At 32.6% G+C, this 66,407-nt stretch overlaps 1 protein-coding gene across 1 annotated transcript; it reads left to right on the forward strand.

The window, feature by feature from the left end:
- The first annotated feature begins 1,583 nt into the window (after window positions 1–1,583).
- Window positions 1,584–47,227, forward strand: LOC129920151 (carboxypeptidase D). Its single transcript, XM_056001374.1, has 15 exons — window positions 1,584–1,601; window positions 1,661–2,152; window positions 13,308–13,543; window positions 13,608–14,087; window positions 14,146–14,243; window positions 15,093–15,192; window positions 37,299–37,615; window positions 40,059–40,381; window positions 40,445–40,854; window positions 40,908–41,169; window positions 41,350–41,573; window positions 41,772–41,924; window positions 41,985–42,559; window positions 45,098–45,550; window positions 46,973–47,227. The coding sequence occupies exons 2-15, from the start codon at window positions 1,715–1,717 to the stop codon at window positions 47,101–47,103; spliced, it is 4,200 nt and encodes a 1,399-aa protein (XP_055857349.1). The 5' UTR covers window positions 1,584–1,601; window positions 1,661–1,714; the 3' UTR covers window positions 47,104–47,227.
- The last annotated feature ends 19,180 nt before the right edge of the window (window positions 47,228–66,407 follow it).

The following is a 66,407-nucleotide window of genomic DNA, read 5'->3' on the forward strand; positions in this document are numbered from 1 at the left end:
AAACAAAAATATACTTTTCTGAAGGTTTTGAAAAGAGAAAACAGGCTCTTTTTTCGAATTTTCTTTTGATAACACTGGTTTACAAGGGTTTTGTTGCCGAAACAAAAATATACTTTTCTAAGGTCCAGTTGTACAAATATTTGATCCGTGGTTCAGCAACTTTTATCTTCTGAATTCGGTCTTAAAATTGGTTTTTAGCACTGGTTCTAGGTCTATATAGGTTGAAATAGCTAAATCCATCCTTGAACCAAAGTTGATCCACTGCTAATCCGCCGAAATCGGCGAGTTAAATTCTTGATCCGAGGCTGAACCACGTTTGTACAACTGGCCCTATTGGTGTGCTGAACTTAATTCCGAAGTCAGAAACAACTAATCAGCTTCCGTTTTTGAGATATTACCGTTAGAAATGCAAAAAAAAATGTTTTTTTGAGTTCTTCGGACCTTATTCTTTTGTATCTCTACTAACGAATATCATCGAGTATTCTGTCAAAGTCAAAATAAAAAAATTCAAAATTAATTTAAAATCAAGAAAAATCAATAGAAAATAATTTTTAAAGCAAGAAATAAATGAATTAAAAGTGAAAAAAACCGTCAACACTGCTCTTGGAGTCTAGAAAAATGCACAGGTCAGTAAAAAGTAAGTGAGAAATGAGTGAAAACTCTCCAATTTTTCCTTAGAGCTGCGTACTGAAAAACGAAAAGCAAAACGAAATTTTCCGTTCAGGATTTCGTTAACGAAATTTTGTATGGAAATTTTTTTTTCGCTTCAGCAGCGTAATAGGCTGAAAGTGGGAAATTATCGATAAAAATAAAAAGAAATATGTGAAATTGAGAATTTAGCGGTTTTTTATTATCCCACTTGATCCATATAGATCATTAATTATTACACGTATTACAACAACATCAGATCTTGCTTTTCATCAAAATCACGAATCGTGATCTTGATTTTCATCAGGATCATGAATCGTGATCTTGCTTTTCATCAGGTTCACGAATCGTGATCCTGATGAAAACAAGATCTCATGTAGTTGTTGTAATACGTGTTAATGATCTATATGGATCAAGTGGGATGATAAAAAAAAACCGCTTTTCTCACATTTTCACACTAGAATATTTTACTTTATATATTTTCAGCTGGGTTTTGTTATAAAAAATAAATAATTGAATAATAATTATATACAAAAAAAAACATTTTGAGGTTATTTTGTTATATCTTGAAGGAATTTTAATCAAAGTACATAATGCCAAAAAAAAGTCCCTTTTAACACATTCTAACCCAATTCGCACAGCAAAAAAATAAATTTGATCCCTTTTTTAACCGTCAAAATTTAACCAACGCACACGGCCTAAATAGATTGGTGTGTGTGTTGTGTTGGCGTACCACTGAAACAGGCCCCGATGAAAAATTCAGAATTTGAGTTCAGATTGTGTCATTTGAACATAGTTCTTCTGTCAAAAATTCTGAATTCAGATTTCTAGACCTGAACGCACCTCATCTTTCATTCATGTTTCGTGCATTTTGTCGTTCGAGTTCAAGCAGCTTGAGATTCCTGTTCTTGATTTTCGTTTTCGCATTTTAGTAATTAGATGTGACCCAGACTGTATTAATTAAATTAAGAGTACATTGTTTTTTCTTCGCCTAAACAAAAACCCAAAAAAGCAATATTGTGCAAAAAAAAAACAAATTCAAGTTGAGTGATTTCTTTTTGTGATAATGATGTTATGGGTTCAATTATACGCAATCCTTCTCCTCGTCTTCACCACCCATTCATATGTTATTAAGAATGACGAACAATTTATCGAAAATCCATTTTATCACTCGCAAGAAAATCTGGAAGACCTTTTCTCACGCTTGCAGAAAACTTTCCCCGAATATGCCAAAGTTCATACCATTGGACATTCGCTAGAAGGAAGGAATTTAATGGTTCTGCAAATAGGAAAGAATGTACGTCATCGCAATCTTCTTACACCAATGGTTAAATATATCGGCAATATGCATGGTGACGAGGCAGTCAGTAGAGAAATGTTGATTTATCTGGCACAATATTTACTCTATAACTACGAGAAAAGTGATGAAATTTCAAAGCTTATCAATAGTACTGACATTTATATAATGCCTACAATGAACCCAGATGGATTTGCCAGATCTCAGGTAAATATATAACCCGTTATTGTTATTTTTCTAGTTTTCCTCAAAAGATTCAGGTGAAACAAAGGGGATGAAGACGTATACTTCTCCCCCACACTTTTGTCTACTGGTTCTCCTCAGATGGTAAAATCAATAAATTTTTCTATGTGCCTGTATACGCTTGACTTATACCTACCATACGCCCGAAAAAGTACTCTGATTCTGTATAGACATTCGTTTATCACTAGGTCAATGCAGAATAGAGTATCCATATTAATTAACAAGTTCTGAGATATTAGAGAGCTTCCTCTGAGAGAGAAATAGGGAATTGTGAATTGTGATTGCGACGAACTCTCTTGTATCGGAATTCGGAAATAATTATTATTGTTAGATATAATATACATATGTAAACAAAATAGACAAAGAGAGATTTTAAGTAACAGGTCAAAGACACTATTAAAAACAAAAAACCATTAAACTTTTTCGTTTAAAGTAGTTTGCCTCCTTTTACACATCATATTGCTTTGAAGCAACACTATATTTCTTTTTTACATCGCCACACAACGTCATCGATGTTGTGTAGAGTTGGTTTATGACGCATGTACCAGTAGGTACATATCAATAAATTAAAGTAAATCAATAAATAAAAGTGAAGTAGATAGGTATTTGCTCGTAAAGTGTTTTGTACACAGAATAGAAAATATTATAAAAAGCCATTCAACCTCCCACATTTCGGATTCGGACCAAATAGGTATTCTACTCAAGAGCTACGACAAATCACGAATAAGGGCGCAATAGAGCTGTGTTAATCGCGATTGATTCGTTCTTTTTGAATCGTTCACCAAAAAGATTGATTGATTTCAATCACCAGATTATTAGAAATACAATCATTTTTTAATATTGTTCAAGGGCAAGAAAAAGATCAGAGTAAACGAAAGGGAACGTAATGTTTCGGAAATCAGAACATCAACAAAAAATTTTGAAATAGAAATAAACAAATTATTTTATTTAAAACCAAAAAGAAAAACATCCAAAATGATTGAAAAAATGAACGATTGAAAAGAACGAATCATTGAACTGATTTTTAAGTTAATTTAAATTTTAACCTCTAAATCGATTTAAAGGCTTGCAAAACTTCATAAAACTCATGTCATACTTTGAAATAAATAAATAAACCAAAAAAAAACTTAATTTATTAATAAATCAAAAAAAAAAAAGAAACCAAAATGATTGAAAAAAATGAACGATTGAAAAGAATGAATCCTTGAACTGAACGACATATCGTCGGTGAAACCAGAAAAGTGTGTAACTCAATTTTAGCAGATTTTATAGGAGAGCATTAAAACCTCATCGTTTTGAAGGCATTTGTATGAGTTTTCATTTTCTAATTTGCTAATAAAATAAAAACTATGAACTTTAAGGGGATTCCCAGTTTAAGGAACGGTAAATATCAGGCACTCAAATCTAATTTTCAGAAATATTGGAGTTACACATTTTTCTGGTTTCACCGACGATATGAACGATTGAATCTCTTAAAATGAACGATTGACACAGCTCTAGGGCGCAACTATCATCAAAAAAAAAAAATAGACAGGTGGCCATGGCACTTAGGAATAGGTTGACTGCAGAGCTGGCATCGTAGGTTCGAGCCCAAGAGTCGGCTCCGAAGTTCTTCTAAATCGGCAGCTAAACTGAAGCCACCTGTCCGATAACATGATGTGCCACGTAGTTTTATTTTATTTATTTTTTTTTTTTTTATTTTTTAGATTTATCTTCGGATTAGATTAGATCTAAATATAAATGCAATCTTCAAAATAGCCGCTCAAAGAACAACAGAAATGATCAAGAGATTTGTTTGTCAAAGTTCATCATTACCAATCCTAAAAAAGCCAACTACTTGGCGATAGGATTGTGACGGACTTTTAAATGAACAATTTCCAATAGCTTCATCACAGTCGAATAAGTTAAGTGAGGTTGTTAAATACCCTAAAAGGGAAAAGCTGGAAAAATATTGGACACATCGGGCTTAGATGGCTTACAATTCTTGTCTCATAGCTAATACGAGATGATCACTTGCCTAATCAATGAAGGGAAAGTTTCCTTCCGGCGGTGTGGGTCCTCAAAAAATCTATTAAGTAGGTACACCTTCTATGCTTCCCTCCTCTCAAATTATACCAATTAAACGATCTTGGATTATAGTTGTCATATTCACGTTTTGACTGTCCTCAACGGGCTTAAAGTAAAGTACGGTAAAGAGAGGGTAGTATGAATATCAAATTTTTGTTGTCGGGAAAAAATCGTGTGCTTTTTGTAGGATATCGCATAAATCGAGTCACTTTTTTATCTTTCCAAAGATTGTACAACGACATCATAGCAATGTATAGCATAATAACCCTTTTGAAAAGTGTATTACGAACGAACTATTTTGGATACGCAGTGTTTTGTGGTCGCCATTTCCGGTCAAAAGACCATAAGGATAGGTTTTTCTACTATTTTCATTCATAAACCTTTGCTAAAGCGTAGTCTACCAACTGTTACTTTTAGATTATTAATTAAGCTTGTTTTATCTTTTAAAAATCAACACCTAACTACTTCTTAAAATACCAATTCGGTTCTGAAAGGGGACAAAAATTAAATAATATGGACAAATTACCAAATAAAAAAAGTCGGATTTCTCAAGAAAAAAATTTAATTCTCGGTTATTTATGGAATATTCTCAATAATGCTATACCATTTTGAAAAGAGAATGGAACACACCAACTTTTATGGTAAATTGCCGAAACATTGTAGTGTATTTTCTTTTACACAACGGTTCATTGAATTAGAGTCATGTACAATTTTTGAGTACTTAGTTGGACAAAAAAGTGATATTTGCTTTAAAACTGATGGAGTTGAGTTAAAAGTTTGTATGCATTTGGTAGCAGGGTTATTCAAAGTTCTGTCGCAAAAGAAAAAAATTGAGAAATCTTGAGATTTGTAGTCACGGCACATGAAAAACATATGACTGTCACCACCTACCCTATCTACCGTTTTCGTTTCGACGTTGACTTTTGGGACACCCTGTATAAAAGATGAAAAATTAATATAAAAGAATTACATACTTTTTTTTTAAAGCGATAATAAATTTTAAGGTGCGTGCGCCCTTGATATGCGAAGCTGTGATAATTACCGTTCGATTAAGCTGATGCAGTTGAGTTGATGTAACACACCATGAAGATCGTTGAGCGGGTCTTGGGTAGCCGGATTCGAAAAATAATTAGGCTGACCGATAACCAGTGCGGGTTTGTCGCGGGTAACTTAAGCACAGATGTAATCCAAAGTATCAGAATCATTATGGAAAATCATGGGGGAGAGTACGATAACTAAGGCGGCAAGAATTGATAACGATATTTTGTAGAGAAGTTCAATACAATCATTTTTACTATTGGAGGGGGGGTGGGGGGGTTCTATTTCCCCCCGTTTAAGCGGGAACTTCAATTTTCTAAAATATGACGAAAAATAAAAAAAAAATATTAAAAAACAACGGCAACACTTACAGTTATAAATGATACCTTTTTCAAAAGCCAGAATTGCACACTTAATTTTAATTTTTAAATCAAATTATTTCAATTCTCTCGAAAATTATTTCAATTCTCGAAATAATCAACTTCAAAATCAAAATTTGTGAAAAAAAGTTAAAAAAAAAACACATTTAATACTATTTTTACCAAGACTATGAAATTAATCGATGAAATAAACTGCCGCAATTAATTTCTTACCAAATTCTGAAAACCATATGCTTCTATGTCTTCTAGTTTTTGAGAAAATTGAAAATTAAAAAACTTCCTTTGTATCAAATTTGTATTTTTTTTGTTTTTCCTTGTTTGCATAAACATAATGCTTGCAAGCAGTATGTCCCCTTGCAACCCCCCTGCTTGGGCTCACTATTATAGGATTTGGGGTGGGTGCGAGTTCGGGTGTAGGCAAATTTTCTTCAGAATTTAAAAGGTTTTTTCGAATTCAAAAGAAACTTTGTACATACCCAACCTTGACCCCACCCCAAATCCTATAGTGTGCCCAAGCAGGGGGGTTGTAGGGGGGCAGCATGGCCCCCCTTAGGCATCTCACTTTGATACGCCTTGAATTGCATACTTCTACCATTTTTATTTATTTTTAAGTATTCTTTTTAAAAATATCGCGAGATTCTTAGGACCAATTTAATAGCCTAAGCGAAGCAACGAAGTTGTCTGAGCGGGACAGAGGATACAAAAGGGAGTTTAAATCTTATGAGCCCTCAAAGCGGGCCAGGCATGATACGTTAAATTTAAAAAGCTGTTAACATTGGCGAAAATAGCCAAGAAAATGAAAATCTGATGAAAAGGTAATTTTCTTATTTTTAATTTTCTCAAAAACTAGAAGGCATAGAAGCATATGGTTTTCAGTACTTGATAAGAAATTAATTAAGGCAGCTTATTTCATCTATTAATTTCATATTTAATATCACAGTCATGGTAAAAATTTTATTCAATGTGCTTTTTCAAACTTTTTTCACAAATTTTGACTTTGAAATCGATTATGTCGAAGACCATTTATTGAAATAACTTGATTTTAAAATTGATTGATTGATTTTAAGTGTGCAATTCTGGCTTTTGAAAAAGGTATCATTTATAACTATAAGTGTTGCCGTTGTTTTTGAATAATTTTTACTTGCGATATAGGTACTATATATCAAGTTATGCATTCGTACAAAAAAAAAAAAGTTGAGATAACATTTTTCCATTACATGACGATGGTAGAGAATGCCAAAAAAGTGGGTCCCGGAAGTCCGTCTGTCTGTCTGTATACGAAGCTACAGCCTAAACGGATGGACCGATTAATGTCAAACTTGGTATGTAGCGTTATTTAGCGACTCCCCAGAGGTTTTTTTGGAATTAATTTTTTTGGTCCAAAAATAACGGTACTTGTCATACACCGTTTTTAGTGAAGTTGATATTGCTCAAAAACGGCTCCAACGATTTTGCTTACAAAATTCATATGTAAGTTTTAAAACAATGTCTATCTTCTAATGAAAAAATATTTTTTTGAAAATCATTATTAACGGTACCTGCCATAGAACCGTTTTTTTAAATCCGATTTGCTCCGAAACCGCTAATTCGATTTTAACAAAACTTTTTGTGAAGAAGCATAATTTTAATATAAACCAAAAATCAAATTTTGAAAAAATTAATTTTTGGATTTAAAAAAAAAATTTGAAATTTTTTTTTCAAAAATCAAATTTTCGAAAACGGGACATTGGAAATTTTTTTGAAATTTTGTTTTTAGATGTTTTTCACAAAATGGCATACCAAATTTATTTTAAAACTTTTTTTCCAAAAAATTATTAAAAAAAAAATTAGTTTTTTAAAAAACGGCTCTAACGCTTTTGAAATTTTTTTTCTAAAAATGCACCTTAATATATCAAATAAAACTACATAGTTTTTTTGGAGGTCAATTTGATTTCAGATTTTGTTTTAATTTTTTTAACCCTTTCGAATCCAAGCTATGAAAATCAATATTAAAAAATGTTTTTTCGGTATTATCGGGTCAAAAATATCACAACTAAGAAATATGAATAGCAAAAAGTTATTTTCCAAAATAATAAATAGCAAAACTAATGTGTTATTCTCATGATACATGTAAGTAATATGCACTGCCTATGACCACCAAAAAAAGTCGGAGAACTGAGAAAATAACTTTTTATGAAACTATAATGTATGCTACTTCTTCTAAGCAAAAAAAAACAAAACACTTTCTGAATTAACATCTTTTATATCTTTTTTTAAAAATTATGACCATATAAAAAAAAAATTCGTTTGCAAAAAAAAAAAAAAAATGTGAATTTCAGTCCCTTTTTCGATAAAAAAAAATTAAGGTATGATATTTGACTAACTTTTTGTAATAATCCAGTAACTAGGCATTATTATCTTTAAATTAAGCCATGGAAACCTAAAAAATTGTTTAATTTAATATTTTTTACGAATTTTTAAGAAAATGTTACATGAGAGTAACGCTGGGTCCGAAAGGGTTAAAAAACGAATTTTATATTTTTTTAAAATTTTTTTTTTATATTTTTTTATACCTACATTTCCCAAATTTCTATATCAAAAGTCTTAAAAATATAAGCAATTTTTACTCTAAGACCAAGTTCGTGCGACCCAGTCGTGCATTTTATTTTTTTTATTTTTCGTCATATTTTAAAAAATTTCCCCTCCCGCCTAAAAGGGGGGAGATAGACCCCCTCCCATAGTGAAAAATGTTTGTATTTGACTGTTCTACAAAATTCCGTTATTATTTTTCACCGCCTTAGTTATCGTACTCTTGCCAAATCATGGAGATTCGGCACCTAAAAATACAGTTGAAACTCGATTATCCGGGATTCGATTAACCGGGACGCTCTATTATCCGTGATGAAAATATTTGAAATTCTTTCTCGACAATAAACAAAATTTATTTATTTTAACTCTATTATCCGTAATAAACTCTACTATCCGTAATATGAGAACAGGAAAGAAGAAAATTTAACTAAAACATACAAAATCGGCACTCAAAAATAAAGAAAATAATTTAAATTTTTTTTATTTATATTTTTTATTTTCTTATTTTTTTTTTTTTTTGATAAGTAGAATTATCCTGGAACAACATATCAGGATTTACTGCTAGTTGAGCGCATTCACATTAATTCAATCGAAGAAAAGCAACGGGTAAAATCCCCTGTCACACAATAGGTGTGTTTTTTATAACCACCGGGCTTAGCTGGACAAAAAAAAACGCCTCGGGGATTAACCGGAAATCTTGGCAGCACTGCTTATTGAATGTTCCGAAATCAGCAGACACAAAGTAAATTTAGAGTTTTCATATTTATCGCTTTCGGGTTTTCTTGTATTTTTCTTGTATGTTTTACATACAAAAATGTATGCTAGCAAAACTAGTTAAACAAATTTTGTCATTACAAACGTCAGTTTTCCCGTTTGTAAACCAATTCTAAACAATTTATGAAAAAATTAGTTTAGTACCACAGATTTAAAACTGTTCAAAAAGTTAACCCAGAATTATAATTGGAGGAAGCAGTCGGAAGCTTATGTCAAATCCTACGTTTTTTTTTGTTGTTTTCTTTGAATTTTTGATAAGTTTTCATCCGTCGAGTGCAGTTGGAAGCGTTGTTCCCCTCCGTTTCATCGGACGCTTCAGTCAATTATAGTTCTACCTTTAAGCCCAGGGATATCATCGGGCTTAACAACTAAGCCCAAGGGGCTAAGGTGTTGCTTCATTCAACATGTAAATTGCTTAGCCCTGACTGCGCTTTTTTTGTCCAGCTAAGCCCGGTATAAAAAACAAACCTAAACATGCAACAATTTTTTTATTTTCCTTAAAGTTCATAATACTCGTAATTAATCTCGTGATATTGTAATGTATGTTCAAACAAAAATATAATTTTTTAATTGTTTTCTTTTTTTTTTAATAAATTTTTTAATAAAAACTTAAAAACATATAAATTTTTTCTTGAAAAAAAAAGTTCTATTATCCGGGATTTTCGATTATCCGTAATGGGCTCGGTCCCGACAATCCCGGTTAATCGAGTTTCAACTGTAGTTGGAAAATGTAATTAAAATCAAATAAAATAACAATATACATATTTGTATCAGAGTTTAAGATAGACTAATAAATTTTCATTGAAACATAAACATACTACAAACAATATTGATGCTAGATATATAAAACAAGTAATTTACAGTAGATTCTTAATAATCATATAGAACTTCAACAAAAATAAATGATTTGCTGTAACAAATGGGAATTATCATAACCTCAATCAACGAACGGTTCACAAAATCAGTTTTTTGAAAAATTTAAATTAAAAATAAATTGATTTTTTTACCAATCGAAAATCTCATAATTTTTTTCTGAAACACTATTTGTTTACCCGTGTGCAGCCAAACTCGAGTTTATGACTCTTAATTGATTTTAATGGGACAATAAGTGGAATAGCTTTACACTCAATTCAAACAGCTGTTAATTTAAAGGAGATGAAAAGAATTTACTTCTTTCTTTATTTTTGTTTTATTTTATCATGGGAATAATACAGAAAATAACAGAGTCAATTAATTTTATTATCACAGCTAACAATACAAGTAATTATGTAGCGCCCACAATTTATACCGTCGCGAATCTTACTGTTATAATATGGAGCTATTGTAGGCATTTTTAAAATACATACGTGTTAATAAATACATATAAATGTCTGATTTATTCTTATGGGCTATTGATTATGTCGAAAAAAAACAGGGTAATAAGGAACTAAGACGTTCACGGGTTTTTATTGCAGAAATCGTTCTATGTATTATAAAAGAAGATAAAACCGCGGAGTGCTATTAAATGAGAGGTTGGAAACTGAAGATAGGGGTGCAAAAGCCGCCTTTTTGGTTTTTTCAATATATCTCGTAAACAAAGCAAAATTTTAAAATATTGCACTTAATATAATTATAATTTTAGCTTTCGAAAAAAGTATCGTTTATAACTATAAGTGTTGCCGTTGTTTTTTAATAAATTTTTTTGATTTTAAGTATTTTTTTTTTAGAAAATTGCCCCTCCCGCCTAAACGGGGGGAGGTAGCCACCCTCTCCCATATTGAAAAATGATTTTATTTAACCCTTCTACAGAATACCGCTATTTATTCTTGGTTGCTAAGTTACCGTAATTTCCCCTCAAATGTTTCTTTTTTACTTGAGAAAAACTGAATCTGCGAAAAAAAATAGGTTCAAATGGCCATACTTCGGTTAATTTTCAATGAAAAAATGTAATAAAACCAGCATTTTAAAGAAAATTTAATCTTCTATCTTTTATTACAGCAATATTAATGCCTATCTCAGCCCAAATAAGAGACACAACCAAAAAAGTAAAAAAACTCAAAAAATCGATTTTTTTTTATGTTTGTTTTGACTGTTTTGGTAAGGAAATTTTTTTATCAATTTTTTAAAAAAACATTATTGTTAATTCTCTACAAAATGTGTTAAGTGCAATATCTCAAAATTTTGCTTTGTTTACGAGATACATATATTGAAAAAAAAAACAAAAAGGGGGCTTTTGCACCCCTATCTTCAGTTTCCACCCTCTCATTTAATAGAAAGATTACCGCAATAAGAACTAGTGAAAGTCTTACTTCCTTTCTGAAAGACATAACACTTTTTAACAAAATTAAACTTTTTTTTGTTGCCGAAATAATGGTTTTCGGTGTGCTGAACTCGAATCCGAAGTCAAAAAAAATTCATCAACTTACCGTTAGAAAATGCAGTACTTCGGACCTAATTCATTTATATAAGTAAAATTGTTTGAGAATATTTAGTAACGGTCTTTATAAGAACTATTTTCCAACTTTTTAAATCTGTTTAAATCTTTCCGATATCTTTTTTACCGCCCGAGATATCCTCAGTTGTTTGGTATTTTTATAAATTTAAAAACGTCATTATCTCCTTTATGATATATGAAGCCAAACCCACTAACTTCATTATAAGATATCTCGGGCAATACAAAAGATATTGAAAAGATTTAAACAGGTATCGAAAGATGGAAAACAGTTCTTATAGAAACCGTAACTAAATATGCTCAAACAATTTTCCTTATACAAAAGAATAAGGTCCGAAGAACTCAAAAAAACGTTTTATTGCATTTTCTAACGGTAATATCTCAAAGAACGGGAGCTGATTAGTTGTTTCTGACTTCGGATTCGACTTCAGCCCACCGAAAACCTTCAGAAAAGTATATTTTTAATTCGGAAACAAAACCCTTGTAAACCAGTGTAACCTATAGCCTATTAAGACAATATTGTCTTATAGCTTAAAGCGTTTCCTATAAGTAATATATTATACATTACATCAATATTCATAAACGCATTATATACATAGCTCCGTGAAGCCAGAACTGCGACCTCAAAATTTTTGAACCAAACTTGTCTAGTTCGTTTGTCAACCTTTTGTCCATGTTTTTCCGCTCAAAATTTTCGTTTGTGTACCATTCAAAAACATTTTAGAGCAAATTCTTTTTTTTTTTATATATACAGGGTGTCCCAAAAGTAATAGATCAAATGAAATATGCGGATAAGCCAGCTTAAGGGCTCTCAGAATTTGGTAACTTGTTCATCCCGAATCCCTACGGTTTTCGATTAAATGCAGTTTTTATGTATTTTCCTTCCTACACCCATATTTAATTGTTGATTTTTTACAATTCTTTCGCTAAAACATTGTCTAACAATTGGAAACAATTAATTAATCAAAATAAGTTTTATTTCGTACACCATTTCGTTACAAATTAATTAACAGATCCAAGTTTTATAAAAACTCAATTTTTTACTTTTATTTGAGAGGTACACCCCCAAAAAAAATTTGTATGGTGTGGCACTAGTTTATTATTTTAAAAGCTTGTCGTGTTATTGCAGTTTTCAAAAAAATAAAAATTTCAATAGTTGAAGTTAGAACGAAAAATATTACAATTTAAATGCAAAAAAAAACGGGGATTTTCAGAGCAAAATAACAAAGAAAAATAAACACATGTTGTCGACTGTTGTTTGTTTATTTCTTTTTGAACAAAAGCCTCTATCTTTGTTTGTTATTTTGCTCTGAAAAACGCTGTTTTTCGCATTCAAATTGTAATATTTTTCGTTCTTACTTCAACTTTGGAAACTTTTTGGAAAATGGTATTTTTAACATGAAGGCTTCGTCGGATCTTCGTACTTTTAATTCTATAAAGTAGTGTTTCCCAACGTGTAATCAATTGTTTTTGTTGTCTTCCAAAATAAACGCAATATTCTTACTTATTTTCTTTAAGATTCATTTTTTTTTTTGATTTTTTAAAATTTCATGTATAGTCACAAAATGTCAGGGGCATGAGAAATTTGGGAAGGTTCTGGTGGGACATATCTCAAAAAAGGTTGGGAAACACAGCTATAAAGTTTCAGTACTGCCCCAAGAGGTCATTAGATTTACTACAAACATTTCTGTTTTAAATGGAAATCCATATAAGAAACTTGTACCATAGGAGCAAAAAGTGCCACCCAGTCGTGCATTTTATTTTTTTAACTTTTGAATTTTGAGAAATATTTTTACTTTCAGAAAGTAGTTTGATTATAAATATGAATCTTTAAACTCAAATACCAACTTTTTAATTCTAGGAAGGAAGTTGTGATTCACTTCGCAATTATGTTGGACGGCACAATGCTGCTGGCATGGATCTAAACAGAGATTTCCCGGATCGCCTAGAAGATGAACGTACAATTCAAATAAAAGCATCTCAAAGACAGCCAGAAACATCAGCTATGATTGAATGGTTGGTAAACAATCCATTTGTTTTGTCTGCGAATTTTCATGGAGGTGCTGTAGTGGCTAGTTATCCGTATGATAACTCTTTGTAAGTTTCCCTTTATGGCTGCGTTGATATATAAAATTATTTACTTTAATTTAACTTTGTATAGGAACCATCACGAATGCTGTGAAGAAAGTCTTACCCCAGATGATTTAGTTTTTAAAACACTTGCTCATGCGTATTCGGATAATCATCCAGTTATGAGGACAGGAAAAGAGTGCAATGAAACATTTACCAATGGTGTTACAAATGGCGCATTCTGGTATGAATTGAATGGTGGTATGCAAGATTTCAACTATGCATTTACCAACTGCTTCGAGCTAACAGTTGAGCTTTCATGTTGCAAGTACCCTTTGGCATCAACACTGCCAAATGAATGGCATAAAAACAAGCAAAGCCTTATAAGTCTCCTAAAGATGGTACATATGGGAGTTAAAGGATTGGTTAAAGATATAAATGGTTATCCTATAAACGATGCTAAAATCGTTGTTCAAGGTATTGAAGACAAAATGATTCGCACCACAAAGCGTGGGGAGTACTGGCGACTCCTTACACCTGGAACATATAAAATTCAAGCCGTAGCTTTTGGGTAATATAAAAAAACAAACTATCCTACAATATTTTGATTTAATTTTTTATTTGAATAGATATGAGGCAAGCCCACTGATCAAAGTTGAAATTCTAAACAAAGAAGAACCTGTTCGTGTAGATTTTAACTTGAAACCTGCGGGTGCACTTAATGATGGTATCAGCAATTTTTATAGTCCATACTACTTTAGACATTAGTTTATAAATGATGCACAAAAATGGATAATGGTGTTTTGTTTTATAAAATCGACTCTCTTATTGTGTTATGTATCCATAATCATTGTAGCATAACTGGGGTCGAATTACAGCACACGATTACGATCATACGTTAACGTTTTGATTATTTCTCTCTCTATTTATTTAGTAGAAAAAGATAGGGACACATAGCAACGATACGATAACGAACGTATGCCGTAATTCGACCCCTGTTTCTCAGTTTTTATTTAATTTCATTCAAACAGCAGATTATGTATTTTTTTTTATTCATTTAACTTAACACATTAATATATTATACTGTTGAGGTCATGTATTCTCCAGCCTAAAATTCTGTATCACTTTTTATTTATGAACTTTGGAAAAGGGCTTGCATTAATGTTATGAACTTTTTGAAATTTGCTATTATAGAAATATGCATCACAAAATAAATACCATCACAATAAATTATTTCACCTACTTTCACACCCATAATTTTCATTTCAAGCATTTATATAAAATCGGATTGATTTATTTGTACATACATACATATAAATAGAAATAATAAAAATTATTCTTTAAAATAATACATATGCATTAAGGAAAATGTTGGAATAATACATGCCTTGAAAAGAAATCAAATATAAATGGTTTTAAAAAAGTATTTTTTTTTTTAATATATTACTATAATATTGTTTGGGAGTTGGTTTTTGTCTGGGTATGGATATGGTTATATTTAATTTAGTATAATTCATTTGAATAATGCAGATCAATCATGACGTTTTAATACAAATATCTGGAAATACTCTTACAGACTCATTCCGAAAGATCAAGGTGGAAAGATCAGATAAAAACTCACATGGTTTTTCAACAACAACTAAATTCGTGCACCACAACTATACGCAAATGGAAAAGTGCGTAGAAACTTTTTTTTTTTCTTTATTTAAATTAAATTTTCCATACAAATAATATTTATAATTTTTAGCGGAGCTTATGCATTCCCCTTAATAGAAAAACTGCTTGAGTTCGTTAATTTGAATTAACTTGCATAACTTGCACAAAACTTATTTATTGCAGTATCCACTGATTTGTTGATGTATATATTTTGGACCGAGAGCTCACAGCAAATTTTGGGTGTGGAGGTGTAACCAAAATGTGGGTATGCAGTTTTATAGCCTTATGCGTCCTTATGACGAATTCTGGCAGCTTTAAATCGCGGCTTTAGTTGGTTTTCGGGGGGTAAACAACGTGGGTTTTCCAATTAATGTAAGAAGGTTAAAGTAACACGAACCCACATCCTGAATCTAAGGACTGATGCTCTGTCATTTCACCTAAGCCTGAATACCTCAATCTCAAAATATAAGCTTTTTTTAACTAACCATATCAGCTCTTTTCTTGGATAGTTTTAAATTAAAACAAACAGACAAAAAATAAAACAGAAAAGTCTCCAAAACAAAGCCGCTTAAACAAATTATCAGCCCTATTCTGCTATTCGATTCACGTGAATCGAAATATTTCATGGCTTTATTACGTCAAAATGGCTTAGAAAAGCATCTTACTTTTGAAATCAAAACGTTGTGTCCGCCTGTCTTAGCAATTCTAAAGAAAAATAAATTACTTAAATTTAATTTTATCCCCCATTTAAAGGCTAATTATTTTAGACTTTCACGTGAATCGAATAGCAGAATAGAGCCGTATATCTTGAGTTCTTTTTTTTTTTTTTTTTAGTTAATATCGTACGAGTATGTTTAATCAAAAATAAAATAAAAAAATTTACATAAAGACATTTCGTATCATTTTGAGGTGTAAAATGTAAACCAAAAGATATCGTGCGACGATAGTGATTATTGGAGTTACGGAATTCAACAGATATGTAAAATCTGGGGCTCTATTACGTAATACGAAACAAGCGGCAAGTCAACGATACTGAAGTAAACGATAGTCACGACAAACTCAACCGAAAAAATTATTTTTTTGAGGCTCACATGAATTCTCCCAGCAAACGCAATAATGTTATGACAGCTTAACAAAAACGAAAGTTAAACGATATGTAAATGGCAGTCGTAAAGAGTAACGAGTATCGTTGAAGAAAAACGATTATCGTAATACGTAGTCCAATTTACAATATTGATTGACGAGCACATAGGTCGATTTGAAAGATTTAGGCGGCTAAAATTAGTTCATGTTGTATTTTGTCTTAAAACCATACATAAAAAGTCCACTTCTTAAAGTAAACATGTACAGAAGAGTGTCCCGTCATTTTATGATGATTTTAGTTTTTAATATGATCTTACTTTTTAATTTAAACATAACTTTTGGGCCTCTACTATTTTTATCCTTTAAAGACTTTTGAAGCCCGAAAAGTTATGTTCAAATTGAAAAGTAAGATCATATTGAATCCTACTCGTTAATGGTACTTTTGATACCTCTTTCGATGAAATAGGAGCAAAAACGGGACGGGAATCTCTAATGTACAGTAGATCCCGCTTGACTTAATCCTTTTAACAGAAAAACCCAGTGGCCCTATTTTGTAAAACGATTATCGTTGAAACTACTTCGTTTTCGTTAAAATTGGACTACGTATTACGATAATCGTTTTTCTTAAACGATACTCGTTAGGCTAGGAACACACATGCGATTTTGATCGCGCGATTATTCAGTCGCAAGGATTTCAATGCCTGTAAACACACATGCTTCCCGCGATAAAAAATTTGAAAATTGTGTCTACAGTCATTTAAATCATTGTCATCTAATTTGCGACTGAATAATCGCGCGAAAAGAATCGCATGTGTGTTCCTGACCTTAATCTTTACGACTGCCATTTACATATCGTTTAACTTTCGTTTTTGTTAAGCTGTCATAACATTATTGCGTTTGCTGGGAGAATTCATGTGAGCCTCAAAAAAATAATTTTTTGGTTGAGTTTGTAGTGACTATCGTTTACTTCAGTATCGTTGACTTGCCGCTTGTTTCGTATTACGTAATAGAGCCCCAGATTTTACATATCTGTTGAATTCTGTAACTCCAATAATCACTATCGTCGCACGATATCTTTTGGTTTACATTTTACACCTCAAAATGATACGAAATGTCTTTATGTAAATTTTTTTATTTTATTTTTTGATTAAACATACTCGTACGATATTAACTAAAAAATATATCAACTAATTACACTGGTCAACAAGGTTTTTGCCACAAGAACCAAAATATACTTTTCTATATGTTTTTGATGTGCTGAACTCGAATCTGAAGTCAGAAAACTTTTATTGGCCTTCGTTTTTGAAATAAAACCGTTAGAAAATGCCGAAAACGTCATTTTGGCTGTTTTTATGTAGGGTAATTCCTAATGAAAAAAATTGTAACGGTGCCTATAAGAACTGGTTTTATTCTTTCAAAAAATGTTTTAATCTTTCCGATATCTTTTTTACTGCCCGAGATATTTAAAATTTAAGGAGTGATCTTAGACCCAGAAACAGCACTAAACCAAATTAAACTTTTTTTGTCACAAGAACCAAAATATACTTTTCTAAAGGTTTTTGGGTTGCTGAACTCGAATCCGCAATCAGAAAAATTCTATTGGCCTCCGTTCTTGAAATATAATCGCTATAAAATGCAAAAAAAACGTTTTTTTATAAAGGTTATATTTCAAGAACGGAAGCTAATAGAATTTTTCTGATTGCGGATTCGAGTTAAGCGACCCAAAAACCTCTAGAAAAGTATATTTTGGTTCATGTGGAAAAAATTTTATGACCAGGGACTTAAACTTTAGATTAAATTTAGTTTCTCTTTGGCTTACTAACTGAAACTTAAGATATCTCGAGCAATTTAAGAGATATGGGGAAAATTTAAACAGTTTTTGAAAGAAGAATATTTGTTCTTATAATCACCGGTCTGAAAGTTTCGCAACACCATCAGGTTTGAGACAAGGATGCATCCTGAGTACATTTCTATTCGCCCTTTTTATTAATGATATTGTTTCTTATCTTAATGGAGGGATTGATGTAGGTCGTACTAAAATCAAAGTTTTGATGAACGCTGATGATATAGTGCTGTTAGCAGACACGCCGATAAAACTCCAGATGATGATAACTAAGCTCGAAGAATTTTGTAAACTGTGGAACCTTACAGTAAACAGAGGAAAATCCCAAATAATGATTTTTGGTAGAGGCAAGAGACAGCGAAGTAGAAACTATATCTGGAAATTGGAGAGGGAAGCAGTGGAAGTAGTTGATAATTACAAATACCTGGGAGTAATACTAACACCACAAAATAGTATTAAAACTCACTTGCTAGAAAAACTGAAAAGTGCAAAAATTGCCATAAACACAACCTGGTTGACTTCGAGTCAAATATCAAATCTTTGAGGCAACAGCGAGATCAGTTATGTTTTATGCAACGCAAGTTTGGGGATATTTACAATATGAGAGTGCTTCTTAGGTTCTTTCTTAAAAGAGTACTGCACCTTCCCCGGACGACTCCCACATATATGTTACACATTGAAACTGGACTCCCACCATTGTTCATCACAACACTAAAACTCCATTTTGATTACGTCCTTAAAGTATTAAACATGCACGAAGCAAGACTTCCTAAAATAGTTGCTATGCACGCCATCGCAAAAAAAGCATCATGCTTTCAGAAATGGAACGAGCTGGCTGAGAGGACGGGACGTCCATTAAATTTATCGGGATTTAACATACAGGAAATGAAAGTTGAACTTTACAATATACTCCAGAATCTTGATGAAAAACTACATAAAGCCTTTATTGAAGAAGCTCAATCATCAATTTATCGAAGGTACTATTCGAAACTGGAACACGATCTAAGCATGATTAGCTATTTTGGAAGCAATGTCGATGCAAAAAAAATCTCAACCATATTTAAGGTGAGAGGAGAGTTACTGCCATTAAACTACATACCCCACCGGCCGGATTTGCCTATCACATGCTCCTTGTGTAACTTGAAAACCCGTGAAGACATCATGCACTTTATAGGCGTCTGTCCCATACTTAAAGCATTAAGAAAACTACACTTGGGAAAAGCTAATTACGAAGAGGATGAAGTTATTAATATACTGAACGGCCGTGATTGGACGGCTCTTTACAACTTTGTGAAATCAGCATTAAGATATAGAAACCAAATCTTAAGAGAAGCGTTTTAATTAAATTTTTAACCAAATGAAAAAAATGTATTGTAAACCTAGTGCACCTATTTATTAATTTTTATTATTGAAATCATAAACTTGTCAATTTGGCAGACGGCTTTTGCCATGTCTTTAAAGATTTGTAAACCGAATTCAAAAATGTACTTATGACGAAATAAAATCTATTTTCTAATCTAAATCTAAATCTAATCACCGGTACAAATTTGTTCATAATGAATTAACCCACATAAAAACAAAAGCTCGAAAACAGCCAAAATGACGTTTTTTAGCATTTTATAACGGTAATATCTAAAAAACGGAGGCCAATAAAATTTTTCTGACTTCAGATTCCACCCTTCAAGCAAACGAGTCTGACCTCGGTCCGAATCCGCTCCGCCTGAGTCCGACATCGACTACGAAACGGGTCCAACGGCGCGGTGGCTCAAATTAGTATGGAAATTATAATCACCGCGGAGCCGATTTTATATGTACCTTAGGGTGGGTCAAAAAATCGAAATTCTTTTTTTTGATTTGGTACTCCGAAAAATCGATTGCTAGACCCCTCTAGAATATACACACCAAATATGAGCTCTTTATATTAATGGGAAGGTCCTCCGCTTTGCAATTTTCCATTTTTACATCAAGCTTCTACTAAAAAAAAATAATTTTTTTATTAATTGACTTTTTAGCAAATTTCTTTTCATATTCTTGTAGGAAATTGAACGCTCTACAAAAAAGGCCTTATACACTTTTTTCGTTTATCTAACCGTTGAATAGATATTTGAGGTCCAAAAATCGAGAAAATCTTTAAAAATTCGTTTTTTGTTCTTAATTTTGTAACAAATTGAAAAATTATAATGATCAAACGCGCAAGACATATTCTTGTTGAAAATTGATTGCTCCACAAAAAAAGTCTTATTAACTTTTTTCATTAATGTAACCACTTTAAAGATATTCGAGGTCAAAAATAAAAAAAAATATAAAAACATTTTATATTTTTAAAAAATTTCTAATTCACTGAAACTTCATTATTTTCAAATTAGCAAGATATATTCTTGTAGGGGCTTAAACGTTCTACAAAAAAACGGGGCAAAAAACGCAGTTCGGGCTAAGCAATTTACATGTTAAATGCAACAACACCTTAGCCCCTCGGGCTTAGTTGCATTACTGTTGTTGCATTTAACGTGTAAATTGCTTTGCCCAGACTGCTGTTTTTTTGTTCAGTTTAGCCCCGGACTAATAAAAACGCCTACTATATTCACATTATTTTCATCTCTACGTTCCTTCCACTTTTGTTGTATTCAGCCCTATTCTGAGTTTCACGTGGAAATTTTTCCGCCCGGAATTCGAAAAGCTATCGTGAGTTTCACGCGAAGGGAATTTACATTTTCCTCTAAACTAGGTTCCTGTTCACCACAAAAATGCAAGTGAGAAAGGAGCTGTCGACTACCTAACATATTACCTGAAAAAAAAAAAAAAAATACGGGGAATTTTCCGAACGTGAACAACTTTTCGCCCGGAACTCAAAATAGGGGAGAAGTGAAATTTAATTTTTCCGGGTGGAATTTTGTGCACGTGAAACTCACGATAGGGCTAATTATCCAACTGCAATGCTTTCAATTATTGTGGGTAGAAACCATTTTACTTTTTTCTTTATAAAATCCGTTAGTACTCTATTTAGCACCGCAAAGTATGCAATTTCGTGACTATGACAGACGAGACGATAGTGATAGAGTTGCGGAGATCAAATTAATGACGATATCCTCAACGATTATCGTTTTGGTGACAATCGTTTTGAAAATTTGTTTTAAATAGAATTTCTGAAGGCAGTCATGTTCAGAGATACCCACAAGGAGATGGGAAACGTACGAATGTTTCCGATCTACTTTTGGATATCTCTGGTCATGCCGTCACTTCACTTTGGGTTTTTTGTTTTCTTTTTCTGGAGTTTATTTAAGACTTTTTCGAATTTTATTTCGTGAGCTACACTTTTTCTTCAAAAATCAAATTTTGTTTTTCCTTATACCTACCTAGTTTTGTTTTCTAGTTAATATACATAATTGTATTTTTTGATTATAACTTAGTTTGCTGCTGAAGAGAAAAGAAAAATCCCATATTAAAACTGCAGAACGAAATCGTAACCATAAAAATTCGTTATGCTTTTCGTTCTAGATTATTATAATTACTTTAGAAGTCTCCAAACATTTAAAAACATTTTTGCTTCCAAGACGTGAGCCATAGTACTCAGCTAGGCTAACATCTTGGAGAAACGGGGAGAAGCGCTGAGAGGGGAGTACGCCAATTTAAATTTGTATGCCTTACGGCCTTATTATTCACTGGTTTAAAAAATACATCTGGATGTAAAATTGTCAAAATAAATCCAAATCCAAAATAGTTATCCCGATTTTAACTATGAAAATAGTTAAAAAATAGTTAAAAATGACTATTTTTTTTATGTGTGATAGTGAATATTATGGATTTGGATTTATTTTTCACATTTCAATTTCTTTACATCCAGATGTATTTTTTAAACTAATGAATAATATGGCCGTTAGTAAAGAAATTAAGCAATTTGGTTTTTTTTGTGTGTACCTACAATTATTTTCTGCACTTAAAAATATTTTAGTTGAGCTCCACCCAAATAACTCCTAATTTCGGATACTTGCGTATTTTTCTAAATGAATACCTTGCATATAATGAGGGGGGCTTATTGCATTTCCAAACGAGCAGCTTTTGAAACTTGCACGCGATATGGAATTATTTTTTTTTTTAAAGGGGAGGCAGTACAAATTTTTTAAAAGACAAAGTGGTTAATCAATTAGGGGAAAGGTGCGGACAGTGAGACAGTGCAAACAGTGAGACAATCCATTTTTCTCTTTTCTGAAAATAAGCACAGTAACGCTAGTTTGGGTCAAAACGTTTATTTCCCCGTTTGCGTCTTTTAATTTTGTCCCGACTTAATTAAAGCTGTCCATTTCCCTACACCAGGCATGTCAAACTTGCGGCCCGCGGGCCGCATGCGGCCCACAACGCATAACTCTGCGGCCCAGTCCACATTTTTAATAATTTTTTGTTTCATGTTGCTCAATTTTTAAAGTTTTTGTCGATTTTAAATTTTGATAAAAAATATCTTACAAAAGGGAATAAGCTCTAAACGACGTTATCTATGGATTTCATGACCGGAGAGTTTCCAGACCGATCCAATACTTTAATTTTTGTATTGAAGTATAACGTGACATTCTTAATTTTATGGCAAGGACCCCATTATTAGAGTTGGGCACTTTAGTTCATTTGAGTGATCGATCACTTTAGTTCAAATCACGATACTGAACTAGTTCTGAACTAGTTCATTTTAGTTCAATTTATTTTAATCACCCCGGTTTTGTTAGAATTAAAAAACAAAATTAGTTTGTTTATTATTATGTAAATTTATGTAAAATTGACGCATTCTACATAATAAAACAAATACAACCTAAAAAAACAGATATGTACATATTTTATTTTTTATTTCGTTCATATAGTCTAGAAGAAGTTCGTTTTGCTTTCATTAAATCATTAATGCAAGGACAAAGATGCTACTAGTTTTTTGTTCTTGCTCAGAAATAAGACTAAGTGGTGCTTGAAGAAGAAACGCTGATACTGGCACAAGCCATCTTTCTAGCGCTATTTATTTTTGGAAAAAACTACAAAAATTGTTTTTTAAACGAAAAAATAAGCCTTCTGCATCATTATTTTTAATTTTGTGATCGGAAAAACTGTCACAAAATCAGTTTGAAAATTTTCACTTTTTGACTTTTTGCAAAAAGTAGCCGTTGTAGTTATACCTTGAATCTTGAGGTAGAGCAGAAGAACTGATTTCGCTCCACAAAGAATTGGATGCAATTTCATATGCACTTTGGTTTTTGAACACCTATTCTTTAAACGTCTGTCGGGTTAAAAGGACGCTGTCGGCATATAAATAAGACAAGGACCAAATTTTGTAATGTCATATTACGACTGCTCTAGGTCGCTGTTTAGTTTGTTGAAACAAATCTTTTTCGCTATTCGCGAACTAAATTGAACTAAGTAAGTGAACTAAGTTCACTAGTTCACCAAGATGAACTATGTAGTTCATTGAACTAGTTCGTTCGCGAACTACACAAGCCTACCCATTATGCACAAATAAAGAATCTTTGAGCCTCAAGCGTCAAGCCTATTCCGAAATCGTAGTATCAAAACGAAAATGTCTTTAAGAGCTTAATCTCTTTTACACGTTATTATTTATCGAAATTTATGAATTCTTTTTTTTTTTAAGTTAATCCGTATCTATCCTTATCGGTCGTATCAAAAATAATCCACAAAAAAGTATAAACTTTAATACTGAATATGAAAAAAGGCTTGCAGATTTATGTCTTTGAAAGACAAGTTCTCTTGATTTTCTTCGCTTTTTTCCTGTTAAATGTACCTGTTGATGCGAGTTGTTATTTAAGTCATTAAGAGGAATGAGTTACCTATAAGATACATCCTAACTATTCTTGGTCTTAGAAAAAACATGGTAAAAGGAATACATTAATGTTATCATTTTTCCTGTTTTTTCATAAATTTGTTTTATAAAAATTTTAGTTCTCCTTTTTTCTGCGGCCCATACAAATTTTGATTTCGCTGTTTTGGCCCTTCGTTACCATTGAGTTTGACATGCCTGCCCTACACCGTAAAATATCACACAAAATCAGGTGGTTAGTGGAGAGAACGTTTTTTACATATGTATTATATTTATATGTTCTTTCATAAAAAAATATCATGTAATTAGAATTCCTTCTCGTTTTTTATAATTTTATATTTTTCCGAAAAATGACAAAAAGTAAACAGTGAGACATTATGTAAAAGCAAACATTGAGACATAAGATTTTTAAAAAGCAAACAGTGAGACATATAATTTAAAAAAAATCTATTATTTTAGAATGTTCAATATGATTTCGAAGTGTTTTTTCTTTCGTTTTTTTTTTTGGGCTTTTTGTTATTTTTATTTGAAAAAATGGGTTAAAGTAACATAAATTAATTATTTATATACTTGTCAATTACCTAATTATTTGACGTTTTCGTGTCTCACTGTCCGCACCTCTCCAGTACATCTCGAGTAAGGTAAGTGGCGTGGAAAATATCAAACAATCACCGTCTTTTAAAAATAAAATGCCTAGTTTAATATGAGTCTAGAGCTTTTTTCACGAGGTCTGTCTAATGATAAATTCCTTTAACACGTTGCGTTGGTTGATGTAGCATTTAGGGGAAGAGTCGACATGGAGACCAAATTTTTGTGAAATAAAATTTTTTAAAAATGCAGTTTTATTGCAATTGCTTCGAATATTACGTATGCAAAGTTCAATAAAAATTATTGGAGCTGTTTTCGATGTAAGGATAAAAAACCGAAATATATAGGTACCATTTATTTCCATTATACCTACGTACATATTTTTTGGGAAAAACTAAAAACGCAGTTATGTTAAAACTACAAACAGCATTCATTTTTAATAGTCCGGTCAAATTAGACTAAATAAGGGGGTGAGGTTACATAAATTCCCAGCAAGCTGAAAATTGGTAGGATTGTTGGAAGTACCATCATAAATAAAATTTAAAAAGTCCTCATCGATCCGAGTTGTGGAAAAAAATATACGGGGGGTCAAAGGTCAAAAAAATGGGTTTTTCACGATTTTTAGCAAAACGAAAAGTCTTATCAAAAAATTTTCAATGCGAAAATTGTAGACCAGCTTATTATCTATAAAAAGTGTCATGAAAAAAAAAATAGGTAGATTTATCCATCTGTGTCATAGTTCTCTTCCTCTTCAACTTCTTCTTGTTCTTGGTCCTGGATGCAAGTTAATAATGACACATCGCTTGTCTCCTCGTTGGTGTCAAATGAATCCTCAATTGTTGGTGATTCAACATTGGAGCACGACCGGTCTTCACAATTTGTGCATGCTACAGAACAAAACATTCCAACTTTTTTGCAACCACATTTAGCACTACATCCCTTTTTACAGTTGCAAAAAATTGTGTTCAGCTTTTTTTCCGGTGCAGGTGGGAATAATGTTGGAACAGGTTCTAGTGCATTGTTGACCAACTTCCAACCCCAGTCTTTTGGGTCTAGCTGATAACCAAGCCACACCTGAACTTGATAATATAGGCGTATAAGCCTAATCGCGAATTAGCCTAATCGCGAATAAGCCTAATCGCGTATGAGCCTAATCGCGTATGTGGGGTCTTAGTGTATTTTTACTTGTCTTACATCTTCAGTGGTGTAAAACCGTGATGCACGTATACATTTCTATTCTAAACAAAAATTCCCGGCGAAATAGTTTCGGAAGAAGTGCTCCCAATCTTAACCATGGGGGAACAAAATTCAAGCTTAAAGAGACTGAGATCTCGGGAAGTTTTCAGTTGGGATCCCTTCTCCAGAAAACATATCCCCCGGATTCTTGTTTAGAATAGACCTGATTATGACGATTACAACTCAAAATTTTTGAATCGTTATATCTCAAAAACGGTGGGTCTGAGCAAAAAAAGTGTCATGACACTTTTTATAGATAACACGGTGTTACAAAAATGAGGTTTTAAAATATACGCGGGCGGAGACCTATCAGGTTTTGTAGAGCTAGTCGCACTGAATACGAAACGGTATTTGAAAATCCCCTAACACCCCCAAAATCTGGAGTTACGGGCAAAAAAACGGTTTTTTGGACCTTCACCCATTGAAAAAATTCTAGCTTCGACAATTTTTTACCCATTTTCGATTTTTTTACAGTTTCTGATAGAAGATAAATATACCTTTTCAACAATGTATAAAACATGTAACTCGGTTAAACCACTTAGAATTTATAAGATGTCAAAGTTCAAAAATTCAATTTTTTTTGTCATTTGCCCAACTTCGGTATCAATTTAAAGTATATGTTTTCAAAACAACATGCAATTTAAAAAATATATTCTAAAACTATATCTATTTCCCAATTGATCGAGGTATTTTTTATGAAAATCACTTCAAAATTGGCTTAGAAAAAAAAATTTTTCGATTTCAACCCAGATACAGAAATTGGAACTTTTAGGTATAGAACAAAAATGTTGTTTCGGCACGTAGTAGGATAAGTTGGGCGCCAGGATTTGATGAAGGGTTTTTGTAGAGGAGCTCAATACAAACATTTTTTTTCTTTGGAAGGGGGGTCTATCTCCCCCCGTTTAGGTGGGAGGGGCATTTTTCTAAAAAAAAATTATCAAAATAAAAAAAATTATTAAAAAACAACGGCAGCACTTACAGTAATAAATGATACCATTTCCAAAAGGCAAAATTGTGCATTTGATTCTTATTTTTAAATCAATATAATATTCCCAATAGTTTTTGAAATAATCGATTTCAAAGTTAAAAATAGGGGAAACAAATTTTTTTAAAACTCATTTTATACTATTTTTGTCCAGACTGTGAATTTTAGTAAATAAATTACTTAAACAGAAAACTGCCTCAATTGATTCCTTATCGAACCGTGAAAACTATATGTTTCTATGTCTTCTAGTTTTTGGGAAAATTGAAAAATTATTTTATCAGATTTTTCTTTTTTCAAAATATTTTTTGTTTTTATTTGTTTTTATTTTTCAATTTTCTCAAAAACTAGAAGACATAGAAACATATAGTTTTCACTTTTTGATAAGGAATTAATTGAGGCAGTTTTCTGTTTAAGTAATTTATTTACTAAAATTCACAGTCTGGACAAAAATAGTATAAAATGAGTTTTAAAAAAATTTGTTTCCCCTATTTTTAACTTTGAAATCGATTATTTCAAAAACTATTGGGAATATTATATTGATTTAAAAATAAGAATCAAATGCACAATTTTGCCTTTTGGAAATGGTATCATTTATTACTGTAAGTGCTGCCGTTGTTTTTTAATAATTTTTTTTATTTTGATAATTTTTTTTTAGAAAAATGCCCCTCCCACCTAAACGGGGGGAGATAGACCCCCCTTCCAAAGAAAAAAAATGTTTGTATTGAGCTCCTCTACAAAAACCCTTCATCAAATCCTGGCGCCCAACTTATCCTACTACGTGCCGAAACAACATTTTTGTTCTATACCTAAAAGTTCCAATTTCTGTATCTGGGTTGAAATCGAAAAATTTTTTTTTCTAAGCCAATTTTGAAGTGATTTTCATAAAAAATACCTCGATCAATTGGGAAATAGATATAGTTTTAGAATATATTTTTTAAATTGCATGTTGTTTTGAAAACATATACTTTAAATTGATACCGAAGTTGGGCAAATGACAAAAAAAATTGAATTTTTGAACTTTGACATCTTATAAATTCTAAGTGGTTTAACCGAGTTACATGTTTTATACATTGTTGAAAAGGTATATTTATCTTCTATCAGAAACTGTAAAAAAATCGAAAATGGGTAAAAAATTGTCGAAGCTAGAATTTTTTCAATGGGTGAAGGTCCAAAAAAACCGTTTTTTTGCCCGTAACTCCAGATTTTGGGGGTGTTAGGGGATTTTCAAATACCGTTTCGTATTCAGTGCGACTAGCTCTACAAAACCTGATAGGTCTCCACCCGCGTATATTTTGAGTGTTACACCGTGTAATAAGCTGGTCTACAATTTTCGCATTGAAAATTTTTTGATAATACTTACCGTTTTGGTGAAAATCGAGAAAAAATCGTTTTTTTTGACCTTTGACACCGAGTAATTTTTTTTCCAGGTCTCGGATCGATGAGGACTTTTTAGGTTTTATTTATGATGGTGTTTCCAACAATCCTACCAAATTTCAGCTTGCTGGGAATTTGTGTAACCTCACCCCTTTTTTTGAGTCTTATTTGACCAGACTCATGGTACCGATAACTTCCTTATAACTCTAGGTATGACAAACCTTTTACCATTTTGAAATTCCTCTTAGTTGAGAGTATTTTTAAAAAAGGTGGCCACCTAGGTTCCTTTGATTTATTTTGTACCACAGTAGTTTAAAATTTTTCATAAAATACTTTTTTTTTCATTTTGCTCGAAAAACAGACTTCAAATTTTTTTTAAGAAAAATGTGCAATAGCTATGAAGTTTTTAAACTTAATATGTACTCAGCCAATTATTGTAAAAAATTATAAAAAAAAAAGAAATAAATAAAATTCATTCATTTGTGGTTGTAGTGAACGAAAACACAAGATGATAAAATTTAAAATACACTGAACGAAAAAAAGTCAATATTTTATGAACTGGTTGCGATAGCACTTTTTTATATCTGTTTTTGGAACAGTCATAAGTGTAGCTATCAGCCATTTTAGGGTTGTCCATTCCCTATCGGACACCCTGTTTATATTCAGACCTATTCTAAACAAAAATTCCCAGGGAAATTGTTTCGGGAGAATGGCTCCCAATCGGAAAAATGGAGAAAATTTCCTTTTTTTTTTTGCTTTCTCCATATTCTTAACCATTGAAGAACGAAATTCAAGCTAAAAGATAGTAAAATTTCAGGAACTTTTCTGTTGGGAGTTTTTTTTTCAAAATATGCCTGATTATGACGATTACAACTCAACTTCAACTTTTTGAATCGTTATATCTCAAAAACGGTGGGTCTGAGGAAAAAAAGTGTCATGACACTTTTTATAGATAATAAGCTGGTCTACAATTTTTGCATTGAAAATTTTTTGATAAGACTTTTCGTTTTGCTAAAAATCGTGAAAAACCCATTTTTTTGACCTTTGACCCCCCGTAAATTTTTTTCCACAACTCGGATCGATGAGGACTTTTTAAATTTTATTTATGATGGTATTTCCAACAATCCTACCAATTTTCAGCTTGCTGGGAATTTATGTAACCTCAAATGTCTAATTTGACCGGACTATAAGTAAGATATTAAAAAACAATATTGTAAATTACGAAAAAATCATCTGTACCAAATTTCCGTACCGTTTAGGCTGCACGTCATTACAAAACCTACTTTTTTGAGCTTCTCCATAATCGTAATGTTAGTTTTGATTAAAACCTCATTTTTTTTTGATAAAGCAAGTGAAAATTCAAAAAGGGCATATACAAATCTATTAGGTAAAAAGCAAACATAGGCATTAAGTAAAAATAAAAACAGGTTGATGTTTAGATCACTATAAACGCATTAAGCTACCAACAGCTTTTTAAAGTTTTCAGTTAACACTCTTCTACGATTGTCTATAAGAAGCGTCTTAAATGAGCTGAAAGATTCTCTACTTGAGCAGATACGAGTGGACCCGATTTAAAACTGTCGACGTTATTCGTTTCAATGTTTTCGAGAGGTCTGGAATTGCAGCATATATTTATTCAACTAGTTTTAGTCCCTGTTTTAAGTAAACAACAACTGTTATAAACTTTCTCAATACTTCATTTACGTTGTTGTCAAGTACCAGTCATTATTTACATTTGGAAACGCAAATGCAAATGAACCGGGAAATTTAATCGAAATCGTTAAAATCGTTTTTGAGAAAATTGGAATAACTCAAAGTAGTTATCTAGGAGGTACAAGTTTTAGGCAAGATAATTAACATATAAAATAAATTGCACGACTGGGGTCGCACGTACTTGCTCTTATGCTTAAAGTAACTATGATGTTAAAGCTTTTTATTCAAGAAATTTAAAATTTGATATTTTGAAGAAATTTCATAAGTAGTATAAAAAAATTAAATCTGTTTTTATAATTAATAAAACTCCGTTTTAAAATATCTTAAAAAAAAAAACAAATATGCCATTTTATTTCTCGTATAAAAAGGTATTTTTAGAAAAAAAATTTTGAAAATTGTAGGAGCCGTTTTTTAAAAAAATAATTTTTTATATATAAAATTTTTTTAACATTTTTCAAAAAAAAAGTTGGTATGCCATTTTGAAGAAATAATTAATTTACACATAAAAACTAAATTTCAAAATTTTTCATTGATCCGTTTTCAAAAAATTGATTTTTCAAAAAAAAATTTTGAAATATTTTTTAAAAAACCAAAAATGCGTTTTTTGAAAATTTTCTAAAATTTTAATATTATCTTTACTTACACACTTTTGTATAAAAATTTTCATTTAAATCGGGATCGAAAAATTTTTTTTTCTAAGCCAATTTTGAAGTGATTTTCATAAAAAATACCTCGATCAATTGGGAAATAGATATAGTTTTAGAATATATTTTTTAAATTGCATGTTGTTTTGAAAACATATACTTTAAATTGATACCGAAGTTGGGCAAATGACAAAAAAAATTGAATTTTTGAACTTTGACATCTTATAAATTCTAAGTGGTTTAACCGAGTTACATGTTTTATACATTGTTGAAAAGGTATATTTATCTTCTATCAGAAACTGTAAAAAAATCGAAAATGGGTAAAAAATTGTCGAAGCTAGAATTTTTTCAATGGGTGAAGGTCCAAAAAACCGTTTTTTGCCCGTAACTCCAGATTTTGGGGGTGTTAGGGGATTTTCAAATACCGTTTCGTATTCAGTGCGACTAGCTCTACAAAACCTGATAGGTCTCCACCCGCGTATATTTTGAGTGTTACACCGTGTAATAAGCTGGTCTACAATTTTCGCATTGAAAATTTTTTGATAATACTTACCGTTTTGGTGAAAATCGAGAAAAAATCGTTTTTTTGACCTTTGACACCGAGTAATTTTTTTTCCAGGTCTCGGATCGATGAGGACTTTTTAGGTTTTATTTATGATGGTGTTTCCAACAATCCTACCAAATTTCAGCTTGCTGGGAATTTGTGTAACCTCACCCCTTTTTTTGAGTCTTATTTGACCAGACTCATGGTACCGATAACTTCCTTATAACTCTAGGTATGACAAACCTTTTACCATTTTGAAATTCCTCTTAGTTGAGAGTATTTTTAAAAAAGGTGGCCACCTAGGTTCCTTTGATTTATTTTGTACCACAGTAGTTTAAAATTTTTCATAAAATACTTTTTTTTTCATTTTGCTCGAAAAACAGACTTCAAATTTTTTTTAAGAAAAATGTGCAATAGCTATGAAGTTTTTAAACTTAATATGTACTCAGCCAATTATTGTAAAAAATTATAAAAAAAAAAAGAAATAAATAAAATTCATTCATTTGTGGTTGTAGTGAACGAAAACACAAGATGATAAAATTTAAAATACACTGAACGAAAAAAAGTCAATATTTTATGAACTGGTTGCGATAGCACTTTTTTATATCTGTTTTTGGAACAGTCATAAGTGTAGCTATCAGCCATTTTAGGGTTGTCCATTCCCTATCGGACACCCTGTTTATATTCAGACCTATTCTAAACAAAAATTCCCAGGGAAATTGTTTCGGGAGAATGGCTCCCAATCGGAAAAATGGAGAAAATTTCCTTTTTTTTTTTGCTTTCTCCATATTCTTAACCATTGAAGAACGAAATTCAAGCTAAAAGATAGTAAAATTTCAGGAACTTTTCTGTTGGGAGTTTTTTTTTCAAAATATGCCTGATTATGACGATTACAACTCAACTTCAACTTTTTGAATCGTTATATCTCAAAAACGGTGGGTCTGAGGAAAAAAAGTGTCATGACACTTTTTATAGATAATAAGCTGGTCTACAATTTTTGCATTGAAAATTTTTTGATAAGACTTTTCGTTTTGCTAAAAATCGTGAAAAACCCATTTTTTTGACCTTTGACCCCCCGTAAATTTTTTTCCACAACTCGGATCGATGAGGACTTTTTAAATTTTATTTATGATGGTATTTCCAACAATCCTACCAATTTTCAGCTTGCTGGGAATTTATGTAACCTCAAATGTCTAATTTGACCGGACTATAAGTAAGATATTAAAAAACAATATTGTAAATTACGAAAAAATCATCTGTACCAAATTTCCGTACCGTTTAGGCTGCACGTCATTACAAAACCTACTTTTTTGAGCTTCTCCATAATCGTAATGTTAGTTTTGATTAAAACCTCATTTTTTTTTGATAAAGCAAGTGAAAATTCAAAAAGGGCATATACAAATCTATTAGGTAAAAAGCAAACATAGGCATTAAGTAAAAATAAAAACAGGTTGATGTTTAGATCACTATAAACGCATTAAGCTACCAACAGCTTTTTAAAGTTTTCAGTTAACACTCTTCTACGATTGTCTATAAGAAGCGTCTTAAATGAGCTGAAAGATTCTCTACTTGAGCAGATACGAGTGGACCCGATTTAAAACTGTCGACGTTATTCGTTTCAATGTTTTCGAGAGGTCTGGAATTGCAGCATATATTTATTCAACTAGTTTTAGTCCCTGTTTTAAGTAAACAACAACTGTTATAAACTTTCTCAATACTTCATTTACGTTGTTGTCAAGTACCAGTCATTATTTACATTTGGAAACGCAAATGCAAATGAACCGGGAAATTTAATCGAAATCGTTAAAATCGTTTTTGAGAAAATTGGAATAACTCAAAGTAGTTATCTAGGAGGTACAAGTTTTAGGCAAGATAATTAACATATAAAATAAATTGCACGACTGGGGTCGCACGTACTTGCTCTTATGCTTAAAGTAACTATGATGTTAAAGCTTTTTATTCAAGAAATTTAAAATTTGATATTTTGAAGAAATTTCATAAGTAGTATAAAAAAATTAAATCTGTTTTTATAATTAATAAAACTCCGTTTTAAAATATCTTAAAAAAAAAAACAAATATGCCATTTTATTTCTCGTATAAAAAGGTATTTTTAGAAAAAAAATTTTGAAAATTGTAGGAGCCGTTTTTTAAAAAAATAATTTTTTATATATAAAATTTTTTTAACATTTTTCAAAAAAAAAGTTGGTATGCCATTTTGAAGAAATAATTAATTTACACATAAAAACTAAATTTCAAAATTTTTCATTGATCCGTTTTCAAAAAATTGATTTTTCAAAAAAAAATTTTGAAATATTTTTTAAAAAACCAAAAATGCGTTTTTTGAAAATTTTCTAAAATTTTAATATTATCTTTACTTACACACTTTTGTATAAAAATTTTCATTTAAATCGGGTTAATTTTGTACGAGATATTCAGAAACGAAAAAAACCGTTCTATGACAGGTACCGTTAATAACGGTACAAAAAATATTTTTTTTATTTAAAAAGTTGGCCCTTATGTGTAGTACTACACACAAAAATTTTAATCAAAATCGTTAGAGCCGTTTTTGAAAAAAATTACCTTTTCTATTTCCGTTATATGGCAGGTACCGTTAGTTTTGGTCATAAAAAAAAAATTTCAATTTCCCCTCTAGGGAATCACCAAAAACTGCTAACTACCAAGTTTGAAGAAAATCACTTCACTCGTTTAGGCTGCAGCTCCAGATAGAGACAGACACACAGACAGACAGACAGACAGACAGACAGACAGACAGACAGACAGACAGACAGAATTGCCGGACCCACTTTTTTGGCATTCTCCATCATCGTAATGTCATGTAAAATTGTTATCTCGAGTTCGATTTTTTTTACGAATCCTAAACTTGCCCTATAGTACCTATATCGCAAGTAAAAAACGAACTTCGGAAATTACAAAAAATTATCTGTACAAAATTTCGAGCAAATTCATACATAGTTTTTTTTTAACCATATTTCCACTATCCGAATTTTTTGAGAACAAGAAAAAATGTAGTTTTGTAAGCATTCTTTACAGTGCCAGCGCAGCGTTAAGTATATCGAATTTAATCAAAATCGTTAAAACCGTTTTCGAGGAATATGCAAGTTTTCGAAAAAGTTGTATAGGAGGTAAATTTCTAGAAGAGGTATTACAAAACAAAATAAACAACCTTGGAAATTACGCAAAAACCATTTCTTATACCAAATTTCGAAAATCCGTCCACTCCTTTGTACTGCAGCATCATTAGCCGACGGACGTCATGAAGAAAACCTTTTTTGTCGACATCATCGTAATGTTAGTTCTGATAGAAATTATTTTGACACTAAACCAATACCTCTGCAAAGCAAATACAAAAAAAGCACGTATACGCCACAGTGCATGTGGACAACGTGCAAATAATTTACTTTAGCCTAGCTGCTAAATTGCTAACTCACCCTCATCGAAGTTAAATAAACTTTTGTACTCAATTATTGAACAAAATGTTCATCGTGCCATAGTTGAAGAAAATGTTGGAAAATTACGAACATTAAAAAGCATTTCATTCAAAATTATTTTTTGAGACTTTATACAGGGAGTCCCAAAAGTAATGGATCAAACGATATATGCTGATAGGCCAGTTTTAGGGATCTCAGAATTTGGTAACTTATTTATCCCATATTCTTGCAGTTTTCGATTTAATGCAGTTTTTGTGAAATTTGGAAAAATCCCAACTTTGCAACAGTATTTTGCTTCCTCCGCTCATAATTGATTTTTGTTTTTTACAATCCTTTCACTAAAACATTGCCTAATAATAAGAAATAAATCATTAATCAAAATTTGTTTTATTTTATACGCCATTTTGATGCAAATTAATTTACAGTTCCATGTTTTATAAAAACTCAATTTCTTACTTTTATCTCAGAACAACACCCTGAAAAAAATTTTTATGGTGTCACACAGGTTTATTATTTTGAAAACTTGTCGTGTTATTGCAGTTTTCAAAAATGTAAAAAAAAGTTTCCAAAGTTGAAGTTAAAACTAAAGATATTACAATTTAAATGCAACAAAACAGGTCTTTTCAGAGAAAAATAGCAAAGAAAAATAAACACAGTTTTATCGACTGTTGTTTGTTTATTTCTTTTTGAATAAAAGCCTCGATTTTTGTTTGTTATTTTGCTCTGAAAAATTAATTTGAAGCAAAATGGCGTATGAAATAAAAAATATTTCGATTAGTTAAATATTTTTAATTATTAGACAATGTTTTAGTGAAAGTCGGGATTTTCAAATTTTCACAAAAACCGCATTAAATCGAAAATCGTAAGGATTTGGGATGAACAAGTTACCAAATTCTGAGAGCCCTATCAGCATATTTCGTTTGATCCATTACTTTTGGGACACCCTGTAGCCTGTATATAGATACCGATAATCATTTTTATCAAAAAACAAAACCGACTTCAATGGATATGGTTTTTCTAATATCTCCTATGGCCATAACTGAACGAAATTGAAATGGGACCACATGGCACCCACCAGCTTTCCAATACAAGTAGAATTACCGCACACGATTACGATCATACGTTAACGTTTTTTTTATTGTTCTCTCTTTTTAATTAGTAGAAGATGATAGGGACACATAGCAACCATACGTTAACGAACGTATGCAGTAGTTCGACCCCAGACAATCAAGATAATTAAAATCACTATACCTGCAGAGTTCTTTCTCCCGTTATTTTTTTGGTTTTCGATGACCAGTGTTATTCAATGGTATATACAGCGTTGCCAACCCATTCACTCAAAATTATGCCTCACTTGAAAAAAAAAAAATGCCTTTTCAAATAAATTATGCCTCAATTTAGATTTCTTAGAAATTTTCTTAGAATTTAGAAATTAGCGACCAGTTTTTTTTCACCAATAAGAAATAATAGCATATTTGCAAGCGTTTTAGACATTTTTATAGCAACAAAATCGCTTTTTGCATATTCTTTTCTAGTAAAATTGATTAGTGTGCACAAAATTCTTTGAAAAATTAAAATCTACCAAGAGTTAAATGGCAAAAACGAATTATGTAAATAAAATTTCGAACAAATTGTATTTAAGATATATGTAATATATTAATTTTAAGTTTTTTTTATCAAAATATTCAAAAAACTATAAGAAATTTTTAAAACATAAATCAAGAGTGGAATGAAAAAATTATGCCTTTTTGTCAAAAAATAAGCCTCAATGCCTAAGCTAATAAAATTATGCCTAAAAGGCATAATTATGTCTCAGTTGGCATCGCTGGGTATATATTAGAATTTTTGTACAGCCTACTTTATGTAGTTCATTAATAAAAGATTTGTTAATACCTAATAGTTCGTAAAATATTTTTTGATTTCAAAATAAGGTAGGACCTTATTTTCCAAAACCGTCGGAGTAATTTTTGAGAAAAAATGTGGTGGTCATATGGTAGGTACATCATTTCTGATTTTTATACCGATTTCGATTTTTTAAGAACACTCCTCCTTATTCTTAGCATTTTACTCGTAAGACGAAAACAAAAACACATCTTATTAAGATTTCAACTGGTGGAGATTTTTCCAAGTATCTTAAAATGTATGAGCATTCTGGTAAGCTTGTTAACCACTTTTTTCTTTATTATTATTTTCCTCATAAGAATTAATTAATAAAACACTGTGTTAATCACACACATTCTTCTATATCCTGTCAAAAATAAACAATTTGCCCAAAAAATCGTAACATTAGCGAATGGTTTACGTATTAGGTAAATGACCAAGAAAAAATGTCGTCTCGCTCTTTTTATTTTTGTGACATCTTTTTTTTGCAAAATAAACAATTTAAAATCAGGACACTATAGCTTAATTTTTAATATTTTTCTCTGCCTTTTTCTGCCATGATACTCCTTTTTAATAAAAACAAAAAACAAAACCATTTGCCAAACAAATTTAACCTAAATTTAACCAGGTCCCAGAGCCCATTAAATTTTTAATCGCTGAAATTTTTTTATTCACCTCAATAGTGTCAATTGAAATCCTCAGAATTTAGAAACGGCTATGATCGACCAAAGAGAGGTCAATTAAATTACTTAAACTGAATTTATTTACGTACACCAGGTTGTCGTTAATCTAATGCCAATCCCAATTTATTAAAAAAATACCCTTTTTACTGTGTAACATATGTTAATTGATAACAATTTAGAATTTTTCGGCATCAAAATATGCAACATTCTGAGTGCAGATCTTTCTTGGCCTATATACATTTGAACTAGACTTAGTATTATTTATTATTATTATCATTTATTTTATTCTTTTTCATTTAGATTTATTCGGGATTTAAGTAGATCCTATCCATCAATAACAAGATTATACACAATCGGAAAAAGTGTTCAAGGACGAGATTTGTGGGTAATGGAAATTTTCGCAAAGCCCGGAGAGCATATCCCTGGTGTTCCAGAATTCAAATACGTAGCCAATATGCATGGGAATGAAGTGGTTGGACGAGAAATGCTACTTTATCTTGCTAAATATTTGTGTGAGCATTATTTGCAAGATGAAAGAATAACAAAAATTGTAAATAGTACCCGTTTACATTTTCTGTTCAGTATGAATCCGGATGGCTACGAAATAGCCAAAGCAGGTTATTATTATTTTTTTTTTTAATTTAATAGGTACAAGTCCAGAAAAGATTTTCTTATTTCAACAGTATGAGATTTGGTTTGAGGTTATCTAGATCTAGCAACCTAGACTTAAATTTGAGAACTATTGTTAAGCTTGTTAAGTTCTTAAAGTTCGGTCAAGATAGTGTTTGTTTAATAATAATAATTTTAACTAAATGCCTATAAGACCTAAGGTCTTTTAAACGCATACACGTCACTAGTTAGAAGGAATAGAAAGATAGGAATGAATTTTTGTTGGTACAGTGAATTGAGAATACGATGATTACTACCTCATATATGTAATTCGAATTCCACGGGTGGCGTCCAAGCTGGGGGATAAATAAAAGAATGCTGCCTTTGGTAGGGCTCGAACCCACACCTCCAGGTTAGCATTCAAGCACTACATCCACTGCACCATTGCCACCCGCGTCTAGTCTATTAAAGATACCGTAAAACATTATCTTCTGTAGTATGACATGCGTAGGAAAGTAGTTAAGCAATGATCTACGTGCGAAGCGTGTGAAAGCAAGCCGATCGATGATTTAATCCAAAGAAAGACCCTAGCCATGCTTTTCCTTATTGTTGTGATTGACTCATAAATAACCGGCTTAGTAATAGTTTGATATAACATCGCATACAAGATAGAATATTAATATTGTGTGCTGATCAAATAAGTCAAGCACCCGCAATTTTAGCTCTCGTAGAAAAATCTCTCCAAAATTTTGACAAAGTAAATTTTCAACCGAGTTGGGTCCAGATAAAAAATCAAATTTTCGTTTCCAACTGTTCAATTTGTATCTATAAAAATTAACCGGCCGGAAAAAAATGGAGAAAAAAAGAGAAAAAATGACGGGTTACGTAGAAAAGACTGTCAAACAATTTTTTTTGTTTGTAAACGTCATGACGCATCATAAGAAAATAGGTTTTGAAAAAAAAAAATGATTTAAAAATTATTTTATTATAAGATAATAATACTACCTATCTCATAGTATACATAGATTAAAAGACAAAGATTATAAGATTTTACATATTTACATATTATATCAGTTTGTTTTGAGAAAACGAAATAATTATTTGAGTCCAATTATAATTTACAAAAAAAGAAGCTAAAAGAATTACGTAAAGGAAGAAGATGGCGTCTTTTTTACGTGAATGGAGCCGGGCTTCATCGATTTATGAATCGTAGAATAATGGATCGAAGGTCAATTTTTACTCATTTTATTTAAATGCCGATTTATTTTTTAATCGATTTCAAAAATGTAGGCATTCAATTTGAAATCTCAACAAAATGTCGGTAATTTCTTAGAAAATTTCGACCAAAATATTGATTTTGGCAATCGATTTTTTAAAATCGACATTTATGGCGTTTTTAATTGGCAATCTGGAAGCAAAAAAAAGCAATCTGGAAGCGTTCAATTGGGCAAAACTGACAGTTCTGATTCTGAAAAAAAGAGAATTTCTCTTCTGGTTTTAAAAACAGAATCAGAAGCAGAATCACTCACACATTCATAGATTTAAATGTGAGATGTCACACTTGACCAAAAAACAAAAACAAATGGAATTTGGCGCGTTTACACATATATGTGACACATCTCAAACTCAACCAATACATTCACACCAAACTTCAGATTCTTCGGAATAAAAAAAACTGTTCAATTGGGATTCCGAATCGAAGAACAATTCCGGATTGCCAATTAAAAACGCCATTATAGAGTAGATTTATCAGCCCAACCCAAAATGACAGCTACGATTTAACGACATCTGTGTATTAGGCTTTACCACACAAAACTTAGTGCTTACTTATTTTTAATCACATGATTAATACCAAGGGCGAAATCGGCTAACGAGATAGTCGATAGTTAATAGTCAAATAATGATAATTTTGCTTCAAAAATCGTCGATTTTGATTATCAATTATCGACTTTCGCGTTAACCGATTTCATTTCACATTAATCAAGCAAAGAACTGTGAACCTTATGGCTTGACCACACCACCGGAAAGGTATTAGGTAGGAGTACAGGTAACTGTATGAATAGAGTTCCACACATGAACGTTGAAGTTCCAGTTTGAAATTGTTTTCATACAATTCAATTACCCGTACCACTACCGCATACCTCTTCGGTGTGGTCAAGCCTTTAAGCTTAGAAGATTAGGGGTAGATTACAATAATACACAATTATGGGAAAATAATTATAGGTAAAATTATGGGAGTATACAAAACTATAAATAAAATACATCAAATTAATAGACAGGATAACATTTTAAGCATGAATATAAAGTATTCACCTGAAACCAATATTTTGATCCTTGAAGTAAGAAAATTCTTTTGTGCTCCCGTTCTACATACATATATTGTTGATGATAATATATGTATGTATTTGTATATCATAGTTGCTAGGTAATAACATTCAAAATGATTCTTAGGTGATAAGATAAGCGCTGTTGGCCGAGCGAATATTCATGATGTCGACTTAAATAGAAACTTTCCTGATCAGTATGGTACTGATACTTTTAATCAAAAACAGGAGCCAGAAGTAAAAGCGGTCATGAATTGGACACTTTCATTACCATTTGTATTATCGGCAAATCTTCATGGCGGCTCTCTCGTTGCTAACTATCCATTCGATGATAATTCTTATGATTTTCAAGATCAAATCAATAAATTAAGGATTGGAATGGCAGGCCGAAAGGCAAATCCCACCGATGACAACAAGCTGTTTCAACATTTGGCTAAAGTTTATTCCCATGTAAGCGTAAAACCAATTTATTATAAATAAATATTTTTGTTTACTGTTTGTTATATGTTTTAGGCACATCCAACAATGCACTTGGGCAAACCATGTCCACTTTTTAAAAGTGAAATTTTTCCAGATGGCATTACAAATGGCGCCCAATGGTATAGCGTGACCGGAGGAATGCAGGATTGGAATTATGTTCACGCTGGTGTGCTTGAAATAACTCTCGAATTGGGTTGTGACAAATTTCCAATGGAATCAGAACTACCAAAGTATTGGGAAGACAATCGAGAACCACTACTTCAGTTTATCGAACAAGTTCAATGTGCAGTGCATGGGTATATACGAAGTTCAATAGGTACTCCAATTTCAGGAGCTATAATATCACTTGATAATGCAAGTCACACTTCATACAGTGCGTTACAAGGTGACTATTGGAAGTTGGTCACGCGAGGAAAACACAACTTTACTATCATAGCTGATGGGTAAAATTCATTTTTTTTGAATGTCTTCAAATCAAAAACTTATTTTTTCACAGTTTTGAAATACACCACCAAGAATTTAATATTCCGGATGATGGACCCTGTGGATTACAGCTTGATATAGCTCTGATGCGAGATGACCCTCAACATTGGGCTTCAGCTCATGATTTTAGAATCATAGAAAATGTTGTTCACACTCGGTATCATACCAATCGAGAAATAAAAAGACAAATGGCAGAGTTAGAAAGCAAAAATGTTGGCATTGTAAGCGTGGAGCATTCCGAGTATGATTTTCAATCCCTTAAAATTAGCAATGAGGTAAAATGATGAGAGGGGTTATAACTATAAACCATCTTGAATATTTCGGCAAATTTATTTTCATAAAAAAAAATCCAAATCAAACCGAACAGTAAATAAAATAAGAGGATCCAATAGTTTTACCCCTCTTTTGTATATAATTATATTGTTTTCGAGCAAATAATAGTTCGTCACAAATAGATCGGTTCACCAGAAGAAACAAAATATAAGATCCTTATTATAAGTTCTTTATTCGATGCAACTTCACCTATGGGCAGAGAAATGGTGTTAAATTTGGGAAGACATTTAGTTGAAGGATTTCGCATCCAAGAACCACCGATTTTAAAGATCTTAAATAACAGCGTTGTTCATTTACTGCCAATTATGGAAAATTTCGAAGAAACTTTTACTATTTTTCAAAACAAGTAAGTTTCAATTGGAATAGCAAGTTCAAGTTTCTGAAATCTCACAGATACTTATTCTTGTTTCTCAGATAAAAGAATTAGAATCTATTTGATTTCTCAGTTAAAGTAAAAACAAAAGTGGTTATTTATCAGCTAAAAACTGGATTTGGCTGAACTTTAGATACGTTTTATATCGAGTCTGTAATTTTTCAATTTCAGCAAAACTGTATGCGACCCTGTCATAGGTCATGAACTAGCAGAGAGAATTCTCGACCCAGAATCAGAAAAACGAAGGGATGCATTCCTTCAAATGCTAGCAAGAGAGCAATTTGATTTAATTTTGTCCTTTACGGCAGGAAATTATGAGTTAATGTAAGAACTTATCTTTAATAAATTTGAGCATCTACATATCTTGTTATATATTTTTTAAAGGTACCCACAACAGCCGCTGTATGAAAACGTTGCAAGAGTGATAGAAAAAACGGAAATACCTTACTTGCGACCAGAATGCCCGTTAACATCAACACGTACAGCTCAAGAAGAATACACCCAACGAATAACGAATCTTTTCTATAAAATGTATAATGTACCATTATTAAGTCTTGGCATTTCATGCTGTCGAATGCCCACCCAAGATCAACTGGCATCTGTGTGGAGGGAAAATATTGAGAGAATAATGAATTTTATGCATTTAATTGATGTTGGTATAAAAGCACGTGTTCAATCAGAGAGAGGTGAACCTTTGCGTAATGCCTTCGTTAAAATAAAAGAATCTGACAAAATCTATAACGTTAGCAAAAACCTTGCTCAAATTAAGATAATACTTGCTCCAAGTGAATATGATCTAGAAATCTATTGCGAGGGCTATGACACAAAAACGCTTCGTGTGAACGTTGTTAAAGATCAGTTAGTTGACCTTGAGGTAGTATCACTAAGCCCAAATAACATGGTTGGAGGCAAAGCCGAAGTGAGTGAACTAAATATGGACAGACTCGGTAGCATTTCCGGTAAGTTAGAAAATTCATTTTGATCAAGATTTTTTGAATCGTTTATTTCGTTTTAAGAATTTATGCACTAAAAAAAAAATGATATTAGCATTCTTAGTTGAGCTTTCAATTAGCGTTAAAATGCCATGTTTAACTATAGCTACAAAATATTTTAATGGATCAGTTTCACCTTCACAGAATTTTTAAATATCTATTTTGAAAAAAAAAAACCGTGAAACTTGTTAAATTGGTTTTACAACCACCCAAATTAGTTTATACGTTTTAATTGAATAAAATTTTATTCGTTTTTTACCTATTTTAAAGATGCAGATCTGTAGAATTTTTTCATAACCAACAAAAATTTCTTTAAAAAATTACACATACGCCACAGTGACCGTTGATCATTTACAAGCAAAAAAACCGAATTTAAAAAATATTTTTTCTCTTTTAATCATAGTAGAAATGTATTCTCTTCAGTAATAAATAAATATAAAAAAAACAACATTCCTATGTTAATGCATAGGAAACTAAAAGTCAATCACTTAACAATTTGGAGGGTAAGAGTTGAAAAAATTATAAAACAAATTTTTTAAAGCACCCTAATGTACAGTCTGTTTTTCCGTTATCTTACACTATGATCAATTCCTCATGGTGTAATGTGCTATGGATTATGATGCCAGAGGTCTGAGTTCGTATCCTAGCCTGCACCATCTAACAAAAAAGAACTGCGCTAAATTGTTCTTAAAATCTTCATAAATATTTAAACAGAAATTTCAGAAAAATCAGCGCCAAAGTCCAACTGAGATACACTAAAAAAAACTTAATTTTCTCTAAATAATCCATTAAACTGTTTTTTACTGCCTTTTCAAATATCTTCGAAAATACCTACAGAAAGTAGAGAATTTGGCCTATATAATTATTCACTTCATTTTGTTTTAAATCTTCTGGGAATAATACCTGTAAGAATACAATGTTTATGTTTAAAAAAATTTACTTCTCGGTCGTTTTGAGATAACTTACTATAGGAATTCCAGAACATCAAATTAAAACCTACCGTTTTTAAAATAAAAAATGTTGTGAACTTTGACCCCTAATAATGGGACCAGCGGACAGAGTTAACTTCAGGACTTTTCACAGATTGTATACCACCCTAACACCAAACTGTATACCGGAATTCAGCCTGTTACAAATTTTTTCCTTTCTTTGACTCGTGTTTTTCTTAAAAGCAGATTAAAAATTGTAAATTAATACGCCCCATTAATTTTACGAGTGAGGCCTACACAGAGAAAAATAGACCACATAAAATAGAACAAAAAGGAAACCTTATTAAAACAATCGGGGTTTCCTTATTGTTTTAAAATCTGCACTTGTAGGGTTTTGAAAAGAAAAAAAAAAAAAACGACGATCAGGCCGGAAATCGAACTGGAGACTTCAAATCATTAGTCGCACACCCTACCACCTGAACTAACCCGCTATGAAAATATTGATCGCGATTTTTGTTCTAGTGCCAAGTTGCAAAAAAAAAATAACCTTTTAATCAAATCTTATTAATCGTTGCTTTTAATAAGATTTCCTCATAAAACATATGGGCAGTAAAACAATATGGCAATGTGTTAGTTTTTAGGTGGACATATTTTTCTCTGTGTAGGACCTTTGGCTGTAAAGTGCTTGAATACTTTTATGTCTGTTCATCATGTTTGTTCTGTAATTTTCGCTTTTGTGCCGAAGATAAATCTTAACTTAATTTTGGTAAGCATACTAACTGCAAAGAAGTCGTTTTAAATACAACTTAAAGAAAGGAAAGCTTCAGCTTCAGCTTCTGACACTTGATACCTTATTCTTCTTCTTCTTCTTCCTTTTTCTCGGCGCTGTTATGATCTCGATGTCGAGGGGATCATAACTATCCCACGTAACTGCTTCACACTAGTGATCCGCCTGTGGGGTTCGCCGGGTTGACCTCAGAAATCGGCGGCAAGCCTCCCGGTTTTGTATTGTTCCATTTCTAAGGCCAACTGAATGCTGGTGGTTTTGCATTTGCTTGTACCAGGAGTTTTTAGGCCTAACTTTCTTTCTATTTCGTAGACAGACTGACAGACACTTGATACCTTATTCGATGAAAGAAAAACAGTTTTAAAACAATTTAGTTCAGTTTACGGCGAACCTGTAAAACTTATTGTGTTTTTAATCAATTTCTTTTTTTATTTCCATTCAAATACAACACACTCTATTTCAATTCGAATCACTTTTATTCCCACAACAGTTGTAGCAAAACGAACTTTGATGTTAATGTCATAATCAGAAAATGGTCCACAAAAGTTAAGTAGTTAAGTTAATTGAAGAAAATTATGATGCAGATTTTCCAGCGCAAGAACAATTTTTCATAACCAACAAAAATTGATTTAAAGAGTTACACATACGCCACAGTGACCTTTTTTTTAAATCGAATTGAGTTTTGTTGAGTATCTTTTGGTCATCTCAGTAAACAAGAGAATTATATGTATAAGTGATGACGAACTCTTATTTCAGCTACTAAAATATTTTTTTTTTCTTTCTTTAAAGGATTTGTGTTGGATTTAGACAATCGCCCAATAAAGCATGCCAAAATTTATACAAAAATTAACAATAAAGCATCATATACAAATTTCACTAACAGCGAAGGAGAGTACAGTCTGCGCAACGTTCCATTAGGTAGTTTTAAAGTTGATGTTGTGGCGCCTGGCCATTTCTCTTATTCACAAATCGTACCAGTAAGGGAGAAAAATAACATCACAGTTTTCCGTTTGAAAAAAGATGAACGCGTTATGGGTATACCACGCTTAATATTTGTCTCAATAGCTGGATTGGTGCTGATATTTGCCGTGATCGCTTGTTCGTTTCTAATTCAATGCATGCATTCGAGAAAGAATCGTGTTAAAAGGTACTACAATTTCTCACTTCTTCCGCAAAACGCGAAGGAACTATTTGAAGATGACGACGACGCTGAAACTGAACTCTTCCGCTCTCCAGTGAAAAGTTCGTATTACACATTTTTGTGTTATTTAAATTTGTTTTTGATAGTCCAGTAATTTTAGGTTTTATCTGCGGAAAAATTCCTACTAGGCTGAATTTTGGTATACAGCTTAATGATGGCTTTATTATGAAGATGTGAAAAATCGACATTGATATCGTGTCCGCGTTAAGAGTTATAGGGGTCAAAAGGTCACAAAAACTGGTTTTTCACGATTTTCAGCAAAACGGTAAGTCTTATCAAAAAATTTTCAATGCAAGAATTGTAGACCAGATTATTATATATAAAAAGTGGCATGACACTTTTTTTCCTAAGACCTACCGTTTCTTAGGTATAACGATTCAAAAAGTTGAAGTTTAGTTGTAATCGTCATAATCCTATTCCTGAAAAAAAAACTCCTAACTGAAAAGTTCCTGAAATTTCATTATTTTTTTAGCTTGAATTTCGTTCCTCAACTGTTAAGAATATGGGGAAACCAAAAAAAAATGGAAATTTTCACCATTTTTCCGATTGGGGCCCTTCTCCCGAAACCATTTCCCTGGGAATTTTTGTTTAGAATATGTCTGAAAATATACAGGGTGTGCAATAGAGAATGAACAACCCTAAAACGGCTTATAGCTACACTTATGATTGTTCTTAAAACAGATAGAAAAAAGTTCTATCGCAACCAGTTCATAAAATATGGACTTTTTTTCGTTCAGTGTATTTTAAATTTTATCATCTTATGTTTTCTTTCACTACAACCACGAATGAATGAATTTTATTTATTTCTTTTTTTTTATAATTTTCTACAATAATTGGATGAGTACATAAACACTTTAAAAATTTCATAGCTATTGCACATTTTCGTAAAAAAAATTTTGAAATCTGTTTTTTGATGCAAAATGTAAAAAAGGTATTTTATGAAAAATTTTAAACACCTGTGGTATAAAATAAATCTATAGAAACCTAGGTGGCCATCTTTCTTAAAAATATTCTCCTTATACCAGAATATTTTAAAGAAAGTTGGCCACCTAGGTTTCTATAGATTTAGGAGTTTTTTTTTCAGGAATAGGATTATGACGATTACAACTAAACTTCAACTTTTTGAATCGTTATACCTAAGAAACGGTGGGTCTTAGGAAAAAAAGTGTCATGACACTTTATATATATAATAATCTGGTCTACAATTCTTGCATTGAAAATTTTTTGATGAGACTTACCGTTTTGCTGAAAATCGTGAAAAACCAGTTTTTGTGACCTTTTGACCCCTATAACTCTTAACGCGGACACGATATCAATGTCGATTTTTCACATCTTCATAACAAAGCCGTCATTAAGCTGTATACCAAAATTCAGCCCAGTAGGAATTTTTCCGCAGATTGGGCTTAAAAATGACTAAAATGACTGGGCTATGATGAATGTATTTGTTTTGCTTTTAATTTCAGAAAATATGACTTTGAAACCATATTATGATGAAGATTTGCCAGTTTTTAATAGCGATGATGAAGAAAACAGCTGTGAAGACGAAGAGGATATTGTAATACTGAACCAAAATAGCAAGAATTTTGAAAGATGATTAAATTTCTTATTAATTATTTCACTGAGTGCACAATAATTTGTTGATCTTATTTTAAAATGTTAAGTCTTAAATTAAAATAATCTCATTTATCTATACAATAAAATAATTTATACATAATTTGTATGATGAGTTGTCTATTCAATAAGTGCAGCGGTTTTTGACGTGATAACGTCTTATAAATCGATGAACCATAGCAGCATCCATGAAAGAGTGACGCCATTTTCGCCTGTCCGTCTGAAACATTGAATAAGAAGTACAGGAAGGGGTGTTTATCCAAATAAGTGAAGCCGCTTTTTATTAGTGTGAGTTGTACAGATGCACATGTATTGGTAAAGGGTCGGAGTGCAGATATATTGTTCACTCAAGGGGAGCCAACAGAAATGTAACTGGTCTCGTGAGAGACTTCCGTATAAGTGCTATTTTTCAGTATATACGAATTTTAAACTGTTTTTTTTCCTAAAATAAAAACAGACTGAAAATTGTTTTAAATTCATTAAGATTAGCTGAAACATTGGCGGTCAATGATTGCATCGCCTTGTCATCACCAATAAGAGTGAGTTCGCTCCTGGAAAACGAGCTCGAAATTTGACAGATTATATAAAATTTTTGACAGTTTATATAAATTTTTTTTTTTTAATTTGTTTGTGGCTTCACTCACCAACTCTATGGGTGTGATATACACCCCTTCCTGCACTTCTTATTCAATGGTCTGAAATTTTTAGCAGTGTGGAATAAATTTCAATTTTTTCTTAGTCTCTGCGTTTAGAAATATCTATTTTTGAAAAACACCTACTTTTTTAGGGGTATTTTAAGAACACTAGGTTTTGGTTATGCGCATTAGGGTGTCCGTTATTTCCCAAAGTGATGTTTTCGGGGGAGACACCCCCTTGATCGAAAGTTTAGGGCCTAAATAAGGGGAATTTAGCAAAAAAAATTTTTGGAGGTCATTAACCCGTGCCCATAGGGTCATACTTTCCCCATACAAATTTGTATGGGAAATTTTTAACTCATACATAAAATTTTTTTTCTCTCGAGTTAAAACATCTTTTTTTAAAATGTTTGATAATTCTGGTTGGAAAACAGTTACTTTAAAAGATCAAATTCAAAATTTTCCAGTAAAATATTTTTTTAATTTTCGGAAAAAAATAAATTTAAACGTATAAAAACGGCAAAAATTTCAAATAAAAATTTAAAAAATTAAATTTTTTGATTTATACACACATTTTTGAATGCAATACTTGAAAATATTTAAAAACCAATGATAGGAGGTGTACTTTGAGAAAAATTAAATAAAACGTAAAAGCAAGAACTACGAAAACAGCTAATAATTTCAAAAACCGAAATAAAATATAAAAAATTTTAACGGGAAATTTTGAATGTGATCTTTTAAAGTAACTGTTTTCCAACCAGAATTATCAAACATTAAAAAAAAAAGATGATTTAACTCGAGAGAAAAAAAATTGTATGTATGAGTTAAAAATTTCCCATACAAATTTGTATGGGGAAAGTATGACCCTAGAGCATCGGTTCTCAACCTGTGGTCCGCGGACCCCTGGGGGTCCGCAAAAAATTTCAGGGAGTCCGCGTCAGCTTTTCCATAAAGCATCAGAAAAACGTATTTAACATTATTCTAATGTGAAGATCAACAAACTTTGTTCTTTTTATCTTTTTAACTAATTTCCTTGTATTGCATTTTCTTACCCCTCTCAATAAAAGCATAAAAGGTGCATGAATCTAATTTTAATTACTAAAAGATCACGAAGTGCTTTTCTATTATGTAATGACATATGGGCTTGCTGTCTTGCTGCTAGAGCGAAAACTAATTTTCTGTAAATTCAAAATTCTACCCCCTGCTAAACTCATTGTTTTTTTTTTAAATATATTTTCCCACCGCTAGAGGTCGCGCATTGCAATGCAAAAATGAAATTTTTCTTGCATTGTATTTAAAAACTTTAGAGTTGGTACTAAAAAGAATTATATAAATTATATTAAGGAAGTAAACTAAAGTTTTAAACTGAAAAATAATAATCAAAAAATATTTTTACTCCATAAGCCCTGACCTATCGTTTGTTTTTTAGGCTCATTTTTTCAGGTTTTAATTGCAATAAGTAATAACTAATGGAGCCTTTTTAGAGAAGAATAAATGCATAAATTAATAAAAAAATAAAAAACAAAATGCAAAATTCATTACCTAAATATAAAAAAAAGCAAGTATGTGTTTTAAAAGCCAATTTGTTTTTTTTTTCAATTTTTAAAGCGAATTCGTAACCGCGACCCTTAGCGGTCATTTTAAAAGTTAAAAAAAATCTTTTTATACTTTTTTTGGATCCAATGCAACTTTTGCGGGGGGTATGTTTTTTTTTATTTTTCAATTTAATTTTTTCACAATTCAATGTCACTCCGGCCCAATAGGCAAGATTCTTACACATAATAATAAATTAAATTTATTTTTGATAGGGGTCCGCATACTCGGAAAGGTTGAGAACCGTTGCCCTAGAGGCACGGGTTAATGACCTCGAAAAATTTTTTTTTTTGCTAAATTACCCTTATTTATGCCCTAAACTTTCGATCTAGGGGGTGTCTCCCCGAAAAAATCACTTTGGGAAATAACAGACACCCTAATGCGCATGCATGTGCAAAAACTTCTATTTAAAATGATTTTTGACTGAATAACTGGAAAAACAAGTTTCTTTGTCTTAAGTTTTTTGGCCGTTTTTAACCGTTTTTTATTATAACTTTTTTTCTCTAAAAGATGAATAAATGAAATTTATTCTGTAAATTTTATAAATAGGTAGGACTCTGGACTATATTTGTTCAAATTTTCAATCAATTTCGTGTTAACAATTTTGAGATAACGGTAAAATAAAGTTCTTTTTTCATCACGTTTTGAAATAAAATAGATCAAAATTTGATTTAAATTTATTGATCATGCTAATAATATTATCTTTCATATGATATATCACACATTCACTACAAGCTACACAACCTTAAATTGATAAACTTCAAAAGTACCACAAAACACGACTGGGTCGCACGAACTTGCTCTTAGTGATCAAGTTGCTAGAATTTATACGAACTTTTTTTATAGAAATTTAGTAAACGTAATTATTATTAGGTATACATGAATATGATAACAAAAATAATAGAAAACATAAAAGTCGTTTTTCAAAATTTTATTTTTGATTTACATTTATGAAAATTATGTTAATGCTTAAAAAAAAAATTCGTTGAAATCAAATTAGTAGTTTCGGAGAAAATCGGATTTAAAAAAAAAACGGTTCTATAGCAAGTACCGTTACCAATGATTTTCAAATTTTTTTTTTTCATTTATAGATAGACCCTGTCTTAAAACTTATACTTGATTTTTTTTTAACAAAATCGTTGGAGCCGTTTTTGAGAAATTTCAACTTTACTAAAATCGTTATATGACAAGTCCAAAAACTTAATACCAAAAAAACCCCTCTGGAAAGTCTTCAAATAACGCAACATGCTGACAGACTGACAGACTGACAGACTGACAGACTGACAGACTGACAGACTGACAGACTGACAGACTGACAGACTGACAGACTGACAGACTGACAGACTGACAGACTGACAGACTGACAGACTGACAGACTGACAGACTGACAGACTGGCAGACTGGCAGACTGGCAGACTGGCAGACTGACAGACTGACAGACTGACAGACTGACAGACTGACAGACTGACAGACTGACAGACTGACAGACTGACAGACTGACAGACTGACAGACTGACAGACTGACAGACTGACAGACTGACAGACTGACAGACTGACAGACTGACAGACTGACAGACTGACAGACTGACAGACTGACAGACTGACAGACTGACAGACTGACAGACTGACAGACTGACAGACTGACAGACTGACAGACTGACAGACTGACAGACTGACAGACTGACAGACTGACAGACTGACAGACCGACAGACCGACAGACTGACAGACTGACAGACTGACAGACTGACAGACTGACAGACTGACAGACTGACAGACTGACAGACTGACAGACTGACAGACTGACAGACTGACAAACTGACAGACTGACAGACTGACAGACTGACAGACTGACAGACTGACAGACTGACAGACTGACAGACTGACAGACTGACAGACTGACAGACTGACAGACTGACAGACTGACAGACTGACAGACTGACAGACTGACAGACTGACAGACTGACAGACTGACAGACTGACAGACTGACAGACTGACAGACTGACAGACTGACAGACTGACAGACTGACAGACTGACAGACTGACAGACTAACAGACTGACAGACTGACAGACTGACAGACTGACAGACTGACAGACTGACAGACTGACAGACTGACAGACTGACAGACTGACAGACTGACAGACTGACAGACTGACAGACTGACAGACTGACAGACTGACAGACTGACAGACTGACAGACTGACAGACTGACAGACTGACAGACTGACAGACTGACAGACTGACAGACTGACAGACTGACAGACTGACAGACTGACAGACTGACAGACTGACAGACTGACAGACTGACAGACTGACAGACTGACAGACTGACAGACGGACTTCCGGGACCCACATTTTTGGCTTTTTCTATCATTGGAATGTCATGCCTGATTGTTATCTCAACTTTTTTTTTTTACGAATGCATAACTTGATATATATGTATTGTATACATTACCTATATCGCAATTAAAAATTATCTCTTTAGATAGGAAAAGTAGGTAAGATATAGGTTCAGATAAAAGATATGTATTCATTAATTCCTAGGTAGCAGGCAGGTATCTATTTCCATTGTTTTAATCTCTGACATAATGATTGATTTGTTTTTAAATATGTAGGTAAGTTAATTTTTATTTTTGAATGGCATTCTACCTACATACATGAGAATGCAACGAACAAGGTACCGTTAGTGGCGGAGCTAGGGGGGGGGGGCTTCATGAACTTACTTAATTTGATATTTTGGTTAAAGAAGATATACGCTTTTCTTTGTAACAAGCCTGTGTGGAGGAAATTTATTTCACCCTAAACATAATTATGTATTTTTTAATTTGTACATTTTTTTCTTTTTAAAGCTAACATTTGCTTTCAGAGATCACATTTCTTAAAATGCGTATTAAACATATAATTATACTATTTTTACTCCGTACTTTTTTATAGAAAAAAATATTTATGGTTTGATGTTTCCGCAAAAAAATAATGATAAAACATCGCTCTTGGAAACATTGATGTAATGGAAACTTCAAAATTTTTTTTTAAGTGAAGGGCACCAGGCGAGTTCTACTCAAAACACGAATGTGGAAGAAAAACATTTCTGAATTATTTTCGTACTTTTAGTACAGTTGAACCATAAATTAAGGTACCTTCCACGTAAGAATTTTTTAAAAATATAGGTAGGTACTTTTCTCCTGTCCGGTCCCTGTTTTTCAACTGCAATCGCAATGGTAAATGTAGTATGGTCAACGTTCATTCAATTTTGAAAAAAAAAAAAAAAATACATTTGAAAATGATGGCCTTCAGCGAAAAATCATTCCGAAAAACAGTTAAATCAAAGTGGTTTCTGTTTATTTTAACTAGGTTCAAGATTCACACAGTGTAGAACGGTTATTAACTTCTAAATTTGTTTAAAATGACAACCTCAATAATTTCAACAGATTTAAAAAAAAAAGCTTTGATTGTATTAATTAAAAATTAAATATAGAAAAATTAATTTATTGGATTAAGAAAAATATAAATTTTTCCTTATTACGTGACCTTTCTTTATTTAATGAATGTTATCTTCTTCGTTGGCTATAAGTCGTATGATTTTACTTTTTCTTTTCTGTCGATGCACGTTTCGATTGTGCTTACAATCTTCCTCAGGACTCTAAGAAAAAATGTTCTTAATATTGCATACCTATATATTTAAATTTTATACTTATCTTTATCCTAATGGCTTTCTTATAGTTCTGGCTTGATTTCTTATAGTTGGTTTTCGCTGTTGTTTAAATATTTTATAACTCAATAAAAAATGTCTTGAAAAAGACGTTTATAACACTGGTTTACAAAATTAAACTTTTTTTTTGTTGCCGGAACAAAAATATACTTTTCTGAAGGTTTTCGGTGTGCTGAACTTGAATCCGAAGTCAAAAAAATTCTAGCAGCTCCCGTTTTTGAGATATTACCGTTAGAAAGTGCAGCACTTCGGACCTTATTCTTTTATATAAGGAAAATTGTTTGAGCATATTTAGTAACGGTTTTTATAAGAACTATTTACCACCTTTTTAAATTTGTTTAAATCTCTCCGATATCTTTTTTACTTCCCGAGATATCCTCAGTTGTTTGATATTTTTAAAAATTTTATAATGTCATTATCTTCTTTATGATATATGAAGCCAAACCCACTGACTTCAGTTTAAGATATCTCGGGCAATACATAAGATATTGAAAAGATTTAAACAGGTATCGAAAGATGGGAAATAGTTCTTATAGAAACCGTTACTAAATATGCTCAAACAATTTTCCTTATACAATAGAATAAGGTCCGAAAAACTCAAAAAAACGTTTTTTTGCATTTTCTAACGGTAATATCTCAAAAACGGGAGCTGCTAGAATTTTTTTGACTTAGGATTCGAGTTCAGCACACCAAAAACCTTCAGAAAAGTATATTTTTGTTCCGGCAACAGAACCCTTGTTAACCAGTGTAATCATTGAAATTTCAAAATATAAAAACTTTTTTATTTGACAAGAAACTCAAAAAATTTTTCTTATCAAATTTAACTTTAAGAATTTAAGTTGACTTTAAAATTCAACTTAGAAATCCCTTCTAACAAACTGACTATAAATACTGCTAAGCCCTTCACAATCTGTTCTCCTATTAACAGTATTCTCTGTATCTAAAATATGTAGCATTTCTAATACCATTATTTTACTATAATGCTTTTCTGTTTGTAAAATATCTACATTGTTATAATCTGGTCTATGTCCCTCATCTATACAATGTAAAGCTAGAGCAGTTTTGTGTGAATGTCCGTTATTTATATCTGATATATGACCGGCTACACGGTTTTTCAAGTTTTGCATGGATGTACCTACATATACTGATGGGCAATTGTTTGTTCCATCACCTAAACATTTTATTTTATATACGATATTTGATTTATCATTTTTAGAAAATTCACCTTTTAAATTTGAAAAGCTGAATTTCTTAAAACATTCACTGATTAAACGAACATTATCTTTGTTTCTAATAAGAGCATCTTGAAGTCCATTCGAAAGATTAGGAATATACAAACAACTTCTGTACGAAAACTGTGTTGTATTTGTAACTAAATTTGGTTGAACCAATGGATTAAAATATTGGTTCAATAATGTTTTTATTATATTTATTGGAAAAGAATTTGAAAGCAGAGTATCCATGATTTTGTTAATGTTATTCTGACGAAAGCCAATATCACTGATATCCAATACTCTGGTAATAAAAGTAAAATCAAAATACGACCTGTAGCCAACGAAGAAGATAATATTCATTTAAGAAAAATATATACTGTAACGATGAATTACTGAACTATTTACTTTTAAGATAAATGTCTGAACACACTACCTACTACTGCAAAGGTAGAAATGTGAACGGACCTTTAATAATTAAGAAACTCCCCTCTGAACACATCCCAAAATATCCCACTAGACCTTTCCTGTCAAGCAAACAGGTCCGACCTCGGTCCGAATCCGCTCCGCCTGAGGCGGAGCTGAGTCCGACTTCGGATCAGAAACTGATCCGAAGGTGGCTCAAATTATAATGGAAATTATAATCACCGCGAAGTCGATTGCATATGTATTGGTGTGGTGAAAATCTCCATTCCGAGAAAACGAAGCCGAAGGCGGACCTGAGTCGGAGCAGCGAAAACCTACAAGAAAGAGGAATAAAAAAGGGATGACGTTTCGCATTTGCGACCAAAAAAAGAACTAGATTTTTTTTGTTCACTTAAACTGTTTTATTTTTTTTTATTTTCTTTATTTTATTTTCACAAACACAATTTTTATTTATTATTTTCTGGTGAAGGCCAGCGGCAGGAGAACTCGATGTATTTCGACAAATTGTGGATGTTGAATGTATGTGGGTGCTGGTGTGGCGTCAGGTTGCCGAAGAAGATTTCCTAAGAAAAACACAAAATGATTAGTTTATTATTTAAAAAATCACTGCGCGAGCACACTCACCCATATTTTATGGATGAATTCTTTTTTTGGCTTAAAATGATCCCATATTATATATTTAGTATATATAATTTAATATTAAACAAGGCGAGACACGACACGCCACAAACACTGTAAGAAAAAAAAAAAATGAAGTTGACGCTTTGTTTTTCTGTTCCCTTTGTCTTTCCTTCGTCAATTTTAATTTTGGCACTTTTTCACCACGATTCTCGTTTGACTTTTGTTTTCATACACAAAAAGTTGCAAGTGTGTGAGTGCAAGCCCGATTTTCGCGGTCTGTGGTCGGAGTTTCTTTGTTGAACTCAGTTTTCTTGCTTGAAGGGTTGTATATAAAATCTAAATTTTATATACAAAGCACTAGACTGGAAGTATGAAGCGCCCCCTCCTGGAAAGGAAGTTTCGAGAAGTAAAGACGAGAACCTTCGAAGACATTCTCGAATCTCGAAATTCCGGTATAAAAGGGCAGCGTAGACACTAGAGTGGACCAAAAAAATCATTTTTTCATTATTTTGATTTGCTCTACCGATAACTTGTTTTCTCGACACAAAATAATGCTACCCTAATTTTTCCAGAATTTTTCGATGATGTTTAGGGGTTGCGCGCACCCCTTTTATAAAAAAAATAAGCTCTTTTAGTTTTTAATTTTTTTAAAGCTTAAATAATTTTTTAATCGAAAAGCTGTTTGAGGGAAAAGTATTGAGTATCAATAGATCTACTTACATCAATTTTTCTTTTTTCAAAAAAAAATATTTTTGACTGATTCCCAGGCGTTAGAAGTCGAAATTACTGGCAAATGCTGGGAAAAAAGCCTAAAAACTATGTTTTACTGTTGTTTATAACGGTTAAAATTATTTTTATCGTATTCCTCATCAAATTTACTTTAAAAACCGTGCTTTTATATTGCTAAATTCTTCTTAGATTGATAAAAGAAAAATAATTTTTAAAAAAGATCGTACCAAAACAAGTGAAGGAAAAATGGGGGAGGGTACTATATCTTGCGCGACGAGATTTGATAACAGTATTTTGTAGAGGAGTTAAATACGATCATTTTTCATTATGGGAGGGGTGGTCTATCTGGCTCCGTTTAGGCGGGAATGGCAATTTTCTAAAAAATTACTTAAAATGATAAAAAATATATTAAAATACAATGGCAACACTTACAGTTATGAATGATAGCTTTTTCAAAAGCTGGAACTGTACACTTTATTCTAATTTTGAAGTAAAGTTATTTCAATAAATTTTTTTTGAAATAATCGATTAAAAAGTAAAAAATTGGGAAAAAAAAGGTTAAAAAACACGTTAAATACTGTTTTTTGTCAATTGTGGATTACAATACAAAAAATGGCTGATAAAATAAAGTGTCACAATTGATTCCTTATCAAATACTGAAGTCCATAAGTTTTAATACTTTCTAGTTTTTGATAAAGTTGAAAAATAAAAAAAACTTCTTTTTTATCAGACCTACTCGAGATCGTCCTTCTGGTTCCACGAAATTTTATTTTGATAACTATCCATATTTTTTAATGATGTTGTTGTTAATGCAGCGCCTTATAATATTGAATATCGGATATGTTTTTTGATGGTGGCAAAAATATTAAAAACAGCCATAAAAATTATGATCTGATAAAAAGAATTTGTTTTATTTTTCAATTTTCTCAAAAACTAGAAAGCAATAAAACATATGGACTTTAGTATTTGATAAGGAATCAATTGTGACACTTTATTTTATCAGCCATTTTTTGTATTGTAATCCACAATTGACAAAAAACAGTATTTAACGTGTTTTTTAATTTTTTTTTTCCCAATTTTTTACTTTTTAATCGATTATTTCAAAAAAAATTTATTGAAATAACTTTACTTCAAAATTAGAATAAAGTGTACAGTTCCAGCTTTTGAAAAAGCTATCATTCATAACTGTAAGTGTTGCCATTGTATTTTAATATATTTTTTATCATTTTAAGTAATTTTTTAGAAAATTGCCATTCCCGCCTAAACGGAGCCAGATAGACCACCCCTCCCATAATGAAAAATGATCGTATTTAACTCCTCTACAAAATACTGTTATCAAATCTCGTCGCGCAAGATATAGTACCCTCCCCCATTTTTCCTTCACTTGTTTTGGTACGATCTTTTTTAAAAATTATTTTTCTTTTATCAATCTAAGAAGAATTTAGCAATATAAAAGCACGGTTTTTAAAGTAAATTTGATGAGGAATACGATAAAAATAATTTTAACCGTTATAAACAACAGTAAAACATAGTTTTTAGGCTTTTTTCCCAGCATTTGCCAGTAATTTCGACTTCTAACGCCTGGGAATCAGTCAAAAATATTTTTTTTTGAAAAAAGAAAAATTGATGTAAGTAGATCTATTGATACTCAATACTTTTCCCTCAAACAGCTTTTCGATTAAAAAATTATTTAAGCTTTAAAAAAATTAAAAACTAAAAGAGCTTATTTTTTTTATAAAAGGGGTGCGCGCAACCCCTAAACATCATCGAAAAATTCTGAAAAAATTAGGGTAGCATTATTTTGTGTCGAGAAAACAAGTTTTCGGTAGAGCAAATCAAAATAATGAAATATAATTTTTTTGGTCCACCCTAGTAGACACCGACCGGACACAGTTTAATCTTGAAAGTGAAAGAGTATAGTACAAAGTGAAATAAAGTGTTGCGAATTGTAAATAAATAAAAAATAAAGTGTTGCGAATTGTAAATAACGAATTTTAAAAGTGTGTTTGTTTGAGCAAATAATAAAAGTAAATTGAGTTGAAATAAAGTGTGTTCTTATTTGAACGGAAATATAAGTGGAAATTAAATAAGTTTTATTGTGAACCCGGAATAAAACATTATATTGGTGTCAGAAAAGTGGAATAAAACTTATTTATTTGTGGGAATCAGATAATTTCGCGAATAAAATAAAAAGTGCGCGTGTGTTTTAACAATAAACAAAGTTTAAAACATTTTGAAATAAGTAAAAGTGTTCGCGTTTTAAAAAGTTAAAATGGGTAAGACATTAAATCAGTTAAGTTTGACTGAGCTGAAGGCGGAATTAACTAAGCGAGGTCTTCCTACTGCTGGATCGAGAAATGACCTCATTACTCGCCTGCAGGATTATTTAACCCAGAAAGCCGAAAATTTGGATACATTTCAATTCGAAATTGAAATGACAGAAGAAAGAGTAAGTAATACTTCCGATATGTCCTCCATGGTGGCTGTTCTCCTTGCCAAATTGGAAGAACAACGTAATGAACAGAAAAATCTTCTTGAACAAATTGAGACACAACGCAAAGAACAGAGAGAACAAATGGAACAACAACGCACCTAGCAAAAGAGTGAACAACAGAATCTTCTCGAAAAAAATGGAGAAACATCTAGAAGAACATCGCGATTAGCAAAAGAACCTTCTAGAAGAACAGAAAAATCTTTTACAGGGAAGGCTTGGTGATTTCGAGAAGAAGTTCACTGCTCTTGACGAGCGTGTCGAAGAAAATAAAGAAAAGCTGTTGGCAATGGACACTAAGTTCGAAGAGAAATTACAAGACATTAGTAAAGAGTTAGACAAGGTTAGAAAAATTAAGGCTCGAGAATGTTCTGGTGAGTATTCAAAGAAGAAAGAAATGCAACCACCAACCTTTGATGGACAAAGTTCTTGGTCGATCTACAAGAAACAGTTTGAGGCAGCTGCCACAACAAATGGCTGGGATGACGAAGACAAATGTATAGCGCTGACTCTTGCTCTTAGAGGTCCTGCTGCTGAGTTGTTACAAACTTTACCACCAGAAAAGAATGGTAACTTTAACGCTCTTGTCCAGGTCATTGAAAAGCGCTTTGGAGATGGCCATATGCAGGAGGTCTTCCGCGTCCAACACAAGAGTCCAGAAAAGAGGAGAAACTCTGCAACAACTCCAAGCTGATATTGAAAGGTTAGCTCATCTTGCATATCCGACAGCAGGAGACGATATTAGCTATGGAAGCAGCAAAACAGGCTTCTCAAGGCCTTCATCGGGTAAGAGAAGTTGCAGTGGAGGAATGCTCTTGTCAAAAACTCGCATTCCAAAGAAACCAGCGAGACGGATCTGCTCGATGCTGGAACTGTAACAAGACAGGACATCTCCAGCGGCAGTGCAGATTGCCACCAAGAAGAACTGCTTGCCAACACTGTGGAAACAGGAATAATGCCCAACAACAGGTAAGCGATACAACCAGCACTCATCCTCAACTTGATTCCCATTCGGGAAACGAGTAAGAACCAACTTCGAGGGGCAGAAGCTGGTTTCTGGTATCGATGGCCCCAGAACCACAATTCAAGTCTCACAGACTAAACGAGACAACAAAAGTCTGACAGTGGAGGCAATCATAAACAGCAAACAACACGTGGCTACAATTGACACCGGTGCCACCGCCTCTATTGTACAAAGAGACTTGGTAAAGATGACATGGCTACATAACACCAACAGCTACCGTCTGAAGACCGCCACAGGAGAAGCAGCAAGAGTGAACGGAGAAGTTCGTCTTGAGATCCGTTTGGCAGAACTAAAGTTTTCCCATGTGTTTTTGGTGGCAGATATATGTGACGAGTGCATCATTGGAATCGACTTCATGAAGGAGCATGGAATCATCTTGGATATCGGTTATCAAGTCCTGAAATACAGAAACGTAGAGATTCCAATGGTCTATAGCAACGAAAACTCAACAACAATTAGAACTGTCATCAAAGAAGACTAGTGCCTGCCTCCTTCTTCAGAAGTTTTTGTGTGGACGAAACTAAAGGGGAATATTAGAAGCCATCGATACCTCATGGTTGAGCCAGAAGTTGAACAAAGTTCCCAAAACATCATCATCGGGAAGACTCTTGTGGCACCAAAGAACAACATGGTACCTGTACGGATACTTAAAATCAAACCGTACCCAATCAAGCTTAAGAAAGGAGAAGTTGTTGGACAATGTGAGTCTGTGGCCGCAATAACTAAGATCAAGGAAGGGGACATACGACATACAGATGTTTAGGCATTCGAAGAAACTTAAAACTCAAATTCTCAAATCAGACAACTTGAGTCAACATCAGCTTAATGTTGCGGGAAGTCTTCTTCATGAATATGCTGATATCTTCTCTTCACCCAGCGGGCAATACGGCCGAACACAACTGGTGCAGCATCGAATCGATACAGGAGATGCTAGGCCGATTCGTCAACCAGCAAGACGTCTCCCCTTGGCCAAACAAGGTGAAGTTGAAGAAATGATATCGACAATGAAGAAAACGGGCTAATCGAAAATTCCAAAAGCCCTTGGGCATCACCGGAAGTTCTCGTCAAAAAGAAGGATGGAAGCACTCGATTTTGTGTCGACTACCGCAGGCTGAATGATGTGACGAAGAAAGACAGCTACCCACTGCCAAGAATCAGCGATACTCTAGATGCAATGGAAGGAGCACAATGGTTTTCGACTTTGGACTTGAAGAGTGGCTACTGGCAGGTAGAAATCCATCCAGAAGATCGGGAGAAGACGGCTTTCTCCACAGGAAATGGTCTGTGGCAGTTTAATGTCATGCCGTTTAGGCTATGCAATGCCCCAGCTACTTTTGAACGCTTAATGGAGTGCGTTTTAAATGGATTAACCTGGAAATCTTGCCTAGTCTATTTGGATGATGTCATCGTTTACGGGAAAACATTTGATGACCATTATGAAAACCTAAAGGCTGTATTCCAAAGGCTACGAGAAGCACATCTTAAGTTGAATCCAAAGAAATGTGCACTTTTCAAGACCGAAGTTAAATACTTGGGGCATATCATCTCATCCCAAGGAATAAAGACTGATCCTGAAAAAGTTGACACTGTGAAAAATTGGCCGACCCCTCAGGACAAGCATCAACTTCGGAGTTTCCTCGGTCTGGCAACGTACTATCGACGATTCGTGAAGGATTTTGCGAGAATCGCCAAAAGCTTGCACCAGCTTACGGAGAAGGGTAAACCCTTTAAATGGTCAGGTGAATGTGAGAAAAGCTTTCAGGAACTGAAGCTGCGATTATGTGAAGCTCCTGTGTTGGCCTATCCGACTCCAGGCAAACAATTCATCATTGACGCAGATGCAAGTAATGTTGGAATTGGTGCTGTTTTACCGCAAGTTCATGATGGAGAAGAAAAGGTCGTTGCCTATTATAGCAAGGTACGCTCGAAACAAGAAAGAAACTATTGCGCGACCAGGAATGAACTTCTTGCTCTGGTATTGGAAACTAAGCACTTCCATAAGTACATCTATGGACAGAAGTTCCTTCTTCGTACAGATCATGGTGCACTAAATTGGCTTTTGAACTTCAAAAATCCAGAGGGTCAAGTAGCAAGGTGGATCGAGATACTTCAGACGTATCAATGTCAGATTCAACATCGGAGAGGAAAGCTGCATTCAAATGCAGACGCATTATCTCAGCGCCCGTGCAAGCAAGACTGCAAGCATTGCACACGACTAGAAGAAAAGGAAGTTGTTGCTGTTAGACGAACGAGAGCTGATCCCATTTGCGGCTGAAGTAATCAAAAACTCAGGATGGCCCAACAGGAAGATTCGGACATCGAACTCATCCTAGCATGGAAGGAACATGAAGAGAAACCAGAATGGGCCGACATCTCCGACCGAAGCCCCACTCTCAAAGCATATTGGGCACAATGGGACTCGCTTCATGTGCAAGAAGGGCTACTCAGGCGTAAGTGGGAATCAGCAGACGGTAAATCCTATGTAATACAGCTAGTCGTACCTCAGTGAAAGGTAAATGATGTTCTCCGAGAGATGGACGGTGGAACTTCTGGAGGCCATTTAGGCATCAACAAGACGCTGGAAAAGCTACGACAGCAATTCTACTGGTTACGTATGAGAGAAGACGTTGAAAAGTGGTGCCGAAAATGTGATACTTGTGTCGCTAGCAAAGGACCAGCTAGAAAAATCCAAAGCAAGATGCAGCAGTACAATGTGGGTGCACCTTTTGAGAGAATTGCAATAGACGTAGCAGGTCCTTTTCCCGAAACCAACAAGGGAAATCGGTACATCCTTGTCGTGATGGACTACTTCAGCAAATGGCCTGAGGCATTTGCCATTCCAAACCAGGAAACCAAAACAGTTGTTGTTGATAAGATTGTCTTTCATTGGGTGAGCAGGTTCGGAGTACCCATGGAACTTCATTCCGACAAAGGAAGGAACTTAGAATCTAAGATCTTTCAAGAGGTTTGCTCACTCCTTGGCATCAAGAAGACGCGAACAACACCGCTTCATCCACAATCTGATGGGATGGTTGAGCGTAGTCATTGATAAAAGTAGTCAATGATAATCAACGAGACTGGGACCGACATATTCCATTATTCTTGATGGCTTATAGAAGTGTAACACATAGTTCTACTGGACATACACCATCGGAAGTCCTATTTGGCTCAACAATACGCCTGCCAAGTGAGATAAAATTTGGAAGTGTTCCAAACGAGCCACATGAAATGGATGAGTACGTAGATAACCTGAAAGGAACACTGGCTGACATTCACCAACGGACAAGGACAAATCGTCCCGTTTCTGCTTGAACCTCGTAAGTACATTTTTTTAAAAGATTTCATTTTTTGTTAAACATTGCTCTTAAACTTACAGAAAGAATAGATACAAAGGTTTAAGTGTAGAAACAACTCAATCAATATGTCATAAACATAACTTGATTTCCCTTTGTTCAATTTATATTTTTAACTTTGAGAAAAATGTATATTTATTTTAAGAACTGAACAAAATTTGCTGTGTAGATACGTGGTTCAGGCAGAAACGGGACGAAATATAAAAGCGTCTAGTGACAGGATGAAAACAAGATATGACGCACGAGCGACAACAACAGGGTTTCAAGAAGGAGAACTTGTGTGGTTTTACAATCCCCACCGACAAAAGGGACTATCACCGAAGCTACAACAAAACTGGGAAGGCCCTTACACAGTAATAACCAGAATTATCGACGTGGTTTACCGTATACAAAGGGGGGTAAGAAGTAAACTAAAGGTAGTTCATTGTGACCGTTTACATCGTTATAATGGTGAAAGAAGCAATGGAGTTGTTCGGGACGAACAATCCTAAGAGGGGGCAATGTAAAGATGAATTACTAAACTACTTTTAAGATAAAAGTCTGAACACATTACCTACTACTGCAAAGGTAGAAATGTGAACGGACCTTTAATAATTAAGAAACTACCCTCTGAACACATCCCAAAATATCCCACTAGACTGGAAGTATGAAGCTCCCCCTCCTGGAAAGGAAGTTTCGAGAAGTAAAGACGAGAACCTTCGAAGACATTCTCGAATCTCGAAATTCCGGTACAAAAGGGCAGCGTAGACACCGACCGGACACAGTTTAATCTTGAAAGTGAAAGAGTACAGTAAAAAGTGAAATAAAGTGTTGCGAATTGTTAGTAGTAAATAAAGTGATTTAAAAGTGTGTTTGTTTGAGCGAATAATAAAAGTAAATTGAGTTGAAATAAAGTGTGTTCTTATTTGAACGGAAATAGGGTAGAGTTGCCTATTTTCGGCCGTCTCCAGTTTCCGGCCACCTTTCAAAAATGGTGATAACTAGGGATTTCGAAAGGGTTTATTCCAAATTTTCGCTCGTATGCTGTGCCAAGAAATAAGAGAACAGCATAAAAGCAAAATTTTGGAATAAACCCTATGAAATCCCTAGTTATAACGATTTTCCGAAAGGGGGCCGGAAACTGGAGACGGCCGAAAATAGGCAACTCTACCCTATAAGTGGAAATTAAATAAGTTTTATTGTGAACCCGGAATAAAACATTACAATACATATTTTTTAAATATCAATTTTTCAAAAACGGGACATATTTTTCAAGTCTTAGTTTTAGGCCGTGTGTGAATTGGGTTAAATTTTTAGCGGAGGATAAGTTTTTGACATTTGTATCTATGTCTGTTGAATAAAGAATTTATCTTGGGCTTTATTTAGCTGTGAGAATCGGGATACATTTTTGAATTGGCTAAATACTTTCTTAGTTACAAAACAAAAGAATTAATGGTGTATAAAACATTTATAAATATTAACAATTTACAAACTTCCACCAAGCGTTGACCTGCGAATTTTATTTTTGCGTTTACATTCAATTAAAATTTTTTTTCATCATCATTACCGTATTGACGCTTTATGTCTCTATCATTTTCTTCTGATTAAATAGAGAAAGCAATATTCAAAACGTTAACGAACGTATGCCGTAGTCCGACCCCAGATCATTGTATTTATTTGCGAAACACTAACAAAACAAAATCCTGATTTTATTGTAAGCTATCGTGCGGCTAAAATTGACTCGTGAAAAGTCGACATTACTTTCCCAATTTTCTTTCTTTATTTTCAGTTTTTGATTATAAATTAAAAAAATACATTAATCCTTCTGTAAACAATTTATACTCTGAAGATAAAAGTTTAACCGGCTCCCAGAGCAGGGTAAATGTTTGACAGCTGAAAATTGTTTTCTACAAAAATGTATTGTCAAAAATTTAGCTTAATTTAAGCTCCGAAACAAAATCCTGTAGAAAATACATTTGATCTAAGAATTTGGATAGAATTTTGTATTTTAGCTAAAATTTAGCATATATTTTGAGCACTTGACCATTTTTTTGATTATTTTGGAAGCAGTGGCGTATCCAGAAAAAAATTTGGGGGGGCTGGAAAGTTTTTCAAAAATTTTGTATAGGGTACCTAAATGTAGGAACATTTTTTCTCTTTTTTTTTATTCGTCCTCGATCGAGAGAAAAGCGCTGTGCTGCAGTACTGAAAGTTACATTTTACTGCTCTCGACAGCTTCGTACTACTGTCTCTTCCTTTCACAGTCAAGGTAGTGTTTTTTCAAAGTTTTTGTATCTCAATCATTTTACACAAACAGCAAAGTGTTGAGTAATCTTAAAAAAAAAAACACTTTATATCGTTTGAACTTTGTCATGTGTTGAATTCAAAACTGTTAACGTATTTATTCCTATAACGTCTTGTTTTTGAGCTATACTCATTACTATTTTCCGCAATTCGACCGAAAGTGAATTGAAATCACTTTTCAATTTCACGTGAAATGGATCTTCGATCGATTTCGACAACTTTGTAAATGCTTCGAACAGTCAAAACTGAAGTAGGTATCATCCATTTTTATTTTGATGCATGGATGCAATTTTATTTACAATTTTAATGCAAAAACAAGCAGAATTTAAAAGAAAAAAGAAGTAAATACATTTTCAAATAAAAATTAATTAGGTTAAGTGTAAAGCGTATGAGGTGCAAACACAGAGGCAGTAATTCATTTTATGATATAAATAAATTAACAACAAATTTTGTCCAAAAATTGCAGATTCATTGAAAAAGGCACTAAATTCACTTACAGAAACAAATAGTGAACTGATTTCGATCAGAAAATCCAAAATGAGTGAAAAATGCAGACAATTTAATTTCACTATCGGCAAGTGAATGCCCAAAATTGAAATGCAGAAAGTGGAAGTCTGAAAAACTAATTTTCAAAAGCGCAAACTGGAATTTCCTTAAAGAAACCATTAGTTATGTTGACCACTAAGATTTTAAGATACCAAAAATGTCTATTATCTTTGAGAAAAATATTATTTTGAAAAGACGATAAAATACGGTGTTTAGAGTTTGCATAAGAAGTTTTACAAAATTTAACGGTGATGTACCTAATTCGACATCAAAATACCGAAAAAAAAAGATTTGAAGAATTCCGAATTGGAATAAAATCTGAAAAAAATGTATCCCTTACTCAAACAAACACAAACAGCCCTTTCAGAATTTGGAGGGGGCTCAAACAACTGAGCTGCCTCTAACGGCCATATTATTCACTAGTTTAAAAAATACATCTGGATGTTAACAATGTCAAATGTCAAAAATAAATCCAATTCCATAATATTCACTACCTACTTAAATCCAATCTTAAATCCAATTTTTTAAATCCAATCTCGTTAAATCCAAACCAATTTAAACTGCTCTCTGGAGGTCTGTTTAACTTTATAAATCCAGATGTAAAATTAATTTTCACAGTGTTCAGATGTTTTTTCACGTATTTTGTGAAGGAAAAATAAAGATAA

Source organism: Episyrphus balteatus, chromosome 4 (assembly GCF_945859705.1).
Source record: "Episyrphus balteatus chromosome 4, idEpiBalt1.1, whole genome shotgun sequence".
NCBI classification, from domain to species: Eukaryota; Metazoa; Arthropoda; class Insecta; order Diptera; family Syrphidae; genus Episyrphus; species Episyrphus balteatus.

What these genes read in the sequence shown, in the direction of transcription:
- LOC129920151 (XM_056001374.1), top strand. Translation starts at nt 1,715, where the DNA reads ATGATGTTATGGGTTCAATTATACGCAATCCTTCTCCTCGTCTTCACC. An exon ending in TTTACTATCATAGCTGATGG is followed by an intron (nt 40,855 to 40,907) that starts GTAAAATTCATT and finishes ATTTTTTCACAG; the next exon opens with TTTTGAAATACACCACCAAG. An exon ending in CAGACTCGGTAGCATTTCCG is followed by an intron (nt 42,560 to 45,097) that starts GTAAGTTAGAAA and finishes CTTTCTTTAAAG; the next exon opens with GATTTGTGTTGGATTTAGAC.